The following is a 72,089-nucleotide window of genomic DNA, read 5'->3' as shown; positions in this document are numbered from 1 at the left end:
ATTACATTTGTAGATATCAAGGAGAAATAAATTAACATTTCATCTTTCCAAGTTGTATCGGAAGACAACAAAAATAAATGCATCTGCTAGTACAATCCAAGTTTCTGAATGTGGACTTCCTCTGTAAGCCTTCTTTAATGGCAGACGCATCATTTAAGGATTAACCTATTATCCTCAGTATGTCTGTTTCAGACTGTCTCTGTTTGGCTGAGTATTGAATTGCACTTTACATAAATATTTTTTGTCCATCTAGTGAAATTAATGGCTCGGGGGAGTTGGCTAAAGATCCTAGGTTTTCATCAGACACCCATTGCAGGGTGCAAAAAACAAAAATGCTTAATGCTTAACAATTCTATTTCATACCTACTTAGTATGTCCAATAGTTGACTACTAGGTCTGTAAGATACAGAATTTTTTTTTGTGTGTGGTTTATACATGCCTGGTTCCTTCACCAAACAAGATGAGACTGGTGTATAATCTTTTCTGTGTTAACCCCACTTTGATATTTTTTCCAGTGTAGAATAGAAACTTGATTTCCTTTGCTGTAGGAATAATAGCTTTGACACAGATTGGTTTTGTCTTTTGGGGGGAGTGGCTATTTGTTTATGTGACTTGCAGTGTTTGATGGTGACAGTCCTAGGATGACAGATGCTCCAATATAATGTCAACACAGCAATAAGATGTTGGCCAATGCTATGATTGTGCTTTGGATTCAGGGAAAAACTCTGAGACAAAACTGTTGACCCTGTCATTGGATCTTTATGGTTTTACAAAAACAACCATTGCTCCATTTTGGTTAGCCATTGCTCCTATATTTTCTGATATACTGCTACCATAGACTCCAATAATGTCTGTAAGTTGTTTGAGAACCAAAAATAAGCTTGAGACACAACATGTATTTGATGTCTCTTTGTTGGCTACTGGGGAGATCACCAATAAGCAAGAATACTCCCTTTTTAGTTGTCTATGAGGTTTACTGTTGGCACAATGGATAAGTGTATTGTCCAGGTTTTCACCTCAAGTTCAGACTATACTGTTCAAGGCCCAAAACAAGGTTGGCTTCTACGTAAAAATCTTATCTATGTTCACTTTTAGTGCATGGAAAGTTGTGTTCTGGGCGTCTGTTATATAATAGTGTAGTCTACAGTTTAGCATTAGTGTAAATTGTGCACAACTCGAGGTTTGCTGTAGCTTGTATTTTTGAATAGGTTCCAGTAATAGACTCTTCTAGTTCTGCTTTTGCCTCGCCATTCTACAGAATGCCATTATATTGGACAGGACTGGTAAGCTTAAGACTTGACTCCATTATACAACCAAATGAAGAACAGGATGAATATTTCACGGAGCAGTATTGAAAATTTGAAAAAATGTACCAAGTTTGAACATGACACCTAGAGTGTCACTGCCTCTTGGTAGAAACACATTGCTTCAAGTTGCGAGGTCTCAATTCGTTTTCATAATTATTTTACATGCAGTAACAGTTTTTACAACCAGATGTCATAGTTCTTAATTTTCCACTGATATGCTAAGTATAACGCTAGTGCTCTTCAGTTCCCGCTGGATTTGCATACTGACCAGACTGGGGCTGTCTCTCACAGGCTGTGGGTATACATCTTATTCTTTTGACCAGCCCAGCATGAAATAGCCGGTTGTTGATTACCAATCTGGAAGGGAGTTCACTTGCTGTCTGGTGCTTTCATAAGGCTATAAGCTCTAGTGATGGCTTTTTTTTATGGGGTAGGGGGCACGCTGTCAATTTTATTAATTTAATAAACCTGTTTTAATAAATTAATAATTAGCTTTAATGAGTGAACGACTTATGCAGTGTGGTAAGAGTCCCCCAAGCAGCCACTACTGGTACTATATACAAAACAGTAATGCTGATTTAGACAATGACACTATGGTAGAAAAAAGTGTATCTAGTGAATATTGTCACTTACTAACATTGCAACATGCCTGGTGTTATGATGACACTTATTACATCTGTAGACATACTATGCCTTTTTCATTTCTTGGCTTTGGAGGAGAAAACCCACCGATTTGTCGGACAGAAGCATAACTACCAAAGGAATCAGAGGTAACAGGAGTAACAGCAGCCCATCATCTGCTGGGCTCTGTGTCGCTGCTACCTGTGCTCCCCTGCTCTCCTCTGTGGAGTCCTCGTTCAGTCAGCAGGAGGGTGTTATGTTAAAATGATGTACAATAAAAGTGAAAAAAATATTGAATTAGCACGAAGATGCAAACCTCCTTCCAAATGCCTATATTGACCAGTATACCTCCATATAGCCTCACATGTTACCTTGCAGCAAGTATTTCTCCATATAGCCTCACAAGTTACCTTACAGCCAATATACCTCCATATAAACATTACCAAGCAGCCAGTAAACCACTATATAAGCTCACATACCAGTGTATAGCCAATATATAGCCAAACTGTTCACATAGCTAATATGCTAACATAGCCTTACATGCCTCTAGATAATCGACTTTACTCCATGTCGCCAATATATACTCATAAAGTTTATTTTACCCACATGCTATATGTGAAAGCATATAAGACTAAGTGATATAGCTTCCTGTTTCTCCCCCTTTTGTCATGACTCAAACCTCTGCAATGCCGAATCCAGTTCTTGGTAGCACTGACAGTGATCATCTTTACTCCTCTCTTCATCACTGTTTCCCCCATACTTGTCTTTATTTAAAAGCAGAGAATGGGAAATTTGGGGATGTAGAGGGTGGGATTACATCACAGGTGGCTTAGCTCCGGTCTAGAAAAAGTCCTCTAAACAGTCCAATCCGTGAGACTGTGGAAAGTAGTATATTGTCATGGAGATGGCTTTTACTGGATTGGCATGTAAAAATAATACTAGGTATCAGTGTTATTTATAGCACATAAAATGAACAGATATGGCTGGAATGTTTTCTAGAGAAAGTGACTCAAATTCAGCCTTAGCGATGTCACTAGTTCCTGGTGAATTGATGCTAGGCTGCATTTCTTTGACTAATTTAACAAACAAAATGGTTGCCTCTACTTTCTGTCTACGGAATGTCGGATGAGTCAAATCCATGCTGCTAAAGTTGTGTGACGATGAAATATTACGCTGCTGAGCTGTTTGGGTTTTTGAGACAGGTTGTATTTAGTTATGCAGAAGACCAACATTTCCAATTTCATTTTTCCAATTTAGACGGACTTGACATTTTATGGCAATCTGAACTGGTTAGCCAGCAGCCATTCTTCACTAAAGAAACATGAATGTTTCCTCTTGCTTTAATGATCACATTTACAGGGAAAAAAACCGATATAATTTCTATGTACATTAAACTGAAATATTAGATAAAGCTGAATTTATACATCTAAAAATGCCCGAAACAAACTTATTTGCTGCCTGCTGTTCTTATATGCAAATCCTTCCTTATTACTGTACATATAGACACGTAATTCACAGCTGCATAAATGCTTTGCAGTTTATGCAATGTTTGAATTAAGTATGATGAATAATGTTCCAGGGTCTATTTTATAGTTATAATTTTGGCATACCTATAAGAAAACCTTTGGGGATACAGAAGTATAAAATCCATAGACTTGCAACTCAATATCCACAGTTACAAAATGCTACGAATTCAGTTATTATATTCCACACTTATGATTTCTGAGGCTGGTTAAAATCCCTTCCAGGTTTGTGGTGGAGTTTTCAGCATTTCAATCAGATGCCGTCTTGTACAAAAATACTGCTATCTGAGGGCAAGCAAATAGCTGTAAGCTACACACATGGAGAGTAACAAGGGTGAGGAGGTATAATTATATTGGAAAGCATCCAAAGAGTCTTGTATTCTGTTTATATTTCATGGATCTTTGAATTTATGTACAATCCAAGCAAACAAATTGATTTTAATGCTAAGACTATTGACCTTACATGTTCAGTTTATTGCACAGTATACATATTAAAGCTATTACACTTAAAATTGAAAAGAAAAAAAAAAGATAGAATCACATTTTAGAACTGAATTCATGATGCTAACTGGCATTACACACTATGCTCAATTTCAGAGAAGATAATTACTTGCTAATAGCTAATTTCTTAAGAATGATTTGCTTATCATAGTAACAGAAGATAAATTATGAGAGATTGTCACTGTTTTACATGACATGAATAATCACAGTTCAAAGCCAATATATAAATGCACATAGCAGAAAATCATAATTAGCGACACCTGACACAGTTTGCCGTCTGCTTATGGAGAAGTGCTCAAAGTGGAAGAACTTTTTACTCATATTGGTGATTAAAAGAAGATAGTTCTACTGAAAGGAAGCTCTATACAACTCTGGATGTTGGTCAATAGCAATTTTTACTGCTCATGCGTGATGTGGCACACAACACCCCGTCAAAAATAAACCTTAACAAATCTTTAGCACGTTTATAGCATTTTATTGTAGTGAATTACAACAGAGAGCACAATTTAAATGTGTTCAAAGTAGAGATGCTCATGCTCAGTTCCAAGAGAACCGAACACACCCGAACTTAGCAAATCCAAGTTCCGAGCCGAGCCAGCTCTGTACTTTTGCGCGCCCTCGGAATTGAAAACATCATTGTTACGTTGTCGGATCTAGGATCTCTCAAAATTTGGATTCTATAAGTACCGCCCTCCACGGCGATCCAGCACCATTTCACAGAGAGACACAGAAGGGGTAGCACAGTTCTTGGCAGTCTCTAGTGCAGTTGGGCAGCCTCATAGGTAGAACAGAAAGAGGAGGGGTAGCAGTGTTTTTCAGTCTCCAGTGACATTCAGGAGAGCTTCATTGCTCCATTGCTAATTGTCATTGCTGAAATAAAAATAATAGGTCTGGCAAGCTTGGTCTTCTAGAATTTCAGTCACATTGTACTGTGGTATATATGTAACATACAAAAAGGAGAGCTCCATTGCTAATTGTCATTGCTGAAATACCTATAATAGGTCTGGTAGGCTTGGTCTTCAAAATCTGCAGTCTTTGTTTGAAAGTGTATGAGAATAATATTGTGACCAGTGAGGTGGTCAAAATTGACTGCAAATGGGGGCGTGGCCTGGCAGCCATCTCGGTAGGACACGCTGGTGAAGGGCTCCGTGGCACTTAAGTTTTTCTAAGTCTCCCTGTGTGCGCCCAAGGTCTCAATTGGCCTCAAAGACAGCACATAAGTGGTGGGTACCTTCCGCTGCAAACTAAATCTGCCTTGGAGAGCCTCGCAGGCGTCCAGCTCGGCCGGATCTCCAGAGGCCTAGAAAGGGCTGTAAAGCCGTGGCATCAGTTGGCGGACCCCGCCGGAGGTCATCATCACCGCGCTGGAGCAGGCTCCTTTCCCCCCTGGTCTCTCCCCGCTCTCGGGTACTCGTTGGCGGCTGAAGGTGTGTGGCGAAGGGATGGAGCCTAGGGAGGCCACAAGACCAGCATTAGCAGCCCTGGGGGCGATCACTCGACGGCTCCCGCGATCTCTGCAACATAGGCTGGAGACCTTCGGTGGGACGGGGAACACACCCTTGGAAGGAGGATGGGATCGGGGGGAGCCCTGCACTCATCTGGGGCACCCAATATAGCCCCCATGGATATTATCAACCTGAGCGGCACCCAGAGGGTGGCAGACCCCTACTGTCTGGACTTGTTGCATTGTCACCAGACACGGATCCACACTGCTGGAACTGTCGCAGGACAGAAGTCTCAAATAGCAACCTCTGTGACTTTACCGGCAGAAATATACTGTTGCTTCACAGTAACTAAAGTCCGACACTCCCGTGCCCTACCAGCCTACGAGTCCGGCTCACGTAAGCTTTTATCTTCAATGTAAAAATAACAGGCTTCCTCATGTGTTTCTCACTTTTATGAGGATGTAAAACCTGAGGTTGCAATCGTCCAGAGCATTACTAAAAGGGCAAGCACTTCCTATACACAAACAACTCCTTATTTCCATCCTCTCTTTAATCATGAGTAAATCTGCCTCCAAAATAAAAAGAGGGCAAAATGCTGAAATTACCCAGCACTTTTCTAGACAAGACAAATTAACCACGGCCGGCTCCTCGTCCCCGAGAAAGGGGTCATCCAGGGAAGAGGACATGGAAGTGGAAGATGTTCCGGCAACAAGGAAAGACATATCAGACATTCGCTCCCTCCTGGTAGATCTTAAACAATCTCTCACAGCTGAATTTCAGAAGACAGTGGGGGAACTGAAAAAAGATATTTCTGACCTGAACCAGTGAACTAGTACCTTGGAACAGTCCCAGACACAATGTAAGACCCTCCAAAGTGAAACCAACCAAGACTTGGAATATCTTAGCAGGGAGCTTGAAATCCTACGAGACAAGAACGAGGACTTCGAAAACCGGGAGAGAAGAAATAATCTCCGTATTCGGCATATCCCTGAGGAAATTGAGGCTCATTCATTGGATCCCTATTTGTTCCGCCTCTTTATCCACCTGGTTCCCTTCCTCTCTGAGTCCCAGATCCAGATAGAGAGGGCTTACAGAGCCCTTCGGCCCAAACCTAAAAACTCATCCCCTCCCAGAGATGTCATCATGAAGTTTCTTTCTTTTAAAATTAAGGAAAAGATCACATTGAGTGCCAGGAACTCAAACTTCATCTTCTTTGAAGGCTCCAAGTTACAAATTTTCCAGGACTTAGCTCCATCTACGGTCGCTAAGAGGAGGGATCTTAAAGAAATCACAGTCGCTCTAAGGGACCAAAGTTACAAATACCGTTGGGGATTCCTCTTTCGCTTGGTGGTGCTGTCGGAGGGTCGACCAGTGTCCATCAGATCTTTGGAAGAAGGCCGCCATTTCCTACACCAACTTCAGATCCAAGCTCCTGCAGGTTCAGCTCCTGAGAATGAGACCTCAAATTTACAACCTGCCTGACTTTTGATAAAAATTGGGAGTTAACATGTCTTTCTTCCCCAGAATAACTGTTCTCAGGTAGTGCCTCAAGAGGCACATATTTTCCTTATTTCTTTTTCTCCAGTGTTAAATTATAATGTATAATCAGAAAGATCCCTATAAGGGAGTCAATATATTCTAATGCTTTTGTACTTGTCTAGGATGTCCTCTGCCCACGCACCCTGGTTTGGAATTTCCTGTTGGCAGTAAGGGAGTCCGGGGGCTTGGAGGGGGGAGGTGTCATTCCTTCCCTACTCTACCCGGAGAAAATCCCTAATATAGCTGTAGGTTCGGCAGAGTCCGATGGGCATCTTCTATTCCAGAGGACGAGCATAGTCTTTCTTCTCTTATTTGAATAAGTTAACCGTTGTTGAGTTTGCGGAGTTTTCTGTATTTATATTTACTTGACCCTAACAGTCACAATGTTATTCTTTCTTTTTATCTTATACTTAAATGCTCTGGACGGTGGCGGCCACCTAAGGCCAGTGGCACTCCCCCACAACACAAAGGAACGGCCATAGTCAGTACGAATTAATAGATGGCATTTTTTCGTCCGCCTTGAGAGCGGTTACTAGTTCCGAACTCGAGCCTTCCCTCCTTGGGGCTCCTAACAAGTAGCAGACCTCCCACACCAGGGAAACTCTGACTGCTTTCCCCTATCCCCCCCCCGCCCTTTAAATTCCCCTATCCTTCTTCCCTTCCTCCCCACTCTGACCCACTACCTAGGCTTACTCAATTTAAGCTACCACCTTATTCATATCACTCTGTACCTAATTTTTTTGCTACAAAAATGCCTCTCACTGTTTTATCTATGAACGTCAAGGGACTGAATACCCCTCAAAAGAGATCATATTTGCATTCCTATATTAACAAATGTCATGCTGATATCGTATACTTGCAGGAAACTCATCTTAAGAGGGATCACCACTCCTCGCTGTCCTCTAAAAAGTACCCCACGGTCTACTACGCAAACTACACCTCCAAACGCCATGGGGTTGCGATTATGATACATAATTCAGTTCCCCTTGTGGTGTCTAAGACCATTGCGGACGCAGAGGGTCGCTACCTCATTATATTGGGTAAGATTGGGCCTATCCCGATAACTTTAATGACAATTTATGCCCCTAACATGGTTCACTCTAATTTTTTTCACACTATTTTTCGGGAACTGCACTCCCACCGCTCGGGTAGGGTGTTGCTAGGAGGTTACTTTACCACAATTCTTTCCCAAACTCTAGATCGTTCAACCGGGCAACTTTCACGGGCACATACACCTGGCTCTAAATCCTTAAACAAACATATAGTAGAGGAGGGTCTGTTTGACTCTTGGCGGGCCACATTCCCCACTGCAAGAGATTACACATTTTACTCTTACCCCCACAACTCATACTCGAGAATTGATATGATTCTTTGCTGCCCACACCTTATGTCGTCATTGATCTCAGCAGATATTCTTTCCAACCCCTGGTCTGACCACTGGGCAACCAAGGCTACTTTTGATTTCGCATCCACCGGAGGAGTGGGGGCTACATGGAAACTGAACGGAGCTCTTCTTAGGCTCCCTCTCTTTCAGAACCTTTTGAAGTTGGATGAATATTTTGAGATTAATACCACTGAGGATGTAAGCTTTTCCACCACATGGCAGGCACACAAAGCAGTTATCCGGGGGGAGATTATCAAATTTGCAGCAACCCGTAAAAAACAACGGTTGGCTCAGACTGAATTACTTTCTTCGCAGATCCTCGCTCTCGAAACACAACATAAACAAACACATTCTGCCCAGTTGTTAACCCAATTAACTAAAGCGCGAGGGGAGTTTAGCCATCTTATAGCCGAAAAGACAGAAAAAAGCCTCCGTTGGGTAGGACAGAGGTTCTACGAAAAAGGTAATAAAGCAGATTCACTGTTGGCAAATAGTCTTAAAGCCAAAAGGGCCTCTCAGACAATTAGCGGCATCCGTGATTCAAAGGGCAAACTGTCACACGACCCACGGGTTATCAATAAAACTTTTCGTTCCTTTTACGAAGCCTTGTACAGCCTTCCAACTCAGGGGGAGGCCAATTTAAGTAATCCTGACTTAGTCAATTATTTACGCTCATGTCACCACCCAACTTTAAGTACGTCCAAAGCGGAGGAGTTGTCCGCGGAAATAACCGAAGAAGAGGTTAAATGTGCCCTCAGCTCGCAGAAACCTTCTAAAGCACCAGGCCCAGACGGCTTCATTATGGCCTATTACAAAACATTTGCCCCCAAATTACTCCCCAAACTAACTACTCTATTTAATGCGATACTACGGGGGGACACTTTTCACCCCGACTCAACCTCGTCTACTATCATAGTTTTACCTAAACCGGGAAAAGACCACACCGCATGCGCAAATTATCGCCCTATTTCCCTCCTCAATACTGACGTGAAACTCTTCGCCAAAATCCTAGCTAACAGAATGAATGGAGTCTTGACCGACCTCATAGACCCAGACCAGGTGGGATTTATTCCTAATAGACAGGCCCCGGATAACACTCGCAGAGTAATTGATTTAATTCATCATGTCAATTTAAATAAACTCCCCTCGTTACTCTTGGCTTTGGACGCAGAGAAAGCACTCGACAGGGTTTCCTGGCCCTTTATGTTTTCCGCGTTAGAGGCTTTTGGATTCCGAGGACATTTTTTACAAGCCATTTTGGCATTATACTCTAATCCCACCTCACGGGTTGTGACTAATGGCCAGGTTTCCAGTCATTTCCAACTACACAATGGCACAAGACAAGGCTGCCCGCTGTCCTCCCTACTGTTTGCTCTATGCATTGAACCCCTAGCAGCCAAAATACGCTGCAATCCTGACATAACTGGTATCACCCTGGGCTGGGAACAATATAAAATCTCCCTCTTTGCAGACGATGTATTACTAACATTGACAAACCCGATGTAATGTTAGAACTAGAACATTTTGGTAAGCTATCGGGCTACAAGATCAATGACTCTAAATCTGAGGCATTACCACTTCATATTTCCCGTTCCACTAGAGTAGCTCTCCAACAGTCTTTTACATTTCAATGGCGGCCTCATTCAATCAGATATTTGGGGATAAATATCACTAAACACTTTTCTGGTCTTTACAATTCAAACTATCTACCTCTACTAAACAATATCCAACGTGACTTATCTAAATGGGAACCCATGTACATCTCTTGGGTAGGCAGAATTCAGGTAATTAAGATGAACATCCTTCCCCGCCTACTTTATTTATTTTAAACTCTCCCAGTACCAATCCCTCGCAAAATATTAATAACGCTCCAATCGACCTGCAACCGGTTTATATGGCAAGGATGGAAACCTAGATTGAGTATGACCATGCTGGCTAAGCCCAAAGAGGCTGGAGGCCTCGGCCTTCCGCTAATACATGAATACTTTCTGGCTACTCAGTTGGGTTTTGTCATTTCTTGGCACCTTAGACCAGGCTTGAAAAAGTGGGTGGACATTGAAAATGCTTTGTCACCAGTCGCCCCCGTGCATCACCTACCATGGCTTCCCAGATCCAGTAGACCTGCCACGGCATACTCTTGTCCCTCCATATCTTTCACACTAAATTCCTGGGATCTGGCCAACAAAAAACATAGCCTGGCACCTTACCCGTCACCTTTGACACCTATCTGGACTCACCCACTTTTTCAACCAGGTAGGTCAGAAGCGATGGCCGACTGGTGGAAAAGGCATAAAATGGAACGCTTCCTCCACATTGTGGGGGAAACCGCACCTGCCTCATATGTAGAAATCCAGAATAAATGCCATCCGCCACTATCGGCTCATTTCCAATATATACAAATTCGGAACTTTATACAGTCACAAACCAGATCCACCCAATTGCGTAAAAGAACCCCATTTGAGCGACATTGTATACATTTGGCGGGACGCAGGGGTAACATTTCCATTTTGTACCGCATGCTCATAGCCCCTCTGGACCAAACTCCCGAACCTCACGAGGAGGCTTGGCAACAAGATCTGGGGATAACACTGGGCAGCGAGGAGTGGTCTGTCATTCGGGCGAGAACTGCAAAGGTCTCCATAAACGCAGGCATTCAAGAAAATTGCTTTAAAATTTATTCGCGCTGGTACCTAGACCCAGTAAAACTACACCGTATGTACCCATCTGCTTCTGACCGTTGTTGGCATTTGTGTGGAGCTAAGGGTAGTTTCCTGCACATTTGGTGGGAATGCCCGGTTGTCCAGGCTTACTGGAGTCTAACTCTGGCTATTACACATAAGGTAACTGGAATCAGAGTTACTAAGGTTCCGGCTCAGGTGTTGCTAAATCAACCTATTCCTGATATTAGCAAGGCCGAAAACTGTTTAATCGCCCATATCTACCAAGCTTCCAAGCTACTTATTGCAAGAGCATAGAAGCAGCCGTCCGCTCCTTCTAAAACAGAGCTGCTTAATCGTATCTGGTTCATCTCCTCTATGGAACATATCTCTGCTCTACTAAATGACACTGTCTCTAGATTCCGGGAAGTTTGGACACCGTGGTTTAAGTGGCAACAATCTCCTGTTCCGGGTACTGTTTGATTCGTATAACCAAACCCTATACCCCCCCTTCCTCCCCTCCCCTCCACCCCCCCCTTCCCACCCCAAAAACAAAAAACAAAACCACCGCTTTACCATAAATGTTTCCAAGTCTTAAAAAGTAATAGAGTACCCTGTTTCTTCTTTCAGCACTGCTTCCTAAATAATGTTAGGGCTAAGTTTTACATGTGCCAATTTGGGTCTTTTATTTTTGTATTATCTACCAAGTGTTGTTGGCACAACTGTTAAGTATGTTGCTTCTTTTGTTTCTGCGGTTTCTAAATAAAAATAAAAAAAATAAAAAAATTGACTGCAAATGACTTGAAATGAGTGTTATTGAGGTTAATAATAATGTAGAGGGGAAAAAAGCAAAAAAAAAATAGGGATTTTAGAAAAAAATCGGGATCCAAAAGCAAAGCCAAAACACGCAAGGGAGGCTTTGCCAAATCCAAAACTAAAACCAAAGCCAAAGCACGAAGTTAATCCAAATCCAAAACCAAAACCAGAACATGGGGGTCATCTCTAGTTCAAAGACAGGATTCGAATTCACTATGACATTTTTAAATTGCGATATAATAGACGACAATAGTTTGGTTTGAGAATGTTTATGATATGTTATATAATAATAATATTGTACCCAACAACTACTGCTCAGAGTTTGTGTCATACACACAAACATGATCACTTAGTGCCACTTCCTACAGTAGCTATGAGGAGCGTTTGTAGGCAATTTAATTTGGAGGATAATACGAGGGGGACATGGATAAAGAAAAGGGTAATCTTGAAATGTGTTATAGTAGATGTTATAGAGTATGGTATTACCATTTATAAAAAAGACTTACCTTGGATCATTACTAGGCATAAGGGTAAAAATGGTCAGAAGATGACCTCTATAGTGTGTGGTTAACACTCTACACATGTTCTTCTGAAACATATGCCTTTCATTATCTCTTTTCTACAATTTCATGTTTGAAAACATTAACATTAACAGAGGCACTCTGCAAATTTATATTTATAAACATTAAGTCAGTGATGGTGTCTGCTCACTACCATGAACACTTCTGTATCTGTTCATCTGTCTTTTTTCTTATTAGACATGGTAAGATATAGTAAATAGGGTCTTTACATAATGACTCAATGTATCTCCAACTGTATTGTTATCAATGTATGTTTGGTTTATCGCCAAGCTGTGCAACACTTTGGAATATGTACTTTATAAATAAAATACAATAGCAATCTTCTAGTTTTTCAGCTAGAAACTCTCCAGCTGACAACCTTACCTTAATCAATTTAGCTTACAGGAAGACTATTATCGGAATATCAGTTTAATTGATGCCAAACACATTCTTTAGCAGAATAAAGTTGATTATTTTGTGTAGATATATATATATTTTTTTAAAAGTCTACATTTTTACTGTTTAATTGTTGAAGCTTCATATTCTCTTTTCTCTCTTCTCCCTCTGCTTCAATAGCCAGTCTCTTTTCATAGTGTTCCAAATGTTAGATATTTAATATTATTACTATTATTACTAAATTAATATCACTGTTTAACTGCTACAGCTCTCTAAAATATGTTGCCAATCCTTGAATTTTTTTTTACTGAAAATATTATAACAACTTACTGACAGATAATATGTTTTACTGACACATTCCTTACCAACTAATGTATTAAACTATTAGATTTATTTGTAAATGTAAATTTGTGTAAAAATCCCTTCTGATATTTATATAGAAATATAAAGGTCACATTTTTGGGGGAGGACATATAGTGCAATTAGTTGATTCCAAAATTGCAGAGGATGTCATACTCTAAATCATTTGGTACTCACACCCAGTCCTCTGTCTTACAAAGTGATGTGGCATGTTGGAATGCAAATGAGGCTTCAGCACCCAAGTGGCAAAGGCTTGAGTGTGCCACTTATCACAAAGACGCATGCTCCATCTGTAAGTACATACATAACTGTATCTAGCGCATACAAGGTACATACTGGGTCTGAGTTATGTTTGGACATTAGTCAATTAGGGTACGATATCTGGTGTCAAATAGCTCTGTACATGCTCAGAAATGGATCTTATGCAAATGAACACAATTGTATGCAATTCATATACGAATGCAAAAGACACTTCGACTGCCTAGAACTTGAAGGGTGGTACAGGGGTGAAAACGGGTAGACAAACATAGGCAATGTTAAGCATGGGCATGCCGAGGGTGTGCCAATCATCATCATCATTTATTTATATAGTGCCACTAATTCCGCAGCGCTGTACAGAGCACTCATTCACATCAGTCCCTGCCCCATTGGAGCTTACAGTCTAAATTCCCTAATATAGACACACACTCACACACAGACACAGACAAAGAGAGAGAGACTAGGGTCAATTTTGATAGCAGCCAATTAACCTATTAGTATGTTTTTGGAGTGTGGGAGGAAACCGGAGCACCCGGAGGTAACCCACGCAAACCCATGGAGAACATACAAACTCCACACAAATAAGGCCGTGGTCGGGAATCGAACTCATGACCCCAGTGAACATGGAGATGCAGCCGATTGAAGTCCAGGTTTCTTTTAAGATACTCCTGGTTTCATACGTATCCCTTGTATCAGCTACAGGGCAGATGTAACTGCTAATGATGACTGGCCCGGCATAATTCTTGAGTGGAAAAGTTAATATCCGTGTCACTAACTAGTGAAGAACATGTATTTGCAAGTCAGAAAAACCATAAAATGCATTGTATTTACATTATGCATCAAGAACATCTAGATTTATGCATTTAATGTAAAACAAAAAAATTCAAATTTCTTTTTTTTAAGCAACCATATTTTTATTATTCATTATACTGTTTAGCTTTGTTCATTTGTTTTATAATATACATTTTTTTATATGTTTTCTGATGTGACCTTATGTTGAACATATGCTTACATGTATACTGCAGTTTGTTCTGTCTGTCTGCGAACAGTAAGTATCATTTAGGCAGGGCACACTTTCACCCAGACTCAAATCAAAATGCACCTTGAGATCCGCTTAGATTTGAATGCGGTTAGAACTACCCTCAAATTCTGTGCTTTTTCTTTAACCGCAATTTGCGTGCAGGTTGTAATCAGATTTGAATCAGGCCCACAGTAACTGGTTTTGTACAAAGCACTATAAGAGAAATGTTTTCAAGGCTTGTACAAGCAGTGTTCCCTCTACGCACATGGGTTAAAGTTGGTCTACAGATTTTTGGTGAGTGAAACTTAGCTAGATGGAATGCCACTCAAAGGTACTGTTAATCCAGATGCACAGATGAAAGAGATACTGATGCAGATGTAACTATAATAATTAAAATAGACTATTTGACACATTTAGTTCTTGTCTTTCACTTTTGTGTGCCATTTGGGACAATAACTCAGCTACATCTGCTTGGAAGATGCACAGAGATCACTGGAACAAGAGAAACTTGTTTGTTGGCCACTGACCCTGGGACAGATGTGTTATTACAGGTGGTCTGGCAGGAACCTGCTGATGTTCTCTTTAAAGTACTGAGAGTGATAAATAGACGGAGATAAGGATGCTTGCTCGTGGACACAGATATATGCACTGCTATGCTAAATATGCTGGCACTTTAGGGTAATAAAAATAAGTACTAATAATTATATTAGTAGTTGAGTTTTAAACTCAGAGAATGAGAGCTGCTCTTATACTTTCACGACAGGACCCACCACCCACCTTTTTTGTGTGGTGGGGGAGGGGGGTGGTGTGCAGAGTATGGGTTTTTTAAAAAATATATTTGAGTCTTTCATTTCAGGAATGAGTAAATTTAAACTGAAATGAAACAAAATGCTGCAAACTTATAACTGTGAGTAATCAGAACTGGTACCTTTACTATCCTGCTGCTGGATATAACTGTTAAAGAGAAAGGTGCTCACTTAGATTAACATCTGTTTTTGTGCGCAAGTTACGTCTTTTCTTACTGCACAAACACACTAGAAATATGCTAGCATATGTCTGTATGAAGTTTTTTGCGCATCTGCACGAATACCAAATTATGATTTGGAAGAACAGGCACAGTTCATTGTTTATAAATTGTCTGATCAAAAAATGGTGGCGGTGAAAGCAGGGCAGTCAGCCAATTAATTTTCAAAAGCCAATTAGGTGGAAGGTTAGACCATTTCACCACCGACCCAGGATATACCTTAACTATTGGCTGATGCTAATTTCTGGCAACAGAGTGCCTACCCATTTCAGGACTCGACAGTGGCGTGCCCTCACAAAGCAGGACAAGGGTTCCTCCTCACAAGAAGACAAAAATTCTGGTGACTTCGAAGGGGTGACCCATGGCCAATCCGTGTAAGCACCATATGCTATCTGATTGCTGACTGCGATGCTCTCCTACCGAAAACTGTGCCTTGTCTGTGCAGGAAAAATCAATATGTCAACACCACTAGGTTGTTGCTTCTGAGTGGGTAATTGTGGATTCCCCTCTCCAGCTGATAGGACATCCTTCATTGCTCATTGTTATATTGTATGAATTAACGGTCATGTGGCTTTGCTATTTGCGAACAGACCAACACAGCACTGGAGTTCTATGGAGCTATGCTATATTTTAATTTATATTATCCCCAATAGCGAATGTGTCTCAAGCTAGCAACAGAAGGTCAGCATAATTTTCTGCTTAAGTCATTTACATACAATTATATTTGGCTAGACTTGTGCGTTTTGTATGGTTAGTGTGCTGCAATGTACTTTTGAATTTATTGCTCTGTCTTTAAATGTATTTATTTTTAATAAATATAATTGTTTCTCCTTTTGTGCTCTGGAAATAAAACATGCTAAGATTCCCAACAGTTTTGTTTTTTTAATCAGAAAGTAGCTGTGGAGTAAGATTAAGGGCTAGATTTACTAAGCTGCGGGTTTGAAAAAGTGGGGATGTTGCCTATAGCAACCAATCAGATTCTAGCTGTCATTTTGTAGAAGGTACTGAATAAATGAAAGCTAAAATCTGATTGGTTGCTATAGGCAACATCCCCACTTTTTCAAACCGGCAGCTTAGTAAATCTAGCCCTAGGGGCTAGATTTACTAAGCTGCAGGTTTGAAAAAGTGGGGATGTTGCCTATAGCAACCAATCAGATTCTAGCTGTCATTTTGTAGAAGGTACTGAATAAATGAAAGCTAAAATCTGATTGGTTGCTGTAGGCAACATCCCCACTTTTTCAAACCCGCAGCTTAGTAAATCTAGCCCTAGGAGGCATACATTAGCAGTTCATTTTCAAGAGACTACTTGTTATCTTTAAAATATGTCAAATAGATCCAAATCTTTAATGGCTTTGGAATGTTATTTGCAAATATATCATTTCATTTGGCCCTCACCACACCCCCTAAAGGACAAAAAAGATGCTATGTAATTGTTATAGATCTTTTTTAGATTAACAACTGTAATAAAAAAAAACTCCAAAAAAACATGCTGGTAGGTTATTTGGCCGCTAATAAATTGACCCTAGTCTGTGTGTCTGTCTGTCTGTCTGTCTGTCTGTCTGTCTGTGTCTGTGTGTGTGTGTGTGTTTATATTAGGGAATTTATAATGTAAGCCCCAATAGGGCAGGGACTGAAGTGAGTGTGTTCCCTGTACAGAGCTGCGGAATTAGTGGCGCTATTTAAATAAATGGTGATGATGATGATGCTATGTAATTGTTATTGATCTTTTTAAGATTAACAACTGTAATCAAACAAAATACTATAAAAATGATTATAATATTAAGAATAGTTATTGTGACTGATGTATTATGCAAACCCCTTTATAAAGGTTGCTCAAGTTATTATGTAAGCTTTGTAACCAAAACAACTGCACAAAGAGCAGAGTATAGTAAATTAGTATATAATTTATTGGCATAGTTTCAAAACTTAACATTAAGTTACATAAGTGTGCATTATAGCTGAGAAGTTTTTGAACAAAAAACAGAACAAACTATTGTGATTTTGTGTTTCACAGTGCAGTGACGGAGAGAGCAGGCCTCACAGGCTGCCCAGGCCACAGAGTAGGAGGTGGCTGTGAAGGAAGGGCAGTAGCAGGAAGTGGCGGTGGTGGAGGTGGCAGAGGATGAGTTGTCAGGCGAGATGGGGCAGGAGGAGGAGATGACTGACGAGGAGGCCCATTGAGGATTAACTTGGATGAAGGTAAATAAATGTAGCATCTTATTCTATTTGAAAACCATGTTTTTTATGTAGTCATAACACAGTAGGCCTTAGAACAGTCATTATGGCCAAGCCAAATGATTGCGTCATTGCAACTTCAGAGAGTCACTAATTGAACTATATTATCCTATTTTTTCACTGTTTTGTCAGTGTAAATAAAGCACTTTGTATTTGCTTACAGAACCAAGTCTGGGGCAATTCAGTGGCCTGTAAGACTTGTAGAACAAATGTGTGCTAGTAGTGTAATTCATAGTGGTGTCCACATAATCTGAGCATGGGAACAAACATGATGCTTTCTGTTCTATAACGTAGAATGCATTTTTGTTATACAATATGATTAATGTTAGATATTAGCATTGCAAAGGTCCAACAGAGTCCAAAAATTGGACAGTCACAGTACATTGCAGTACATTGCCAATAGTCAATGCATAGACAATCAATAGATACATAATAACATAGTAACAATCATGGGGATGTGGCAGTACAGCAGAAATGTGTAGTGTTAATATTACATTGCTGTATTTGTGTAGTATATGATGTAAGGGGTTGTTAGGAGCCCTTTGTTAATTGCAAGTAGTTAAATTCAGAAATACGGCATATGCTGCACTGTACAATCACAAACAAGCATTCTTTAGGCTAGATGTATCTGTACGTTCATGGTAGCATATGCTGCTCGTGCAGAGTTGCTTATATTTTGTGGACCTCTCAGCATGTGAGCATAAATACAATATTTTTACACGCAGCTTTTTTGAGCGTACATTTTTACACATATGCATCCAACACAGCATCAGGCCCTATGAAGGACACATAGTGCAGAGTACTGCTAAACTGATCTGAGAGTACAAAGGATCTGAGAGTGCACAGGAACACTAACTGAAGCACAGGAGAGACTTTAAATTGTGATTACCTGTTCGATAGTTGCAGTTGAGCATGAGTTAAAAGTAAGCTGGAATCCAAGGGTGTGAGAGCGCTAATGTGAAGGATGTGTGTCAGAGAGTAAGGAATCCATGCAGCTATAATAACCAGCTATTTATCAACAGGTGTAGTTCTACAAGTGCAGTTAAACGAAACTGTTATCAATTACATTAAAGCCACAATTGCCAGTAAGGAGGTGCATCTGCACTACAAATGTTCACCTCTTATAGCTACATCCGTAGGGTCACCTGTTTACTGACTTTGACCCACGGGATCCTAAGGTTGGAGATGCAGCCAAGTGATTAGCCTAGCAGTGCTGAAAGCAAAGTACATCTAAAATTACAAATATGTGCAGCAGTTTGAGGATGAGCATGGTGAGGCAGAATACTGCAATATGATAATCACCTCCAGAGGGATGATGAGAAAGGACATTTACTCTCATCCTATGCTCAGATATGGTAAGATGAATGTGAAAATTTACTACCAAGTGATAAATCAAGGACACGACACTAAGTACATTGTACAGGAAAAGAAGCAATGGTAGTGCCAGTGATAACCAAGCAAAAGAAATGTAAAGCTGATGCCTCCTCATCTGTAAACATTTGTCAGTAAAGCACAATGCAAAGCATTTGTATTCACAGATTCTGTTGACAAAACATCACAAATTTAAACTAAATTATACAACACATTTTCACAAATGGCAAAGTTGAATCAAAGTGTAATGATGAAAACAGTCCCACAACTAGCTGCCATTCATGAGGCACATAAAAAGCACTCAAAATGTTTGCCCCGTCATCTTCATCTGAGACGCACAACTGCCTCAAACCACCCCCCTCCAAATATATTATACTGTGAAAAAAGTGTTATTTGTCATAGAATAAGTGAAACCAATAATGTAATACCAGATAGTGCCATAGCTGCTAGTTCTTCACCACCTACAACCTTAGGAACAAGAAAGCCCCTAATTCAAGAAATAAAAAGCCATATATTATGTAAAAGGACAGGCGCATACCAAAATCAATGGTTTGGAAATAGTTTCAGAGTGACATTGATAATGATGATGATCAAGTGTGTACTGTAGTAAGTGCAGAAAGGATCAGTCAAAGTGACTACAGAACAATGTTCGGGACCTGATCTCTGATATTACATATGGAAAGCCATCATAGTCTTCTTTGGGAGAAACTTGTGTAAAAACGCGGCCTATCCGATTGGCCAGCAGGGGAAGGTGAGCCCTAATTGGCTCACTTGCCCTCTGCTGCCGGGACCTGTTGGGGAAGAATGGAAGTACTCACCACTGGAACGCAGGACCGGTAAGTAGTTTGCAGTCTCTTCTTTCTTTGCCCTCTTCCTGGGCACGGCAGCTACAGGGCACGTCTTCTCGCTTGCAAGACGTGACAAACCAGATTACAGTTGCAAAAATAGAAATAAAAATGTGTACTGTACATTTATCCTTGGGGATGATCATGTACATGTTGGTCATTCTGGCAACAAAGCTTTTCCTGATTCCAGTTGTGAAGTGCAAACTGTAAGTTATCAGATAATCACTTAAAGTATGTAATTAGATAATAATTCTGAGAAAAAATATAAAATTCAGTCATGACTACGCCAACATCCATGACTACTTGAAGTACAGAGGTTAAAAGTACAGCAGGGCACACCCTAGAGCACTCTCACTAAACATGCACTAAGGAAAAATTATAGCTTTAGAAATGCCGCTCTTCAAGTTTGTTGAATCTGGGCCATATTAGGAAATGATGGCTTATGCAAAACCAAGATGGAAATTATGTAGCTGTTATTATTTTTATGTACCTGCTTTGTATGCTGACATTTACTAACCCCTACATTTTAACTTTTTAGGGTTTTCTAGCTTTCAGTCACTCTGCTGTTTCCACAGAGCTAGTTGATGGCTGACAAAAAGCTGGTCGGGTGAATCACAGCGGGGATTCTGTGAATTAGAGCAAAACAGGATTTGCCAGCACAAACAAACAATATATATGATTCACTAGTTTTGAATGTCACTGACCGCCGAAAGGAAGCTAGAAGATAGCGTCACACTGCCTAGCAATGGGACTCGCTACTGCACGTGTATCAGGAGATGCAAGGGCGGTATCCCTGTTGCCAAGGAACAGGACTCCCCCAGCCAGAAATGGCAGGCGACCGTCCCCGCTATATGAGAGCGGTGCAGGGACGGTGCCTGACACTCATGCTTCTAATCCCAAATGCTTCCTTAATATATTTAAATATGTTCTTAACACACCCACACCAACCTCTTTGACCATCATGCTCTTTATCTTACTTCCTATTCCAAGGACAAGGTTGGCAAGATCTGGCATGAAATGGTATTCTCTTTCCTGAACAACAACCTGCTATATTATTTTCCTGTATTCTCTGGCACCTTGTCTTAACTTGATTCCATAAATAAAGATGAAATATATGCTCCCTTCTCCGCCTCTCACTCAGATTACTGTCCCATCTCTCAACTCGCATGCCCATCCAAGCTCCTTTATACAGTCAGCTCACATACTACCTTTCCCTACACACCTATTGGACCCTCTACAGTCAGGCTTTCGATCCCAACATCCACTGCACTTACTAAGGTGTTCAATTATTTGATGACTAATACCGATTGTATCACTTATTGTATCATGTGGCTCAATTCTAGGCTCTCTCTTTATCTCCATCTCTACTACTTGTCTTGCAAAACAAATGATCTCCATTGGAATTCAATACACCCTCTATTCAGATGATATGCAAATGTTTCTATCCTCTCTGTGCTGGCTCATGTTGCTAAATGTTTTTCTTTCATTTCATCTTAGATGTCCTCACATCACCTCAAATTCGGTCTTTAAAACACTGAGTTTATAATCATCCCACCCTTCAGCAGACCAGTGAAAAGATTACCTACCTGATACCACTAATTCTGTTGACAACCAACCAGAAACTCCACATCCCAAGCTTACTGTGTCATCTTTGATTTAGAACATATATTTGATCCTTACATCAAATTTGTCTCCCAATCCTGTTGCAAACATTTAAGACACATTTCCAAAATATGTACGTCTCACACTAGATATTGTAAAAAAACTTAATTCAAGCATTCATAACCTTCTGTATTAACAATTGCAATTCCATTCTTACTAGTCCAATCTATTTTGAATGTAATGACTAGACTAATTTTCCTTGCAAAATGTTCTATTGCTGTTCCACTCTGACAGTTCCAACACTGGTGGCCTACATTTGCTATTCAAATATAAAATAGTTCTATTAACATACAAAGCCATAAACGCCACTGCACTGGCACACATTTATTCCCTTGTTTCAAAATATCTCCCAACTCAATTCCCATTCATGGTTACCGGTCTTTCCTCTGGCTGTACCTTTTATGATAACCCCACCCTTTCATGCACCTGTTATAGCCTATAAATTAATTTGAGCAACTACCAGTTCATTATTTGTCTGAGAGGCATGTTGGTGTCAGTAGCTGAGGGGAAGTACTGACATTGGATTGCTATTTGGAGGTCTCTGGGGTACCTCTTTGGTAAGTTAGCTCTCAATTTAAAAACACATATGTATGGCCCAAATATATGGGACTCTCATTGTTTAGAGTAGGACCACCCTATTAGCAGAAGAGCCTTTGTCGTGGTGGGTGGCTTCGGCATACATTTGCAAATGTGTGCAACTGAGACTTTTGCATTTTTATCTACAGTAGAAATAGCAGATCTGTTGCTGGCTATAGCAGTGTGCTGGGGGGATTTGTCTCTGTTTTTTCCTTTTAGGATAACCCCACCCTTTCATGCACCTGTTATAGCCTATAAATTGATTTGAGCAACTACCAGTTCAGGGAATTTGATCACTCTTACAACAAGACCTGGTGATAAATGTATCAAGCTGAGAGATTTCCGGGGGGGGTTTGAAAAGTGGAGATGTTGCCTATAGCAACCAATCAGATTCTAGCTATCGTTTTGTAGAATGTACTAAATAAATGATAGCTAACCCATCAGAAAACTCTCAGCTTGATACATTTACCCCCTAGCCTCCAATCCTTCATGTGTTTCCTGTAAATTCACCTCTTTAGGCAAGTTTATCAAGTTCCTGAATCATCTTCTAACATTCCTAGTCTATTTTACCCAAGTACCATCCCTCTTAACAGTTCACTCAAAATGTACATTTAGTCTCCTTCTATACTAATGCAATCCTCTGATCCCAAAACCATCATTGCTGTATGACCTGATCACACATCCCCACTAAGCACTTTTTCCCATTGTAGTCTGCCTGGACCAATATGAAGTATGTGGCACTTAACCTTTAGTATAAAACTCTTGTTTCCCTATAGTTTGTAAGCCTGTGAGCAGGGACCACTTACCACTTAGTCTGTTTGTTAATACCCAGTCTTGTTTTATTACTGTGTGTGTTCACAATTATAAAGTGCTAAGGAGCATCCTAGCGCTATATAAAAAAAAATATTAACAATACCACTAATAATTATATATAATTTGTCAGTCCTGTTGGAATCTAAAGTATACTAGAAAGGACATATAAGTCAGCCAATGCTAGTTACCTATCTACAAATGTGCAAATCATATTTTCTATAGCATAGTTGTGTTTGTTTTGCAGTCAACTCAATTAAGAATAAATTTGTCCATTTTTGCCAAATAAATTAGATCTAACATATTAGCTTGTGAAGACATCAAAGTGAATTTACTAGGTTCATTAACTTAGCAAATTAAGTTACAGAAAATTGTGCTTCTCTGTAATAGATTAAGGCAGTATTCCACTGGGTTTTCCAAATGCACATATTTCTTCTCACATAAGTAGATAATAGATGTTATGAAATATTTCATATATTGATGTTCTTACAACATGAATTTAAAATGATCCACCTGCATTGAGAGAGATATATTGTGTGAAGGCTTCTGGAATTCTTACAGATACCTTTATATTGTTATTGATTTCAGGCATGCTAAGTAAACACTTAAGAAAAAAAAAAGTCTCTGTTCTTTAGCTCCAGCGGAGGGACAAATTGTTATCACTCTTGATGATACTGAATTAATGCTATACTGGTGCTGTTTCTCAAAACACAGCCTCTTTGGTGTCCCAGCATGGCTCCTATCTTGTGCTGAGAATTAGCAGAGTCCATGTGTTTGTTAAATTAAACTTATAGCTAAAATACCAGTTGCTTTTAAATGAAAGTGCACCATATACTATTTACGACTATTATATATACGTAATAGCTCCACATATCTGCCTGAGTTTCAGCTATTTTAAAATATCATTCTGATAATATTCTATCTTGTGTAATTACTCCTCATGTTGCCTCAGTTTCTATTGTTCTTTGAAGAAACAGTCTAACGTTTAGTTCTTTGGAGGCAGATTAACTACATATTACAAACATGCTGAGCTGGTATATTTCCTTACATAATGATTTAAATGCCTGTGTAGAGACATAACTAGAAGGATTTAGAGGTACCCTATCATTTTATTATTGACTGATTTAAATAACATGCACATAATTGTTTATATGCTATAATATAATTTGTTCCTGCCTAGAATCTTTTGGTGCATGGAATATAAATTACTCTGTTTAATTTACAGTGATAATAATCAAAATATTTCAATACTTATTATTACAGATCTTCCATTTATTGACCATGCAACAGCAAACCATTAGTGAAGTCCTTTACTGTTGTGGTTTAGGTGTCAATGTCAAACAGATTAGTATGGCCTAGGGCTTTATACCCTGCAGCATTGGTAAATAAGAGGCCATATAAAGCCAAAAAAAGTATAAATTAATGAAGCCACCTATGCCGACTATTATTTTTGGCATGGTTGTGGAAGAACATGTATAAATTTAATAAGAAATTCACAAGGCTTGAAAACATAGAGTATCTATTCAGTCGTGTAATTACTGCTTCAACCTATTTATATGGTGGGTCAAACATGAGATAAAAATAGAAAGTGTATTATTAAACTCTAAAAAGCTGAAATGCCCCTATTAAAATAAATACAAATGAGGAACCCCATGAAAATTATATAAAAGAAAAAAACACTGAAATAAATAAGTTTTCAGTAACAAACAATAATAGACTTAAACATCCATCTATTGCATCAATTAAATAAGCTTATTGAACAGTTGTCAGACTTTTCACCAAGATAGAACATACCTGCTACAATTGACGCAATGCAACTTCAAGGTGTGGAGTCTAATACATCCCTGGTGGCGCCAGGGACCCTCACAAGGAGCAATGGGTTTGGCTGCGTGGGACGTGCAGGTCGTGGCCCTCATAGACAGTTCTTAGCAAGATAACTGGTGAAAAAATGCAGATAAGAAGGATCAAGCTGGGTAAAATCCAGTGTGTAGAGAGTAGCAAGCTGTGGTCAGGAAGAGGCAAGGCTATACCAAAAGATATATATATATATACCGATCAGTCACAACATTATAACCACCTGCCTAATATTGTGTAGGTACCCCTCCTGCTGCCAAAACAGCTCTATCCTGTCGAGGCTTGGACTACACTAGACCTTTGAACTTGTCCTATAGTATCTGACACCAAGACATTAGCATCAGATTCTTTTCCACAATTCCTGTAAGTTGAAAGGTGTGGCCTCCATAGCTCTGATCTGTTTTTCCAGCATCCCACAGATAACCGATCGGATTGAGATCTGGGTAATTTGGAGGCCAAGTCAAAACCATGGACCCTTTGCTATGTTCCTGAAACTATTCCTTAACACTTTTTGCAGTGTGGCAGGATGCATTATCCTGCTGAAAGAGGCTACTACAATCTGGAAAATACGTTGCCATGAAGGGATGTAGTTAGTCTGCCACAATGTTTAGGTAGGTGCTACTTGCACATGATGTAAAAGAAAATGTGATTAATCAGAACAGGTCACCTTCTTCAATTTATCCAATGGTCCAATTCTGGCACCTACATGCCCATTGAAGGTGCTTTTGGTGTTGTACAGGGACAGCATGGGCACACTGCCCGGTCTGCAGCTATGCAGACCCATATGCAGAAAGCTGCGATGCACTGTGTGTTCTGACACTTTTCTATCATAGCCATCATTAACTTTTTCAGCAGTTTGTGCTACAGTAGCTCTTCTGTGCAATTGGACCAGACAGCCTAGCTATCACAGCTTCACCACTTTGGTAGGTACTAACCACTGTACATTGGGAACTCCCTGCAAGACCCATAGTTTTTGGAGATGTTCTGACCCAGTCATCTAGCCATCACAATTTGGCACTTGAAAAAGTCGCTCAGATCCCTACACTTGCCCACTTCTCCTTCTTCCAACGCATCATCTTCAAGAACTGACTGTATACTTGCTGCCTAATATATTCCATACAACCCTTGCAATCCACACATGCACAGAAATCATAGGTAACACACAAAGAGGAGAGCTCCATTGCTCCATTGTTAATTGTCATTGCTGAAATAAAATTATTAGGGCAGGCTTGGTTTTCTAAATCTGCAGTCCAAATGTACTGTATTATATAGATAACACACAAAGAGGAGAGCTCCATTGCTCCATTGCAAATTGTCATTGCTGAAATTGAAATACTAGGGCTGGCAGGCTTGGTCTTCTGAACTTGCAATCAAATTGTACTGTGTTATATAGGTTACACTCAAAGAGGAGAGCTCCATTGCTCCATTGCTAAATGTCATTGCTGAAATACTAGGGCTGGCAGCCTTGGTCTTCTGAATTTGCAGTCAAATTGTACTGTGTTATATAGGTTACACACAAAGAGGAGAGCTCCATTGCTCCATTGCTAATTGTCATTGCTGAAATAATAGGGCTGGCAGTCTTGGTCTAAATCTGCAATTACATTTTACTGTACCATAGCTCACTCAAAAACAGGAGAGGAGGCAAGGCTCAGTGCTGAAACAGAAATTGTAATAAAAGTGCTGTCGGTGTTCTTAAAAGTCTCCAGTGACATTCTACTGTGCTCATACAGAAAGAAGAGGGGTGGTATTGTTCTTGTCACTTTCCAGTCTCAGTCATGATGATATTAATCCATCTACCTCATGTGCTAAAGTCTATGGTCAAGTGCATACTGGTTTTAAGTCAGGGAAACAAAAATGTAAATAAAAAGCTTGTACCTTTGTAAAGAAAAAAACACCTCTCTAATAAAAGTGAAAGCTTACTGTAGAAAAACATAAAATTGCCAAGATGCCATTCTACCTAAAATATTACCAAGCATACCAGCATCAGCTAGCTCCCTTCTCTCAGCTAAATCTCAGCACCTGCAATCTACACTTTCGTCATATACACCCTCATCAGTGTGTACATCATCCTCAAACAATACTAATTCATTCCCATTGGAATCCACCATCACAGAAGTCTGTGTACTTTCATGTAATTGCCGGTAAAGGCCTTCCTCATGGAATTTGTAGTTCATTTTACGGAAGAGCTGTCACGATTTTTGGGCAATTCTTTTAGATCAGACCAAATGTCAAAATGTTATGCTGACTCATCTGCATCACCACTGGGTGTCTTGAGAAAGCTAAGTTTTTTCCTAGCAGCAATTTCCAGAGAAAGTGAAGGAGGAGACGTTATTGTGTCATGTGCCACTTGAACTGTCAGCTTGCTGGCCAGGAGCTCATTGCATCTATTGAGATCTGGGTCAAATGGAAAAAAAGAATATATAGAAAGAAGAAAGAAAGAAAGATGAAAGAAAAAAGACATAGCTCTTAAACCTAGGATTAAGCACAGTTGCCAAAATGTAATGATCCGATTTCAAGATGTCGATAACTAACTTTGATTCTGGCGAACCGAATAAAGTACATAATCTACAAGACCAACATAATTAGCGGAATTGCTTTGTATCATTTCCTCCTTCAATTTCTCTTGCTGCTTTTCAAAAAGTCTACTTAGGGGAATCACTTGACTCAAGCTAACAGTGTCTGCAGTCTCTTCACAGGTGACTACTTTGAGTGGTTTCAGCACCTTGCACAACACAGAAAGTATTCTCCACTGCGCTGGACTAAAGTACATTCCCCCTAAATTCCATTCTTCTTGTAGCTGCTGCATTCTCCTACATGCTGTTGCAGAATCTCGAAAATGACTCTAAATATTTCGGGACATAGACAGCATCTCCTGCATGTCATTCTCATTTTTTAAAAAGTTCTGTACCACAAAGTTGATTGTGTGAGCAAAACACGAAATGTGATGAAATTCCCCCCGCTGTAATGCTCTAACAATATTGGTGGCGTTATCAGAAATCACATATCCTCTGGAGAGTCCAAGCAGGATAAGCCATGTTGCAATGACATCCCTTAGTTTTTGAAACAGGTTGTCAGCAGGATTACCTCTGACCTGCGCCTTGTCTCGTCTCTGATAACCACGTCTCACTCCCACCTTCAAGACTTCTCCCATGCTGCTCCCCGCTTATGGAATTCCCTACCACGCTAAATCAGACTTTCCTACAGCCTTTAACTCTTTAGATGCTCTTTGAAAACCCATCTCTTTTTTAGAGGTGACCTTATCCTCGATAACACTATTCACACTAATGCACCCTCACAGCTTTCCCAATCTCTACTCTGAGCCACACTCGCTCCTCTTGTTTCAGCTGTGCCCCCTTCCCTTTAGAATGTAAGCTCTCTAATGAGCAGGGTCCTCCATACCCCTTGTTTTCATGTCTACATTCATTTTGTCTGCCTTGTATGTTATTGTTTTGTGTATGTCTTGTTTTATGTATGTCCTTGTCTTCCCTACTGTACGGCACTGTGGAGCACTGTGGTGCCTAACAAATCTACGATAATAATAACAATAATAACAATAATAATAATATGCCTCTTAGTGAAGCATGTGATACAGAAAGTAGCCTGACTCTGAATAATGGGACGTTCTTGGGTACATGCTGCTGCTGTCCCTGCTGGTGAAGGCGAATCACCAACGCAGTGGGCTGTCAAAATCCAATAATCTTCAGTCTGCCCAGTTCCACTTGTCCACATATCTGTGGTTAAGTGTAAAGTGGATAGAATGGCATTTTGTAGCCCAATAATTACATTTTTACAAACCTTCTGGTAAAGGTGAGGAATAGCTTTCTAGCAAAATGGTATTGTAAAGGAATTTGGTAATGGGGACAGAAGACCTCAAGTAACTGTCTAAATCCAGCTGCATCAATAGTGGATATTGGGCACAGATCTAATACTAGCATAGTCGCCATGGCGTCTGTGGTCCGCTTTTGCGACTGGGTTACAGCTTTCATTCTTGCTTCCTCTTGCAAAGGATTGTTTAACAGTCAATTGTTGTAAACTACTAGTAGTCTTTTTCTTGGTCTGCTTCTGGGTTGAAGATCCACCCCCAGCCTAACGCTCAAGGATTCTTCTAAGAATTCCTGGATAGGGGAGGAGTCAACTCGCCTTAGAAACATGGATGCAGAACTAACTCCGATCACTTGTGAGGATGTTGATGATGAAGGTGTTGGGGTGTAGATTGCAGGTGCAGGGATCTAGCTGAGAAAAGGGAGGTAACTGATGCTGGACTGCTTGTTGATATTTTTTATGATAAGTTTTTGATTTTCACAAAAGCTTTCCATGAACTGGCTTCAACTGGCGTAACATGGATGAGGTTCCTAGATGGTTAAGGTCCCTACATCTACTGACTGTGGCTTTACAATGCTACAAATGGCTAGACAATTTGGGTAAAAATAATTCCACACATAAGAGGTGGATTTTTTGGTCTTATGCCCAAGCATGACAATGGCCTTCTTCTTATCACTGGCAAGAACTGCTACAGTCTTTGTTTGAAAGTGTATGAAAATAATATTGTGACCTGTGAGGTGGTCAAAATTGACTGCAAATGACTTGAAATTAGTGTTATTTAGCTTAATAATAATGTAGGGGGAATAAAAAGCAAAATTATTTGCTTATAGCAAAAAAAATAGGGATTTTAGGAAAAATTAGGGATCCAAACCAAAACCAAAACCAAAACAGGCAAGGGTGGTTTTGAAAAAAATAAAACCAAAACACGAAGTTAATTCAGATCCAAAACCAAAACCAAAACCAGAACCCGGCGATCAGTGAACATCTCTAGTTAATCGCTCTTTGAAAATTCTCAACACTTTTCATTGCTCTTTGCTCAAGCCTGTCATTTTTTCTAGCAAACTTAAACGGGTTCCGTTTTGGAGGCTGCACTCAGTTAATGTGGATAGACATCGGGAATTTTTGATAGAAAAAATACTTGTTTTAAAGAGAGTCCAGGGGCAGATTCACCTTTTGGTCCATTGGAAGGGCCGTGGTTTGCAAGAGCGTGCCTGGGTCCCATGGAAGCCTCTTCATGCTGACAGATTTATTAAAGAGTTCTACAAACAATTCCCCAGGAAGCCAGGGTGTCAGGGTTTCCTAACCCCTCCTCAAGGGGGGGGGACTGTTAGGAGCCAAGGCAGTGTCCATTGCCATCGTGGTTTGCTCTCCTCTGTGCCTGGCGCCCCAGTTACCGGCCCGACCGTTGCTAGGGCAACGGCCGGACACTAATGTGCAGAGCACCACGTCCCGGAATAAAGGGCAGCCGGGCGTGTGCACATTAATTTGTAAAGCCTGCAGGCTAATTAGGGTTTATTAGTTTATTTAACTAGCTTCTGGGGGCCTAATCATGTGATCTTCCTCCTTGGTCCTGATTGGCTACATGTAGTATTTAAGGCAGGTAGAGCTAAGCCACTCTGACTTTTATAGAGTTTCCAGTCTTGTGCTGTGTTGACCTGCTGTTTGATTCCTATTTGCCTGGTCTACTGTTGTGACCCTTGCCTGTACCTTGGACCTTACCTGTTTTCCTGTTGCCCTGACCTTTTGCCTTGTATTCTGGACTTCACTGTTTCGCCTGTGATGCTGACCTCTGCTTGGATATCGATTTACCTGTTTGCTTTGGACCCCTGACCTCGGCCTGCCACTGACCACCGGCTCCAATGTAGGCTAGTGCACCCAGTTCCATCTGCGCTGCAGCCACCTTTGATGAGCTTTCACTACTCTTAGCTTAAGAACTTGTGGCATCTGAGTACCTGTGAACACATAAAGATCTACTGGAAAGGCAGCTGCTAAAGGTGAAAATCTCTACTCTAACTGTTCTAAAAGCTCATCGCTGTGGTTGTGGATGGGTCAGCACAGTAGTTGACAGGAAAGTCCTTTTTAACTGATGGAAAACCTGCTGGACAGGAATCACTCAGATATGGGCCATTATATGTTCATGTCATGATACATGCAACTGTCTCTGAGAATTTTGACATGCTTTGAAATAGTGCTTTAGAAACACAATGCACCAGAAATAAACAAGTATTAGAGAACAGTGGTTTATGTGCTGTTCAGAAGTGCCTTGAATTATGTACTTTTCATCTGCTCCTATTTTGTTCAAACAGATTTTCATCCATGCTCAGACCAGTGAAGAAATACGGATAATTGTTACCACTGTTAACAGGACTTTGTTCCTTTCACACAAAAACTGCATATGTTTCGAGACAGGACTTCATACAGGTTAAATTGAATTGGCTGGAGAGACTGGAAGAGACACTGGAAAAAGGTGGGTATCCTGTGTGGAGCAGGTAAGTATAGCTCCTGTAGGTAGGTTGGGCACAGGGCTCATTCCACAATTCGGGCGCTAGGTCCGTGGTCAACAGTGGGTGCAAGGTCCGAAGGCATTAGGGATTAGTTAAAATCTTCCTTGGCCATCAGTAAATCAGGTTTAAGGCCTGTGAACAAATTTAGATTCAGGCTGGAAGCCTATGACCTCAAATTAGGACCAGGAGTAGCCTGTGGTCCCATTTAACCCAGGCATTAGGCCAGCAGCAGTTAGTAGGTACCCCGGCTATTAAGACTGTACCTGGTTCGTTCCCCTGGAGTTAAGTTAGTGGCTTAGTTAGGTAGAAGTGCCGGGTAACGTATTGCATATACCGTACTGTATGTATCCCGAGCTGTGCAGTTTTCTTTCAGCATGTTTCCTCTGTATTGTAATCAAGTGGCCATTTTTGTGGTGGTCACTTGCAGGTAATATACTGTGCTGTATGTCCTTGTCTGGTACCTTTATAAGATCAAGAATTCATGCTTCAATTATAAGTAGGGTTTTGGTATCTGGTGTATTTTGTGATTTGTATCTTGGAACTGTGAGGTGAGTTGGAGCAATGCACTACACCCAGTAGCAGTATTAGCGCTAGAACTGCGCAGAGTCTGGTCACATAGTTTGCTGGTAGGATCAGTGAACTGGTTTGTTTTGCAGTTATTGTTAAAGTTAACGCTGGGGTGGGAGGCACATTCGAGCAGCTAGCTAGCGCTGTGGAGCAGTTGTGTGTTGTGTCACCCCTGTTTCTAGGTTCCAAGTAGCATCATGCAGACGGCTATCAAAAGGAGGTGACCGTTCTCCTGGTGAGTACTATTTTCCAGTTTCATCTCTCTCCTGGTAGGGCTCTCACCCGTACAATGATGTTCAGGTGGGATTTTTCACTGTCTCGAATATCCGTAGTCCAGCGCCCAGGCCTAGAGCAAAAGGAGGTATCAGCAATCGGGGTAGAGTTATTTAGGTCTATTCCCTGTTGTCACCTCGGACAGGATAGGAATACTGGATGCAAGAGGGGCTTCCATCCAGTATTCCTATCCTTCAGTAACCTGTCTGTTTTTTTTTCTCTACAGTGAAGTTCTGAGGGGTTTAGATTGCTAAATTCCTCGTGAGAAGTGTATGGCTCATCCCATAGTTGTCCTTCAGGATCGGCTAAGTATCTGGGGACCTAGGAGGGATCTGCTGTTAGTGTTGCTATTGTCTCTCTAGGTACTCGTTGCAGGTGAACAGTGAGTCTTTTACATGACATTAACAATTACACATTGTTTAATACAGTCAATAAGTAAGTGAGAAATACTGGATCAAATGTCTCATGTTAGCATGTCTGGCTATGGAATTATGCACTTATTTAAATTTATATATATTTGATTAAATATTTTATTATTTTTCACTATTAAAAGATTATATGAACATGTGAATAAAACCTCTAAATGCTTTCAAATGCAATGCATTTCACAGTATAATGTGCGTTGGTTATAGAAAGATTTTAATGTTTTGTAAATTTTTAACATTGCCCTTTATAAATGTTTCAGGGGCTATTTAAATGAGTAGTTTAATGTGCCCCAGTTTAGCCATTTGTAATGGGGATTTAACAGCTTTGTTTGTGAGCCAGGAATACAGATTACTGTCATCAAGTACAAATGCTCTAGTCTACAGTAGATCCAGACTGTACGTTACAGGTAGACATCTCTCCCTTTCCTGTTATCATTTACTGATGCAGACTGGAAATAGATGTAATTGCAATATCTTGGTACATTTTGTCCTTTTTTAATGTCTGATTAAGTTCATTAGAATGTAAAAAAAATAGTGACAAAATTGATATCATGAGTCATTATCTGAAATAAAGTATATATGTGTGTGTAATCCTCCAATGGGACATCCCTTATGCATTCGTGGAATATGTAAACCAATGATATGGAAATTAATTTAAAATGAAACCAAGTAAATCACAAATTCAATTAAGTTGCATGGCCATATTGCATGAGATTAGGGATGTGCACCGGCGACTTTTGGTGTCTCGTGTTTTGTGTTTTGGATTCGGATTTTCTTGAGGTTTTGGGTTCGGATTTGTTTCGCAAAACACCTGCCGAAAGGTTTTGGTTCGGATTTAAGGTTTTGGATTCAGATTTTTTTTGAAAAAAGCATAAAAAGTTCAAAAATCAAGTTTTTGGGCTTATTTTCACTCCTACGCTATTATTAACCTCAATAGCATTCAATAACAATCATTTCCACTAATTTACAGTGTATTCTGAACACCTCACAATATTGTTATTAGTCCAAAACGTTTGCAACGAGGTATCTTTCTGGACTGCGTAGTGGAGTGGTCCCCACAATATAATTTAAAAACCCTCAAATGGTCTGAATCCCACCAAAAATTGTACCTGGACTGCGTAGAGGAGTGGTCACCACAATATAATAAGAAAACCATCAACTGGTCTGAACCGCACCAAAAAATGTACCTGGACTGCGTAGAGGAGTGGTCACCACAATATAATTTAAAAACCCTGAACTGGTCTTAATCGCACCAAAAAATGTACCTGGACTGCGTAGAGGAGTGGTCACCACAATATAATTTAAAAACCCTGAACTGGTCTTAATCGCACCAAAAAATGTACCTGGACTGCTTAGAGGAGTGGTCACCACAATATAATTTAAAAACCCTGAACTGGTCTTAATCGCACCAATAAATGTATCTGGACTGCGTAGAGGAGTGGTCACCACAATATAATAAGAAAACCATCAACTGGTCTGAATCGCACCAAAAAATGTATCTGGACTGCGTAGAGGAGTGGTCACCACAATATAATAAGAAAACCATCAACTGGTCTGAATCGCACCAAAAAATGTACCTGGACTGCGTAGAGGAGTGGTCACCACAATATAATTTAAAAACCCTGAACTGGTCTGAATTGCACCAAAAAATGTACCTGGACTGCGTAGAGGAGTGGTCACCACAACATAATAAGAAAACCATCAACTGGTCTGAATCGCACCAAAAAATGTGCCTGGACTGCGTAGAGGAGTGGTCACCACAATATAATTTAAAAACCCTGAACTGGTCTTAATCGCACCAAAAAATGTACCTGGACTGCGTAGAGGAGTGGTCACCACAATATAATTTAAAAACCCTGAACTGGTCTTAATCGCACCAAAAAATGTACCTGGACTGCGTAGAGGAGTGGTCACCACAATATAATTTAAAAACCCTGAACTGGTCTGAATCGCACCAAAAAATGTACCTGGACTGCGTAGAGGAGTGGTCACCACAATATAATAAGAAAACCATCAACTGGTCTGAACCGCACCAAAAAATGTACCTGGACTGCGTAGAGGAGTGGTCACCACAATATAATTTAAAAACCCTGAACTGGTCTGAATCGCACCAAAAAATGTACCTGGACTGCGTAGAGGAGTGGTCACCACAATATAATTTAAAAACCCTGAACTGGTCTTAATCGCACCAATAAATGTATCTGGACTGCGTAGAGGAGTGGTCACCACAATATAATAAGAAAACCATCAACTGGTCTGAATCGCACCAAAAAATGTATCTGGACTGCGTAGAGGAGTGGTCACCACAATATAATAAAAAAACCATCAACTGGTCTGAATCGCACCAAAAAATGTACCTGGACTGCGTAGAGGAGTGGTCACCACAATATAATTTAAAAACCCTGAACTGGTCTGAATTGCACCAAAAAATGTACCTGGACTGCGTAGAGGAGTGGTCACCACAACATAATAAAAAAAAACATCAACTGGTCTGAATCGCACCAAAAAATGTGCCTGGACTGCGTAGAGGAGTGGTCACCACAATATAATTTAAAAACCCTGAACTGGTCTTAATCGCACCAAAAAATGTACCTGGACTGCATAGAGGAGTGGTCACCACAATATAATTTAAAAACCCTGAACTGGTCTTAATCGCACCAAAAAATGTACCTGGACTGCGTAGAGGAGTGGTCACCACAATATAATTTAAAAACCCTGAACTGGTCTTAATCGCACCAAAAAATGTATCTGGACTGCGTAGAGGAGTGGTCCCTACAATATAATTAAAAAACCCTCCACGGGTCTGAATTCCAAAAAAAAAGTTTCTTGACTGCGTAGTGGGGTGGCCCCGGTACACAATTTTTTACCGGGGCCACAATATAATTAAAAAACCCTCCACGGGTCTGAATTCCACCAAAAAAGTTTCTTGACTGCAAAGTGGAGTGGCCCCGGTACTAAATTTGGTACCGGGGCCATAATACCTCCTCCAACTTCCAAGTGTAGTGTTTATAACATAAAACACTACAGTAATTCTAGCACGTCAATACCTCTTGTTTTAAATAATGACAGGGCATTTTACTTTTGGTTTAATTTTTTGAATTTGTTGACATTTTGTTTTACTTTTTGAACATGGCAAACGACTGTTGAATGGTCACATAATGCCAAAAAAAGAGTTGCAAGATGGAATTGTCCTTGGGCCCTCCCACCCACCCTTATGTTGTTGAAATAGGACAAGCACACTTTAACAAACCAATCATTTCAGCGACAGGTCCTACCAAACAACTGTGGCTGAAATGATTGGTTTGTTTGGGCCCCCACACCAAAAAAGCTATTCATCTCTCCCTGTACAAAATAAACAGGCTCTACTGAGGCAAGATGTCGTCCTCATCCTCAACCTCTGATTCCTCTCCCCTACAGTGTGTACTTCCTCCTCCTCACACATTATCAATTTGTCCCCGCTGGACTCCACAACCACAGGTCCCTCTGTACTATGTGGAGGGTAGTGCAGTACTTCATTGAGGAATTGATTATTCATTTTTATAAACATCATTTTTTCAACGTTGTGAGGAAGCAACCTCCTTCGCCGCTCACTGACCAGGTTCCCCGCTGCACTAAAACTCTTTCCGAGTACACACTGGAAGGGGGACAACTCAGGTAAAATAGAGCCAGTTTGTACAGGGGCTTCCAAACTGCCTTTTTTTCCTGCCAGTAACAATATGGACTGTCTGACATGTCTATTTGGATGGTGTCAGCAAAATAATCCTCCACCATTTTTTCAATTGTGACAGCATCCAATGCAGCGACAGTAGACATGTCTGCAATGGTTGGCAGGTCCTTCAGTCCGGACCAGATGTTATCAGCATCCCCGCCAGCGGCTCTTTTAGGAAAACTGAGCCTTTTCCTCGCTGCCATAGATGTGGAAGAAAATGAGGGTGGAGCTGTTGGCATGTCACGGTCCTCTTCAGAGGACAATCTCCTGACCAGCAGGTCTTTGCACCGTTGTAGACTTGTATCCGCCGGAAACAGAGACACAACATACGCTTTAAACCGAGGATCGAGAACGGTGGCCAGAATGTATTCCTCTGACTTTAAAAGACTGACCACCCTCGGATCCTGGCAAAGCGTACGAAGGGCTTCACCCACAAGAGTTACATGCTTGGTGGAATCGCAATGGTGTACCAGCTCCTCCCTCACTTTCTCCAGCTGCTTCTGCAAAAGCCTGATCAGGGGAATCACCTGACTCAAGCTGGCAGTGTCGGAACTGACTTCTCGTGTGGCAAGTTCAAATGGCTGCAGAACCTTGCACAACACGGAAATCATTCTCCAGTGCGCTTGACTCAGGCGCATCCCCACTCCTTTTCCTATGTCGTAGGTGGCTGTGTAGGCTTGAATGGCCTTTTGATGCTCCTCCATCCTCTGCAGCTTATAGAGGGTGGAGTTCTAGCACGTCACTACCTCTAGTTAATTTAGATTGCAAGGCTTGTAAATACTTTGAAGATAAAAAAAAGCAGGCTGCACAGACTGTGGAGCTAGAAAGTGAAATTAAATGGCCCACGTTACTTTGGTGGCTATCTATGCCCCCCCGCCCTCCACTTGTAGTTGAATATAAAAAAAGCAGCCTGCATAGACTGTAGAACTAGAAATTCAAATATACAAAGAAATGGACAAAGGCAGTTTGGTATCTGTCTGCATAAGATCCCCTCTCCACTAGGAGTAAAATAGAAAACTATTCAGCCGTTATATAATCTAGAATATAAATAGAAATTGAGAAAGGCAATTTGGTATCTGTCTGCATCATAATCATCAACATCCTCCTCAGCGCCAGCTACATCAATATCCTCCTCCCGGTATACAACATTCACACCTTCATTAGCCAAATCTGTAACTGGACTGTGGGTGATACTTCCAGCATATGCAGAGGGCGTGCTGAAAATGCTGGATGGAGTCACCTCTTCCCGTACAGTGATGGGAAGGTCAGGCTTCACAACCACCAACACCCTTGGACTCGCCTTGGGGATTTGTGATGTCATCTGTTTAGAAGGCAGAGTTCTTTGCTGTTTTGTTGTTGTTGCTGACAGCATAAATCTCTTAATTTTTTTGTGGGGGGGGGAGGAGGGCTTAGATCCTTGGGTGAAGCTGGACCACTAGTCATGAACACGGGCCAGGGCCTAAGCCGTTCCTTGCCACTACGTGTCGTAAATGGCATATTGCCAACTTTACGTTTCTCCTCAGATGATTTTAAGTTTCTCTTTTTGCTACTTTTACTTAACTTGGGCTTTTTGGATTTTACATGCCCTGTACTAGGAGATTGGGCATCGGGCTTGGAAGACGACGTTGATGGCATTTCATCGTCTATGTCATGACTAGTGGCAGCAGCTTCAGCATTAGGAGGAAGTGTGTCTTGATCTTTCCCTACTTTATCCTCCAAATTTTTGGTCTCCATTATATGTAGCACAAGATACTGCAGAATGTGTGAACTTGGTAATATTGCAGTACCAATGGGCTTATACTGCAGGATCGGTTTTGCAAATTTTGTAGTAATTATTTATTTTTTTTATTATTTTTTTGTATTTTTTTTCATAACTTTTTTTTAATTTTTTAAACACTTGGGAATAATGGGGAAATAAAGAACTATGCCCTTAGAAGCACAGAGCACAGGACACAGCACAACTGGACTGAACAGGACACATCACAGGACCCAGCAACACCACTGAACTCAAAATTGACAGAGCACAGCACACAGCACCAATGGACTGATACTGCAGAATGTGTGAACTTTGTAATATTGCAGTACCACTGGACTTTTACTGCTGAATGTGTGAACTTGGTAATATTGCAGTACCAATGGGCTTATACTGCAGGATTGGTTTTGCAAATTTTGTTGTAATTAATTTTTTTTTAAATTATTTTTTTGTATTTTTTTTTATAACTTTTTTAAATTTTTTTAAACACTTGGGAATAATGGGGAAATAAAGAACTATGCCCTTAGAAGCACAGAGCACATGACACAGCACCACTGGACTGAACAGGACATAGCACAGGACCCAGCAGCACCACTGAACTCAAAATTGACAGAGCACAGCACACAGCACCACTTTACTGATACTGCAGAACACAGCACAGCACAGCACAGTACAGCACAGCACAGAACTAAACAGCACAGCACGAGATCTACCAGAACAGAGGACCACCTAACACACCCTCCCTCTACCCTGATCAATGCCCGAGTGAAGATGGCGGCGACTAGCGGGGAATTTATAGGATCCGAGTATCGCGAGATCCGACAGAGGGATTATGACTCCGAGCCTTGGTTTCAGGTTTTCATTTGGCGCCAATACCTGGATCTGTCTCGGATCCGACTCGGATCGGAAACGTTCGGGTGGGCTCGGATTCAGGAAATCAGAGTGCGCTCATCTCTACATGAGATCCACCTCTTTAGTGTTTTTAAGTACAATAGTTATCATTAGGGATGTGCACCGGCGACTTTTGGTGTCTCGTGTTTTGTGTTTTGGATTCGGATTTTCTCGATGTTTTGGGTTCGGATTTGTTTCGGATTTAAGATTTTGGATTCGGATTTTTTTTGAAAAAAGCATAAAAAGTTCAAAAATCAAGTTTTTGGGCTTATTTTCACTCCTACGCTATTATTAACCTCAATAGCATTCAATAACAATCATTTCCACTAATTTACAGTGTATTCTGAACACCTCACAATATTGTTATTAGTCCAAAATGTTGCAACGAGGTATCTTTCTGGACTGCGTAGTGGAGTGGTCCCCACAATATAATAAGAAAACCATCAACTGGTGTTAATTACACCAAAAATTGTACCTGGACTGCGTAGAGGAGTGGTCACCACAATATAATAAGAAAACCATCAACTGGTCTGAATCGCACCAAAAAATCTACCTGGACTGCGTAGAGGAGTGGTCACCACAATATAATTTAAAAACTCTGAACTTGTATAATTCGCACCAATAAATGTATCTGGACTGCGTAGAGGAGTGGTCACCACAATATAATAAGAAAACCATCAACTGGTATGAATCGCACCAAAAAATGTACCTAGACTTCGTAGAGGAGTGGTCACCACAATATAATTTAAAAACCCTCAAATGATCTGAATCCCACCAAAAATTATACCTGGACTGCGTAGAGGAGTGGTCCCTACAATATAATTAAAAAACCCTCCACGGGTCTGAATTCCAAAAAAAAAAGTTTCTTGACTGCGAAGTGGGGTGGCCCCGGTACACAACTTTTTACCGGGGCCACAATATAATTAAAAAGCCCTTCACGGGTCTGAATTCTACCAAAAAAGTTTATGGACTGCATAGTGTAGTGTTCCCCACAATATTATTTAAAAATTTTGCAGCAACAGTCAACGTTGTTTAATATCTGATACACCTCTATCTGGACTGCATAGTGGAGTGGCCCCGGTACTAAATTTGGTACCGGGGCCACAATACCTCCTCCAACTTCCAAGTGTAGTGTTTATAACATATAAACACTACAGTAGTTCTAGCACGTCAATACCTCTTGTTTTAAATTATGACAGGGCATTTTACTTTTGGTTTAATTTTTTGAATTTGTTGACATTTTGTTTTACTTTTTGAACATGGCAAACGACTGTTGAATGGTCACATAATGCCAAAAAAAGAGTTGCAAGATGGAATTGTCCTTGGGCCCTCCCACCCACCCTTATGTTGTTGAAATAGGACATGCACACTTTAACAAACCAATCATTTCAGCGACAGGGCCTACCAAACAACTGTGGCTGAAATGATTGGTTTGTTTGGGCCCCCACACCAAAAAAACAATTAATCTCTCCCTGTACAAACTAAACAGGCTCTACTGAGGAAAGATGTCGTCCTCATCCTCAACCTCTGATTCCTCTCCCCCTACAGTGTGTACTTCCTCCTCCTCACACATTATCAATTCGTCCCCGCTGGACTCCACAACCACAGGTCCCTCTGTACTATCTGGAGGGCAGTGCTGTACTTCATTGAGGAATTGATTATTCATTTTTATAAACATCATTTTTTCAACGTTGTGAGGAAGCAACCTCCTTCGCCGCTCACTGACCAGGTTCCCCGCTGCACTAAAAACTCTTTCCGAGTACACACTGGAAGGGGGACAACTCAGGTAAAATAGAGCCAGTTTGTACAGGGGCTTCCAAACTGCCTTTTTTTCCTGCCAGTAACAATATGGACTGTCTGACATGTCTATTTGGATGGTGTCAGCAAAATAATCCTCCACCATTTTTTCTATTGTGACAGCATCCAATGCAGCAACAGTAGACATGTCTGCAATGATTGGCAGGTCCTTCAGTCCGGACCAGATGTTTTCAGCATCCTTTATCCTCCAAATTTTTGTTTTCCATTATATGTAGCACAAGACAGCATACCCCTAAGCCACACACACTCGGCAAAGCCTTTAACAATTATATGCGGCACAGGAGAGTACCACTGGACTTATACTGCAGAATCAGTGAACTTTGTAATGTTGCAGTACCACTGGACTTATACTGCAGAATCAGTGAACTTTGTAATATTGCAGTACCAATGGACTTATACTGCAGGATTGTTTTTGGATATTTTTTTTTAATTTCTTTTTTTTATAATTATTTTTTTTTTTTTTATAACTTTTTTTTAAATTTTTTATAACTTGATAATAATGGGGAAATAACAATGCCCTTAGAAGGACAGAGCAGAGGACACAGCACCACTGGACTGAACAGGACACAGCACAGGACCCAGCAGCACCACTGAACTCAGAAGGACAGAGCACATGACACAGCACCACTGGACTGAACAGGACACAGCACAGGACCCAGCAGCACCACTGAACTCAGTTGGACAGAGCACAGGACACAGCACCACTGGATTGAGCACAGCACAGCATAGCACAGCACAGGATATAGCAGGGCAGAGGACCACCTAACACAACCTCCCTCTACCCTGATCAATGCCTGAGTGAAGATGGCGGCGGCCAGCGGGGAATTTATAGAATCCGAGTATCGCGATATCCGACAACGGGATTATGACTCGGAGCCTCGCTTTCAGTTTTGCAATTGGCGGGAATACCCGGATCTGTCTCGGATCCGGCTCAGATCGGCAAGGTTCGGGTGGGCTCGGATTTCAGATATCCGAGCCCGCTCATCCCTAGTTATCATCATTGTCATCATCTTGTTTATTTGAAAAGATTTGTGATAAAGTATATACCTGCAGTTTCAATCCATCTGCTTCTAGGAAAGGTAGGTAGAGAAGAATCAGGATGAGTATAGAAGCTGGTATAAAACATTACTTTAAGATTATAAAGTCTTGATTGTTTTATTGCAAGATCTCTGTTGAGTGCAAAATATGACCTTTGAATTGCTTATTTTATCTGATAGGTTTGGCCAATGTAAAATTGCAGAGACTTTGGGAGTGGTGATTTAATTGATAAAGATAACAAATCCCAGGAACTGAATTGTGTATTGTGAAGTATCCTGTCTTAAAAATGAAATCATGAGCAAATTGTCTATGGAAATTCAAAATACAGATGTGTTTATAACACTATATTTAAAGTGGCCATAGTGGGTTCTTCCACAATTAGAAGATTGTAAGATACTCTTGCATCAAAGTTGGAAAGACTTTTGCATCACTTCATTTTGAAAAATTCTAGCAGATGAGCAGAAGACAGAGTTTGGTTTTGCTAAATTATTTTGTAATTAAGTGATCATTTTTGCTAATAAATACATTTCTGCTACCACCAGTTCTGATATTGGATAAATCTATCCAAAGAATATGAATGTGCCAGGTTAAGGTTTGATTGGCCCTAGTTAGATGCAAGCCACTGTATCTTGGAGGTGAATGCATCTGATTTTAACTGCATTTTAATAGTGTTTAAAGCATATAGGTCAGTGTAGGACCTGCATATTATGAGGTGCCCTTGACGCTAGGATGCAGCCTTAAATGTTTTGATCAAAATATGAACTAATAGCTTGTGTTATCATTTTGCTATATACACACATACTTGCAGTGTTAAGCATAAGTGCTAACAATAACAGTCTTTTTGTTTTGTATACATATATGGACATTTATATTGCCATGCAGCTGGTACCCAATTTGGGATATACCAAGTGCAGGTATATTTCTGATAAAGGGTTCATTGGACCTTGTATTTTATGATGTAGCAGTAAAGAATTAGCCTTTTTTCTTTTTTGTAAAAAAATAAACCAAAAAATTAACTACTCATGCAAAACTGAGAAAATAGGAATAACTGCATCGTCTGTCAAATAAAAGTAAAACAGAATATCTTTCAGAATTATGACAGGTGGAGGGCAGTGCTGCAGACTTACCCACAATGAAAATTGATTAGATTTGTATGAGCCTTGAGTAAAGGAAGGTGTAGAATTGTCAAATCAAAATCAGAGGCTGGATAATTGTGAGAACATGTCTTTACTGTGTGGTATATACTGAAAACTGAAGATGGCTGCCAGGTATTTCCTGTCAGTCAGCACTTCCTGAATGGCAAGTAGATGGCAGTGATGTCACTTCCACACACATAGCATACATCTACATCCTCCGTTTTTTAGAACAAAGTAACAATCAACAAGGTGTGTAGGTGCAAGACAGTGTGACAGGTGTTAGATGTGAGAACAGTATGCAAGTGAAAATACACATGAACAGGTAATATCAAAAGTTACATAACAAAGTCCTGGAATTTAGTATAAGGTCTGGAGATTCTACCAGACCTCGTGATGAAGAAATGAGGTAGTGATGTGTCCTGTGTTGAACAGGGCTCAGTGTTGGTCAGGGGTATAGGACTGTCCTGCACTGCATTAGATGCTTCTTCAGAGGAGCCATTGTCCACATTGTTAGGTGTTCTGACACCCTCAGGCAGTGTTCCATGGGGTGGGGGTGCTGGCTCACATACCCCTAAGAGGTGAGGCCTGTTGCACTCATACAAAGCACCTTCTGATTGCACCACATAACTGTTGGGTCTGTTAGAAGATCATTACACAGTCCCAACTCTGTCAAACTTGACTGGGGTTTGGATACAGATGGTCTGCCCTGGGGACAACGGTCTCAGTTGAGAGGTTTTGTCGTGATTGGCTTTGAGCCGTAACCTCGACTTTTCCAGAGCAATCTCCACATTGGTCTCAGTGGTTGGTGTAAGCTTGGATTTGGTGGTAGGAATGATAGTGCAAGTGCATCTGGACAGAAGGTGTTGAGAAGGAAAAGGGAGCTCATCTCTTGGGGTATTTCTCAAATTAAGTAGCGCCATGAATACGTCTGGACCATCTCTGTAGCATTTGTCTAACAGGTGCTTTGCAGAACATACTGCCCTTTCTACTAGTTCATTAGATTGTGGATAGCGTGGAGTGCTAGTGACATGAGAGATTTTCCATTCATTGGTGAAGGACTGGAACTCACCACTCATGAATTGCATGGCGTTGTAAGTGAGCAGCTTGCGTGGTGTGCCATGGGTAGAGAAGTGTCTTTTCATTTTGTTAATGACTATAGCACTCATCAGTTTAGGAAGATAGTCTATCTCGAACCAACCGGAATATGAGTCGACTAACACAAGGTGCTCTTTTCCCTTCCACACAAAAAGGTCTGCAGCAACGATGGACCAAGGGAGGTCAGGAACCTCATGGAGCGTGAACAGTTCTTTGGCATAATGGGGCCGTAGAGCATTGCAGGGGGCATAAGCAGAAGCTACCTGATCGAGGATGTCCTCTGAGATAGTTAACTCATCCCGGAAAGCAAATAATAGTTTGAGGTCACGAGGCAATTCCCTGGAGGAAGACGGCCATCCATGCAGAACGACATACGACAACCATTGGCAAAGGTCATCCCTGAGTTTAACATCACGCAGCTCTTCCATGCGCCAGGAGGAGAGGACATCAAACTCCATAATATCCATGTCATCGTCAACATCAGGGACACCTGAGTCTGGAAGGTGAGCACGTGATAAAGCATCAGCTATGTGGAGTTCCTTTCCATGCTTGTACACCACATCAAGATGGTGCCTTTGAAGCTTGAGCATGAAACGTTGGATACATGCCGAAGCAGTGTGCATAGATTTCCGGAGAATAGTGATCAGTGGTTGGTGATCTGTTTCAACCACCACTGGACATTCATAGATGAACTCATGGAGTCTTTGACAGGCAAAGACAAGGGCAAGCAATTACTTTCCAATCTGAGTGTATCGTAAGGGCTCTGGACGCAAAACTGATGGGTTTTGTTGCGCTGCAAACAGACAGCACCAAGACCATGCTGGGAAGCATCCACAGTCCTGAAGGGGTGATGCAGTCTCATTAGAGCTTTATTCAGATGCACAGGGTCAATGCATACTGAAGCATCCTTTTTAACTTCAGCAACCATGGCCAACACCCACGAGGTGGCTTCTATCACTGGAGCAATGACACCTAATGTTGTCATACGAATTATTTCATCTACCACCTAATGTTTCATGGCCAAAGGCACCCTTCTGGGAGCACACACTGTAGGAGGAACAGTCTCATCAAGACGAATGTGATATGTGACAAGGAGTTGTCCAATTGTCGCACAATCAAACAGATCAGCAAAGTCTCTAAATTCTGGAATATACTGATGCATCACATGCACGCCAGCACTTAACCTTATTAACCCCAGTTTTTTACTGTCTGACAGATTTAGCAAAGGTTTAACATTACTATCCACAATATGAAACTGCGGACACCTGTGGACTGAAACGTGGCCATACCCACAATCTTGATTATCTTACCACCATAAGCAATTAGATTCACTGTGTGAGAACAATCAATAGGTGTCTTGGGGTTTGTGCGTTGGAGGAGTTCACGTGACATGACATAACATTTGGTTCAAGAGTCAATTTTAATTTTGATGGCATTAATTGTTTCCTTATCAATTATGTTAGTAAATATTTCACCCTTTTTAGCCTTGTGGTCAACACTCTCACAGTGAAGACTGGCGTCGGTATTGTTTTATGCCAGTGTATCTACTGTATGGACTTGGTGCGGCGGGCTGCTGGAACGTGTACTGTAGTGGTGTCTGTCATCAGCTTTAGGCTTGGACCTGCACCATCAAGCAAAGCACTTTTGCTTACCACAGGCATTGCAGTGTTTATTGCAAGCAGGACATTTGTGATTTTCATAGGAATGGCGACCGCCACAATTCACACAGCTTGTTTTTTTCTGCTCGTGTTGCCGGAGGTCACATATATCAGACTGTTTTTTTAAATCGATTGCACTTTTTTGGGATTGCTCATGTAACATGCATATGTGTATAGCAGTGTCCAGTGTCAGTGTCTTCTCCTGCAGGAGATGTATACGAGTGACATTATCATAAGTCCCACATACAATTCTGTTCCGGATAAGCTCACTTGATAAGTCACCATATTCACATTTCTTTGCTAATAGTTTCAATCTAGCAGCATATGACTGGATGCTTTCAGAGGGCCTCTGCACAGCAGTGTTAAATGCATGTCTATCCATTATAACATTTTTCATTGGTAAGCATATCTCATCAAATTTTTTTATTAGTGTGTCTTGATCCTCCTGATCCTCCTCCTCTGAATAGACAAACGTGTCAGCTTTCATAACTACAATATTTAGAGGAACTGACAAGCACTTCTGTAAACACCAAAAGGGAAAAACAAATCAAATGTATATAACAGGCAGTCTATGTCCAGATATTTTGGACTCGGGGATCATATCAATCCGGATCTCATGAAATGGTACTTACTAGACTTCAAACTTCAGAAAACCAAGTGGACTCCAAAGAAGATCGATATTTTCCACCACGCTTCAAAGTCGATATCAATATCTGAAGTTTGAGGTCTAGCAAGTACCATTTCATGAGATTCGGATTGATATGAGTTCAAAATATCTGGACATAGACTGCCTGTTATATACATTTGATTTGTTTTTCCCTTTTGGTGTATACAGAAGCGCTTGTCAGTTCCTCTAAATATTGTAGTTATGAATGCTTTAGGCCAATAGGTGTACCGCCCTGGGGTAGCTACTAGCAGCATTTGAGTGGAGTGCCCGTTTGACCCTTTAGTGTGTTTATTTAAACCTGTCAGCTTTATCTACAGTTTTAGCACCAGCTAAATTGAACAGGGTGTGTGCCTGTACCTTTTTTGATATGTCTGAGAGTCCAGCACAGCAGTATACACGCCATTCCTTCTTGAATTTGAGCCATGTGTCCGCGATGGAGTCGTCAAAAACAAGTGGATCTATGAGTCGGAGACCTTGTGCCATCACAGCCAAGCTTCTGACACCATGTAGAACTGTCTGAGTTTAAATCAAAAGCGGAAGCTGGAGAACTGTGAGAACATGTCTTTACTGTGTGGTATATACTGAGAACTGAAGATGGCTGCCAGGTATTTCCTGTCAGCCAGCACTTCCTGAATGACAAGTGGATGGCAGTGATGTTACTTCCACCAAACACACATATCATACATCTACAAAAGGTCTCTAATTACAGAAAACAGAGGAGAAGAAATAGAGATGTCCTTGCTATTTACAGAGCATATTGGTAAAATGGGGAAAACTTTTATGGTTATTGCAATAATCACCCATCAGATTTGATTAATAATCAGTATGAGTGAGGTTTTAAATAAGGTCTTCAGAGAGACTTGTATACCTACTCAAGCTAGCTCATCCTTAAGATTTAATTATGCCCTGATGCAGAATTAATGTTTAAGTGTTGCATCATAGGTGTGAAGTCAGCCACATGTCTGATTAGAGCTTATTCAGGAGGAGATAAATGTACCTCCATGAATTGAAGGGATTTTGGCATCTGATAGAGAATGTATTCACACCTTAGAACATAAGTTGTACTCACTCCAGGGAACACAAATTCGTCCCCTCTCCCATCTTATACATTAAAAGTATGACTGTATAAGTTCAGTTTAATACAATCCTATCAGAAAAAGCTGCCAAAATACTCAAATGATTGCAGCAGTAGGTTCTAGAACAAGGAGGATAAGACAAACACTCTTTTGGACAATAAACTAAGCAACAATGGGGATAAACCCAACTAAAAGCAGCTCAGGATTCCTGGTTTAAGATTCAAATAAAATTGCAGAAAAGTTTCTCAAATATGCTAGGTAATCTTATTGGCCATAAGCCCAATTCACATGAACATTGTGCCACCTCCTCTTTATGCTGCTTTGGTTTACCTTGAGTTTTAGCTGACAGGGTGGCCTCTATAAATACTAACATTTCCACAGAAGAGTTGTACAAGGCAATCAAGTCCATACATGCCTCAGCGGCCTCGGGTCTTGACCGTATATCAGCTCAGTATTATAATAAAAATTCATATATGTATATTTGAACCATAAACTGGTAGGTCTCTTTAATGCAGTGCTTGAAGTTACAACTTCTTTTCTCAGCCTCTACCAGGATAGTTTTGATTCCTATGCTAGTTAAAGATCTAACCTCCTGTTCCAGCTATAGACCGAACTCTTTCTTCAACATTAACTTGAAACTTTTCTCTTAATTTTTGTGCTTAGATTTGCTGATCCACATGATCCATGGGGGTCTCATAGCAGAGTTGCAGGCCCAAGAAAACTCAAGAAGGACAATATACCTGAGCCATATTGATAACAAAGATAAACATTTCTCGTACTAGCACTAGACAAAGAGAAAGATTTTGATAGGGTTACCAGGTCCTTCATGAGGGACGGTTTAAAAAAGGAAGGGGTCCCAGGGAATTATTATAAATACTATTGTTCATTATACCATAACCCTTTGGCTTTGGTCTCAATCAATGGGTTTGTTCCCCCTTTCCATCTGACTTTGACCAATGATACACACCAAGGATGTCCCCTGCTCCTTTAGAATTTGTACTTATAATAGAAAATCTGTCTGAACCAATTCATTCTAATACAGATATTATTGACATTAAGGCAGGATCCAAGGGAAATAACATTTCCCTGTATAGAGATAATGGTTGTCCTCTTGACATTTATGAAACCTTAACTTCCCTTCCAGATATATGGTGAGTTATCAGGTTAAAAAATCAAGTCAGATAAATCAAAGGTGTTGGATCTCAATATCCCTTACACTCAATACAACATCCTCATTACTCCCCCCCCCCCTTCCCCCCAAAGACTCCCACATAATTTTTGTGGGAAGCGGACTTGGAAGTGTAGGAGTGGAAGTCTATCAGATCTAGGCAGGCCAAATTCAGAACATAAATAATAAAACGCTTTCAAGAGATATTTGTGATGGTATCACATTCCCATTAGACTAAAACACATTTTGCAACTGCCTCAGACCTCTGCCGTAGGGTGTGCCTTTGTAAAGATATGCAATTTCACATCTGGTGGCAATAAAAAGGTAGGCCTCCAAAATTGCTGGATAGATAATGGAAAGACTTTAGTTTTCATCTTGAGCAAGTCTGTCGAGGTACATATTAACCCAAAGTATTTCCCGCTCCGTCTCTCTACACCTACTGGTACTTGTTAGGACTTATTATGCTCATTTTAAATTAACTGCCAGCTTGTTGCTGCATGGAGATCCCTGGACACCCCGATCTTTTGTTTCTGTCATCAACAGGAGCTGGCATTCTTACAAAATGGAATATATGACTAGCATTCCCAATAATACACCAGCTTTGTTTAGTACAAACTGGGAACCCTGGTGCAGCCAATTTGGCATTATCTCATTTTTTACTTAAAGTTACTTAAAAAATTTTCACCTGTATATTATTTTTAAAGCGCCAAAATAGTATGCAATGCTTTACATTCAGGTGATCATGGTACAAGTACAGTATATTACATGCAATGACACAAAACAGGAGAACAATATAGCTCTTACCTAATAAGCTTACAATGTGAGAGATGTTGACAATTTGCCCTTGTCTACTTGCTCTAATACATATACGAAATACAAAAATATCGAATTGTTCATAATAATAAATATTCCATGCCACATCTACACTTGTATTAATACTTGCATTACTTTGATTATAAGTAGCAATATTGTAGTGCTTAATCACAGGAATAAGATGCTAATTGATGTCTTGGTTATTCTATTCATAGAAACAATGAGCCGTAATGGCACTCAATATCCTCTGTTATTTAAAAGTAGCTTTGATTTGAATCCAAATCTTAAATTATTTATTATAATTTTTGTGTTCAGTTTGTTAACCTTTTTTCAAGTAATCAGTGTAGGGAAAAACAAAAATCTGAATTTAAAATATTAATATTTAGCTGCATAGTACTTATAAACATTTTTTTGTCTGTTAGTGTATGTATATATATATATATCTATATCTAAAATTAATAATTGCTTCTGCACAGTGATAATGGCATACACACAAACAAGACCATCAAGTTATTCCGCTGCAGTTACTATGAGGAGCACTGCTAAACAATTTAATGAGTAGGAGCATCAGGGCAGTGAGGGAAAAGACAGAGGGATTTTTTTCCTTGCAATTTAGTATGTTACAGAAAAACCTGGATAAAAGACGGCATACCATTGAAAAATGTGTTTGTATGTGTTTCAAATAAACCAGTGAGCTGTGTTCCTGGTCCTTTAATCAGTGTGAAACAGGATTCATAAGATTCATTAGACCAGGTAATGTTTTTTTAAATCATCCAATGTTTGTGTTCCTTGTCCTACTACAAATGCACATTCTTTTTTAGCCGGACATGTAAATGGGCCTTAACACACGACATTTGGAACAGTTGGCCCTGAAGAAGTGGGTCTCAGCAAAATGCGCGTTGGTGTTTAGCTGAATGCACTTAGTTGTACTAAAGTACAATATGAGGCCTTATAGCAAATTACTATTCAGCATGTGGTCCTAACCATGGGGTACTAGCTGACTTATACAGACAGATAAGCTCCAGTTAGCCCCCAGATTTAACGGAGCAGCGTGGAATTAGACAGCGATTAACTGAAAACAGTAGGGATCAGTGGTGTTAGCAGCGGCAACATGCTTTATACGCTTAACATTATAATGCTGTTGATTTATCAGAATGGTAGAATTTATCAGTAGTCGCACTCACAAATTGTATGCTACAAGGAATGAGAAGCAGTGCACGATCCTCTAGTTCAGGCTTGGCCAACCTATGGCTCTTCTGGTGTTGTGAAACTACAAGCCCTAGCATGCTTTACCAGCAGACAGCCAACTGATAGATGGCAAGGTATGCTGGGACTCGTAGTTTCATAACATCTGGGGTGCTACAGGTTGGTCAGGTCTACTTTAGTCAGTGAAGCTCCACAATATTATGAACACACCTTAAGGGCTAAAGCACAAGTATCTATCTAATGGACTAATTATCCCTCCCAATGATCTGTCAATGAGGAGTGAACACTGATAATATGATCACACAATATTGAGACTACTTTATAGGAATAGGGAGGAATACAATTCCTATATGGCTACATGGAGTTAATAGATGCAATGCCTATTAACTCCCTTCACCATAGAAAATAGTGTATCTAACAACATAATAAATTATAATTATGGTTTAATCAGCTCCATTTATGAAAGATCTAAGGGTAAGGTGATAAAGAATTACTGTCATTAATTTTAGGTAGATACACTAATATTGAATATAAAAGAAAGTGAAGAGACAAAGTGCACTAAATGTAAGTGCATACAGGAATCTAGGAATATAAATAAACCAAATAGAAGGAGAAATACAATATCCTTTTGATTCCCAAAGCAATAAGGCCTCAAATAATACAAGAACTAAAACAATGAAAATAAACTAAAATTATAGTAAAACAATATATAAACATATTTGTATATTCAGATTTGAACTTTCGCGTAATTTTCACGTTTCAGTTATCACTATTATTTTGCTGAGTGATATGTACATATTGCTCTGTCAGCAATGTGGATGTATAGAGAAAAGCGGATGTGTGGCTGTACAGCTGGAAGCGATAGCCATATGAGGCAGAGATATCGCAATTACCATTAAATAGAATTCCAAGTTTTTCAAAGTGTTAAGCTAAAAAATTGCACCATATAGAACTTTCCAGTCCGATCATTGCCCAGCTTCTTGTTTTTATTTTTATACTATTAATTAGTTGTATAACATCACTCTTGAAGAGCAGCGTGATAATATTTTGCTTGTCTTTTTGGTAATTATTTTCAATTTACTCTTTCAGTTTAGATTATACCAACATTTTCCTGGTGTATGAGAAAAGTGGTCGCAGACAGATTTTTTCACACCCATACTTATATATCTAAATTCTCTACTCTCTCGTAATCTCCCACTGACAGGGTGATCTTCCTCTCTCGCCCCTCCATATCTGCTGCATCACTTTTTAAATCCCTGCACTATCTCCTGTGTCCTCCAAAATCCAATTCAAAATACTCACCCTTACCTAGAAAGTCCTCAACAACACCACCCCTTAATACATCTCAAATCTTTTCCTAAAATAATCTCCCTCTTATCCTTTAGAGCTTCCTCTGATCTGTACCTCGTCTCTGGTATCCACCTTTCACTTCCACTCACAAGACTTCTCCCATGCCATTGTCCACTTAGGGAATTCCCTATAATAGCTGGTCAGACTCTCACATAGCCTTCTAATGTATAGACACTATCTAAAAAGCCTCTCTTTATTAGAGCTTACCCTTCTCCTGCTGATAATACGCACTCTTATGCACCCTCACAACTGTCCTTATTTCTACTCTGAGCCAAACTCGTACCTCATGTCCTAGAAGTGCTCTATTCCAATTAGAAAGTAAGCTTGCTTAAGAACAGAGTCCTCCTTACCCTATGTTTTCATGTCTGCATTTATTTTGTCCACCTTGTATATCCCTAACTTATCTATGTCCTGTTTTCCCCACTGTCTGGTGCTTCAGAGCACTGAAGTACAAATCAATGATAGTCATAATAATAATAATAATAATAATAATAATAACAATAATAATAATAGTTCATGGACAATACCCATTAGTCATATATTTTATTACCTTTCCATTATTAATTGCATATGTTGATCAGAAAAATAGCATATGTAATCCATAGACCATGTTAGGTTCTGGTTATTGTGAATAATGTTTTTATTGTTCCCAACATGTAATTATTTGATATAAGTGTGTCTACCATGGGTTAAGCAAATGTAATATCATATGACTTTTCTGTATGAAACGTAAGGGAGCCTTATCCATGACGCTTAGTCGGCTGATGTAGGTGTGTGAAAGGGTCACATAATATAGTGAATACAGCAAAGAAATTACAGTCTGGTAAATGATATATTAATAACACTATGAACATTATAATGTATAATAGTGTTAAAACTTTGTGGTATTGTCTTAGGTGCTGCTAGAAATATAGTATCACTCATCAATATACATAGTCAACTACACATGAGTGTAGAGGTTCTGACATGCATTTTTGTATACTTATTTCAAACATTCGATGCCACAAAGATCTCAAAGAGTGAAAACATCAAACCACCAGGTTTTTTTTGTCACCTGGTCATAAAATCTAAAACAGGGTTGACAAAAAAATGGCTGTTTCATACGTCTACTTTAGTGCATTGCTTGGTAACAGATTTTCAGAGCAGTTCAAAGAGTCTAGCTTCCATCTGTGTTTGGTGAAGGGTGCAAAATCCTTCAGGCCATCTGCAAACTCTGCTTCATCTCTAACACTTGGAATAACAAAGGTGTTTTTTTTCCAAAGCTGCATTCTCCCCTCCTGATGTGAGACTGTAGATACAGTTCAGGGAAGTTTGGAAACTTCAGAGTAGATATTACACTTTCCTTCAGGGAGATCTTTTGAGGATGTCAGGACTGTGCCCTACATAACATGGGTTACTGCTATCAGAAGACGGTAGTTAACAAACCCTATACAGAAATGTTTTCTTCTGGATACTGAAGAATCTGCAGACCACTCACATTCAGTTAATTTCAGTCATGTGTTATATTTCCAAAAGAAAGTAGATGGTGCTCTTAACTTATGTTTGAATGTAACACATGAGCTTTCTCATTGGAGAAAACAAACAACAGTCCTATTTCTGAATTTAAAAATAAAGAATAAGCAGGTAATAGTGCATGTATCTAAAACTCTTTAACTTATTTACATAACAATTATACAATGTTCCTTAATCAAAATGACAATTATTAGACACTACTGCACTAATATGATACCGAATATACAGGGCACTCAAATCCAATGTGACTTTTAATATCAATTATAGTTCACAATTTCCTGATGAACACAGAAGCATTGAGAATGGAGCTCACTGTTTAGATATTATTTTATAGTGCATATTATAGTACAACCATATGTGTTACTCAGTACTAGATACATAGATAAACGTTACTACTACAACAAGAAAAAATATTGAAATCTTAACATAATCCACAAAAAAAGAAAGGAAAGTCCTTTGAATGAGAATCATAGAATTTGTTGCTGGAAAACAAACTATAGATACATATAGCCTGCTTTCCTTTTGTGTATATTTGTCATCTTAATATTGTAGCCTTAGCAAAATGTCTGAATCACACATTCTTGAATTGTGCAAAATGTGAGAATCCAACAAAACTGCTTGGAGACTGTTCCATGAGTCAATCACCATTTCTGTAAAAAAAAAAGTCTTCCTTATGTTATCTTTCAGTTTTACTCCCTCCAATTTCAAAGTGTGAATTCAATTAAATAAAGCCCTGAATCAGTATGTTCTAGAGATGTGATGTATTGCTTAGAGTTCATTTCACCATTGGCATTTCCTGGGCCTCCATATTGAGGGGTCGACCCGGGTGAATGCCTGCCTGTCTCACCTGATATATCATCATCATACACGGCTAGTATGGTAGATAATCTGTTCTTAACACAGTCTCTATTGCCATGTCCTATAAGGCACAGTACAGGTAGTACAGGTAGTAAAAGGATCAATGGTACTCACTGCCAGGTTGCACTGCATTAATAATAGGCCACCAGTCTCCAGTCTGTTTCCCAATTGTTATGTCTCTGAACTCCGCGGAGGAGAGATAATCCTGATTATGCATACTGTAGCATTGTTTCACAGGAGTGACTTGCCTGGTGCTCTGCAGATTGTTGTCTCCCTGTGCTTCTCTAATGTCTCTAATGCTAATATTGGCTGTAGAAAGCAAGATGACCGCTCTACAGATATATATATATATATATACACCAACCATTTATCAGATCATCAAGAACTTCAAAGAGAGAGGTTCAAGAAGAAGGCTTATATATATTTAGGATGTAAGCTCTCAGGAGCAGGGCCCTCTTTCCTTGTGTGCTACTTCTACTGTTCCTTCACCCTCTGTACCTCTTGGCCTGCTTCGCTAGCCCTGTTTTCCCTGTTTTCTTAAGTTTTGGCCTTCTTCTCGCTGATTTCTACCATCCTTTTCACAGATATAATCTGATTTGCTTTACCCTGTCACCTGTGTTTGTATATATTTTTGTATCATGTTGTGTCTTGGTTCTGTTTTCTGTATATGTAATCTACAGCGCTGCGGACCCTTTGTGGCGCCTTATAAGTCAAAGATAATAATAATAATAATAATAATAATATTCCAACTGCAGATAGCTGGAAACTTTCTCAGGACCACAGGCCACATGGCTGCCCAGGAATACACCACACCCAATGCTAAAGAGAGCAGAGGCTATTACGTTAAAAGAAAACTATTTTAACCAGAGATATGGTTACTTAAATAACAAATTGAATTTTGTAAGTCTTTGTCTACTAATTGAAATATATTGTTATTGCTCTCTTACACACAAGAGGTGGTAATGAATCCATGGATGTAATCAAATGTAAAAGTTTCAACTTAAGTTTGGAACAAATAAACAGTGGTGGACTAAAGCAAATATGGAAAATGGGTGCTCACACATTTATAATTCTTGAATACCTAGATCATTGTTTTCTAAGGTTTTCAGTACAACACACAACAGTCTCTTCCTTAAGCTTCATACACTAAATATAAAGAACAAATCTCTCAAGAAGGTCTGCCCCCTTACTTATATCTCAGGGCCCTGACTACTGTCCCAAAAGCCAGTTTTACAATCCACACTGCACATGGGTAGCTACAAAGTTTACTGCAACAGGGAGACATGAATGTTATACAAAAAGCCTCAGCACTGAGTTTTATTGTGTACACCTTTTCTAATAACGTTTTAAGTTTAAAAAACATTCATCGAAGAGCTGGAGGTAAGGGTGCTGTTATTTGCATAGATATCTGTCTTGTATGCTCCTCTATATCCTCAGATATGTGCAGAAGAGAAAAGAGAGATTCAACAACAACAATAAAAACAAAGGACATCATTTGTTTTATTTAACGGTGAAACAGCTAAATGCCAGATTGATGACTCTGCTTTATGCAATATAATGTTTCAGTTATGTGGACGTTTATTGGTTGAAAATGGGGTGCAATTAAATTATGGAACGTGGAAGAAACAAATACATTTGCTGTCCAATTTACTGTGTTTTTCTGTTTTTAAATAACTACAAGAAACAAAATACAAGTATTTAAGTTTAAGATTATCTCAGTTTTGACTATGTAGAGGTTAAGGTTAGAATTAAATTTAGTCTCAAAAAGAACTACACCAAAAAGTGTAATTATTGTAGGTGCAGGTTTAACACCAAGGTGGATAATTTAATAGTTATTTTTGGAAGCACCAAATAAGTTTTATATTCTACTAATCACAGTTCATGTGACAATCGTAGAGTGAAATATGACTATCAGCTTACTCGGAATCAAGCTGTTTGTCACACTATTGTCACAAAATAAAATCAAGTTTTTATGTGTCTCCCCACAAATCTGATTTATTTAGCCTCACAAGGAACAGTAAATGCTGGAATGAAGTCTAAGAAATGATGGATGAAAAGTTCCCAATTGCCAGGGTCAGTGTGTAACTTTCAAATTATCTAGGTTTAAACAATTTCAATTTATCTGTTTCTCAATGGCTCTGTGAAAATAAACCAGTTTGGAACCATTGAAATGAATCATGGGCATTTAAACATTGTAAAATGGGTGCTTATAGTGTTATGTTACATTATTTAAATAACTTATTAATCTCATTTTAATAGAGTGCAAATAGACACAGACACAAAGTAAAGAATTGATCCTGGGAGTTTGTAATTTAAAGAGATGTGAAGTTATAAAACAATAAGGGGGTATCTATTATATCTGGGATACAATTGAAATTAAAGGAAACAAATATATTTCCTCCTGCACAACATTTACAGACAAATTGCAAAGCTTCAATATATGTGTGACATTCCCTGTGTTTGTCTTATACCTGGTTGTTAGCAAGCTGGGCTGGGGTACAGGGGGGCATCTACCCCTGGGCCGGTCCCATAGTGGGCTACCTTGGGCTGGGTCACTGGGCCACCTGCATTTTTTCTACCTTTAAAATGTTCTTTAGTAGGCTGCTGAGTCGAGCCTTGACCCCCAGGCTAAAATTTGCCAGCCCTCCCCTGGTTATCAGTATCATAATCTACAGAGCTATTGTAACAAGACTTAACCATAACTAACTCATCTGGGTTTCATTGCCCTTGGGGCCCAGCTTTATGGCTTGCATGGGGTTAATGCTGTTTGTTGCTTTCCCCTCTTGCAACCAACAAGATTTGTTTAGTAGTTTAGCACAAAACTTCTGCGAGTATTCAGAACTAACCAGCGCTGGCAAATTGCCACTCAATACAGTATGAGCTTTCAATGGTGGAAAGATGGCAAGGCATCCCCTGTTCAAATTTAGTACTTGGGCCCATATATTAAATAGATATAAACTCTGTTGGCTGCTAAATACCAGGAGGAGGACTGGAGGTGGGATAGTAGGAAGACAATGGAGAAAATATATTAATAAACTTTAATAAAAAAATATATTTCTGTTTGCTCATAAATATGTAATTGGAAAGGACTAATAATTTAGGGTAAAAAAAAGATTAATATTTAGAATGGAAGAACAGAGTACAATAGCAATTACGAGTGTTTGGGGTTCATGGGCAGTGTGTGTTTGTTTGTGTGTGTTTTTTTAATTAATTAAGCAATTGTAAAGAAACAGCAGAGGTATTTATATACCTGATGGTGGTGACTCTGGAGATATTGCTACATATATTGGTTAGATAACTGGAATTATGTACATTGTTCAAAGAAAGCATTAACGGTGTGAAAGAAAGCGGATTACATACTTAGAGGGAAATTTGGTTTGTTTGTATCATAAATTGTATTCAGCTTTGTTTATTAATTTTAATTATGCCAACTCATGATAATGATAAGGCAATTTATCAAGTCTCTAAATGTGCACTGAAATCTAAAGAGAGTAAAGGTCTTTTATTCCTCCAACTGACCTAGTTAATGAAGTGTCATAAACCAGTGACTTTTCCAGGGCCAGCATTAAAATTACTTTTTGCGCCAATGTAGTGATACTACAATCTGGGACTGGATTTCAGTGCAAGTCTCAAGCTCATACACAGGGCAAAAAGGCCTGTGATGGATACAACACACACAACCTCATATAGTCATGTGAGGGTTGATATACTTTCTGTATATTCTCACTCAGATTGTCACCATCATTAATAACACCAGCACGTCCCCCAGACATGACAAAGTTATGGGAGCGGAATGAAGTGGAAACAGAGCATTAACCAAATACCCTCAATTTCTCTAGTAATACTGTAGGTAATCATTTGCTAGGTTTTTTTTGTTTCATTACAAATATTTTGGCATTCTAAATTCTGGGAGACTGGCTCATCTCATTAGGTCTAAGGTGGAGATTTACTAAAGTGTCATCACTAGCAATTTTGCCATCCAAGCCACAGGAATTACTATCCAGCAGGTTAGAGGGTGGAAACCCAAACCTCTGGCCATGTATGGTGGAATCAAAATAACTAAATTGCATGCAGTTCAGCCCAAAACATAAGATGAGTGTTAAAAATAAATAAAATATAAAGGAAATTAAAAAAATATATTCCCTCCCTTTCCTCAGCATTCCAGTTGTCTAGGGGGTGAACCTCCCTTACTAGTACCACTGTCTGCCAGTCACCAAGGAATTAGTAAATCATATTTAAATTAGAGATGAGCAATCGGATTCAGAGAAATCTGACAGTTTCGACTCTTGGGGTACCGATGCAAACCGAGTCATGACTCAGTTTCTCATGGCAAATTCGGATCTGCAAACAAAGCAAAACATAATTTCCTGTAAAACGTCAGATCTCGCCAGTTTTGGATCGATATGGTCTATTTATATAACCCTCCCTCCTGTTCTCAGCTGCCACTTTAGAAGTGATAGCATGTGGACAGGACGTGTGCTGCAATTCTGTACTCAAGTGGCTTGTAGATGGTTGGACAGGGTAAAAGAGGTAAAATATATATATATATATATATATATATATATATATATATATATATATATATATATATATATTTATTTATATTGAAATAGCTGTAATGTTACTGTACAAATCTTAAGAGTTAATTTACAAATTAGTTTGCTGGAATTGTGTGCTGATAAAATTGGTATGAGAGACTGAAGAGTAGACAAGCTAATTAAGAATGGACAAAATTAATCTTTTCTGCTTTTAAATTCCAAGTGTTTCAATCTGAAAGCAGTTGTGCGAGAGTCAGTGTCAGGGATATCTGAACTATTTAGTGGACAAAAAACAGGGTGCTGTTTGACCGTGAGCAGCACACCCCAAAAAGAAAAATATATCTTTCTTTAAAAACCCCAAGGGGTATATTTACTAAACTGTGGGTTTTAAAAAGTGGAGATGTTGCCTATAGCAACCAATCAGATTCAAGTTGTAGAATGTACTAAATAAATGAGAGCTAGAATCTGATTGATTGCTATAGGCAACATCTCCACATTTTGAGACCCACAATTTAGTATATGTACCCCCAAGTATTTCAATCTGAAAGCAATTGTTTACGGGACAGTGTAAGTGACTTCTTTATTACTAAGTTGACAAATATCCATGTGCTCTTTGACTGTGAGTAACACACCACAAAAAAGAAAAATATTTATTGCAATTAAAATCCCAAGTGTTGCAATCTGAATGCAGTTGTCTGAGGGACAGTATCAGTGACATCTGAACTATTTAGTGGAGAATAAACAGGGTGCTCTTGGACTAAGCAACACACCCCAAAAAAATAAAAATAGATCTCTTGCTTTAAAAATCCCAAATTTTCAGTGTGAATTCAATTGTTTGAGCAGTAGTATTAGTGACATCTTAATAGGTAAGTGGCCAAAACACAGGGTGCTCTTTGACTCTGAAAAGCACACCTCAAAATATAATATATTTCTTGTTATTAGAATCCCAAGTGTTGCAATCTGAATGCAATTATATGAGGGGTAGTGTCAGTGACTTCTGAACTATTTAGTAGAGAAAAATCAGGGTGCTCTTTGACTGTGAGCAGCACACCCCAAAAAGAAAAATATATCTTTCTTTTAAAACCCCAAGGGGTATATTTGCTAAACTGTGAGTTTGAAAAAGTGGAGATGTTGCCTATAGCAACCAATTAGATTCAAACTGTCATTTTGTAGAATGCACTAAATAAATGACAGCTAGAATCTGATTGGTTGCTATAGGCAACATCTCCCACTTTTTCAAACCCACAGTTTAGTACATGTACCCACAAGTCTTTCCATTTGAAAGCAATTGTGTAAGGGGCAGTATCAGTGACATCTTTATTACTAAGTGGACAGAAGTCTGGGTGCTCTTTGACTGTGAGCAGCACACCACAAAACAAATAAAAATAGATTTCTTACTTTTAAAATCCCAAATGTTTCAATCTGAATGCAATTGTGTGAGGGATAGTATCAAAGACATCTTTACTACTATGCAGACAACAAACAGGGTGCTATTTCACTATGAGAAACACACTTCCCAAATAAATAAATATATTGTATATTTTAAGAACCAATTGTATTGATTTGAATTATATTGTGGAGCTGTGTCAGAAGGACTGTAAGGTAGCATTCTCTGCTTTCCCTATTTCATTGGGCGTTCACCTGGTATGGTGGCAGCTATAAGTAGCTCCAACTTCAACTGTCTGTACTCCTCTTGTCAACCATGGATCAGTCTACAGATCAAGAACATCCTAGTAACAGTGCTGGCTGTAGTAGTAATTTTTCAACATCTGCTAGTAAACAGGGTCATGTGGGAAGAAACTGTAATAAAGTGTGTTCAAGATCTAAACACTATTTGTCAATCTGAAAGAAAACATCAGCTCTTGATGTAAGGATTAAAGGAAAAGTTTCTGAGGAATGTGGCGATTTATCAAAAAAAAATGATAATAGCTGACATTCCATACACCACCCACAGTGGAAAGAAAAGTCTTAGACCTTGCCCACTTTTTTCTAGTAGCTCTAGAATGTCCACTGCGAAAGAAAGCGCCCAACATAATCATGCATCTTTCTTAACTTTCCATGCACCAACTTCTAACTCAGAATGTAGGTCTGTTAAAATTTAAATGTAGACAGTGGGTAGGGTTAGGGTTAGGGATAGGGATAGAAATAGAAATAGTTATAGGGTTAGGGTTATTAGTAGAATTATGGTTAGGGATATTATTGTCGATCCAATAATACTGTCTACATTTGAATTGTCAACCTAATAATACAGTCTACATTTCAATTGTTAACCTAATAATACCGTTGGTGTCATTATGTCAACTTTCCGACCCTGTCTATGTTATGGTGTTGATCATATAAATGTCAATCATGTACCTGTCAAACATGTGTATCACATCCCAAGGACAATTCCATCTTGTACTATTTTACATTATGACTATCAAATGGTATAAAATGTCTACTGATGCCTTTGCTGTCCGTCCAATAAGCTCTGATTACTGCTTCTTTACTATCCATTCATATGCTGTCTAACATTGAAAATATTGTGTCTGTGGTATTTTCCTTCTGGCTGCAGCCCACCTTAATTTATCTACTTGTCTAAACTGTCTATTCATGTTACTGCCCATCTAATGAGTTTTGATTAATGCTTCTTTACTTTCCATGACACATGCTGTCTAACATTGAAAATATTGTGTCCGTGGTCTATTTTCCCACCATTTCGCTATTGGGTCAGACCCACCTACGTCTATCATCTTGTATAAAATGCCTACCGATGCTGCTGTTGTCCGTCTAATGAGCTTTGATTACTGCCTCTGTACTTTCTATGACATACGCTGTCTAACGTTGAAAATATTGTGTCTGTTGTCTCTCTCCCACCATTTAAATTCTGAGTCAGGCATACCTTTGTCTAATTTCTTTTCTAAAATGACCATCCTATCAGCTAGTGCTCTGCCAACTATGTTTCATAGGGATTGAAGCATGCTTTGCACAGAAAACTTGGTTTTTCACAATTTCTTAAAAAATAAGAGGTAGATGCAGGAGATACTGTCTGTGGTCTGTAAAAACTTCTGGGCATTTTCTGCATTCAATAACCATATGTAGATCATAGTAGCAGCTTTAGCTAAAATTGGTGAAAATGTTGACAGTTTTGAAGAGATCATTAGAAAATGACTGTAAATTAATGTTAATACTGTAAATATTATTGTAGGAACAAAAACAGCTCAAACTCACATGATTTTACCTGTTTTTTAACAATTTTATTTTTAAAACTTTTTCTTTTGAGAGGAAACAAAAGACAATTGGCACAATAAAAAATTAAACATGAATATCCAAAACGTTTCCTTGTGATTTTGTTATATGTTACAGTAGGAGGCACAGAAGAGGGGGGAGAAAATCAAAGGAAGGGAGAGAAAGAGGGGCGAGAGGGGAGGAGAAGGGATGAGAAAGTGAGAAGGGGCAGTGGGATCGGTGCAGCAGGAACTGAGAGATTCAAACAGTAAACAAATATAAACAGAGAGATCACTAATTTCAGGATAAACGAGAACCTTTCACAATTTTAAATGAAGCCAGATCCAAAATCAAAACCAAAACCCATGAGGACTTTCAGTAAAAACCAAAACACGAAAATGGTTTTAGAAACAAAACAAAAATACGGAGGTCTTTGCACATCACTAGTTAAAATGTCTCCATAATAACTAAATCAAGCGAAGTGGCTCTATTTCTCAATAAATATATAATAGCACTTCCATTATTGATATAAGAAGTCATAATACACCCACATGTTTGTTGCAGGCCCCCTCTAAAGAAATAAATGTCAAAAGAGAGAGAAAGAGAAAATAGTACTGACGGAGCACTCTTTGGACCAGATAATTGGATATTGGTTGAAGTCTATAATATAAAATGAACAATCTTTAATGATATATATTAAAATGATCAAAGCAAAATATTTAAAAAGTGATGTGATTTATTTTGAACCAAAAAAATAAACAGTTAAGAGGTAGATTAACTACCACGCTGGCTTGCTGTTGTGGTGTTGTTTCACTAGGGCTGATAGAGAATACTATTATAACCTGACTTATTGGTAAATAACTAGGAGATATCGTGTTGGGACCTAATAATGCGTCCCATTACCCTCCATAGAAGACCAAGCCTGATATTGAGTAGCTGATACAGAAGTCTTTCTTTCTTTTTAAACATAATGAAGGCAAGATAGCTGAACCAGCATGTGTTTTGAACTACCTTGCCTCTCACAACAACAACCTCTAATGTCTGGTGCTCTGTCTAACTGCAGTTTTATAAACCTCATGCTTTGAATTCTTAGTATGTTAAAAATAGGGGTGGTAATTTGTAATATGGCGCATTGTTATATTGTAAAATGGCACTGTTCAGATGGCTTTGCAGGTTATGCATACTTACCAACTTTCAGAAGTTGGCTTCCGGGAGCCTGCCGAGGGAGGTGAGCGTGATGGGGGGCGGGTCTCCCAAATTTGCGTCATTTTGGACCCGCGCCTGTGATGTAATGACGCAAACGCATCATTTTACAGCAGGGGGCGGGGCCAAATACCGCGATTCCCTGTGAATTGCGGCGTTTTGGACCTAATTCTGCCCACTTCACAAGGAAGTGGGAGGATGCGGGAGATTGCCACACTCTCCCAGGAGTCCGTAAAATTCATGCGAAATGCGGGAGTCTCCCTGACATTCCGGGGGAGTTGGCAAGTATGAGGTTATGTACACAGGCGTCTTTACATGACACAGGGCTGACGGGTGTTACAGAAAATTAAAAGTCCTTTGTTTTCACTTACATGTCAGTTCTGAGTTATGTGAAGGTAATCGTGTACACAACCTGCTCTTTTTCTTACAAGAATCAATGATATCTAGTGCCCTGGGTCAATGCCCATCTCTATCTTTCAAACAAAAGCAGAACACCCCATGCACATATTTAAACCACTCATGAGCACTTGCCTTACACAGTTAACTTTTTATCAATTGCATTTTTATTTTTGTCACTAAACAATGCTAAGGCTTCCTATGCCAAAACTGATTTGCCTACTAAGTAGTATTTCAAATCCGGTAATTTATTTACTAAAATCAAAATGAAGAGTGGGATTTTGCTGCAGTACTCATTTTCTAGAATGAAAGCATAACATTATTTTTACTTGTCTTGTCAAGTTTAAAAATGAGTGATTGGGTGGACATCTTTGCAGATGGCAGTGCCAGGATATAATTTGAACTACAGGCAAAGTACTTTAGCTGGTGGGAATTCTGATATTTAAAAGTAATTACTTTAACATTATAGAAAATGGATTTAAAATTGCACAAATTAATATGTGTGCCTCAGGGATTTATACTATATGACTTTTGTTTGACAGGTGTTGGTGTTGAATATATCGCTACTTATAATACAGTCATGCATGCAGCTGATGGCTATGCAATATTCAAGTAGATTGGATGAAAATTTGCACTCCCACATGTCTAATTATGTAAATAAAAATATACTAAAGACCCAAGTAAAGCAGCACTAATTAATATGGTATAGGAGCGGGAAATCCACCTTACACTTTCTGTAGATGCTCTTACTCACATATATATACATAACTATAGTTAGGTTGTTTCTTATGATTTACCTGCTTGCAGAATATTAGAGGTTTTCCTTGTTTCCTACACTCTGCAGTAGTGACTTGTGTCACTCTGTTCTGACTAGGAACACGACGAATTAGCCTCTGCAAACCCTAAATATCTTTTGTTTTTACCAAAGGTAAGTATTTAATCAGCCAATCAGAAATTTGGAGATTTGGTGAACTTTAAGTCAGCTAAAACTTCAAATCTTACAAATACAACAGAGGGATTGAATGAGACAGAGGTGATATAAACGCTGAGGGGGCAGGCAGAGGAAAAAGTACAGGCATACCAGGAGTTAACTTATCTGGGTTGTGGTAGAAATCTGAGTTATCCAATCAGTGGAGCCGGAAGGGGAGGGGTTTGCTTTCCTGAGGAGGCTTATAACATATAGGAAAAGGATGTGACTTCCTCTTGCCGGATAGATTTGTTAAGTGAGTATGGGCTCTCTGCTGTCCTGGTAAGTATTGCTACATAAACAGTTTTTTCACTGTGTTTTTTCACTGTGTTATACTGTTTTTGGTATTGCATTTATTGCTGTGATCGTGTTTATTTAAGTTGTATTTTCAGTGTTCTTTTCTTTTCACATTTGTTCCCAATCCATTCTCCTCCTTGTTTTCTCCACCTTATCTTTTTCCCCTAGTTCTTGTCCCTGCCTCCCCCCCTTCCCCTCTCTCTTTTTCTTGTTTGTTTTTTGTTACCTTTTCCTTCCCCCATTATGCTCCGGGCCAAGAGAGTTAGGGTTCCACCCCACCGCCTCGCTGAGGCTTGTTCCCACCCATCGGCCCTTAGTAAGCGGCGAGCCCAGATCCGGGCCTCACCAATGGGTGTTTCCTCTTCCCCCCTCTTGGGTAGTGGGGTGGGGTCCCCGGAGGTTAGAAAAGTTTCTGCGCATGCGCGACGACGCGCGCGCGTTCGCTCGCGCATGCGCGTCGGTCCATCCCGGTTCCAGCGGCCATGTTAGATGCGGGCGCTCCAGGAGCGCCCATGGATGCCCCTGCAGCCAATGCCGAGGCATTGTCCTATTCAGACATCCTCCCAGCCGGAGAACGGTGTAGCGTTCTGGCGGGTGGGGAGGGCGCTGCAGGCTCTGCTGAAATAACGGAGTGTCAGTCTTCCCCTGGCTCCCTCTACCACGGTCCTGTCGGTGCTGCAGTCCTCTTCATCTCCAGTCCCCCGGGTGTCACATTAAGCCCTACATTGGCTACAACCTCTGCCCCCCCCCCCTGTTTCTTTCCCCCCCTACTGCTTTTCCTAGGTTTTCATTATCGGTCCCTCTTCCTTTGTTTCAGCGTCTTCTCCCCCTTCCATCCTTTTCCCTCACCCCCCCCTCCTGGCACTTCTGCCCCCACTCCCCCCCCACAATATAATATCCCCATATCATCTGGCATGTCTGTCCCTCATTTAGATAATACCGTGTCTTCCACTCAGGGTACTTCTACAGTTCGGGGAGGGGTTGGCAATCAGAACTTTAATGTGGGCCACACAGTCATGCCCGGTAATACTTGGGCAGGTTATATTCCTCCTTGGGTGTTGAGTTACGGCCCAGTCAGGCACATTTCCAGGGTGCCCTGCAGCCCTCTTTTACGTGGGAGGGGGTTGGTTCGGGCACGATGCCGCATGGTCAGGGTTTCCCTCCTTATTCATTTGGGTTGTCTTGCCCTCCTTGGGGATTCCCCTCTGGGTTCTTTCCACCCCCCTCTACTTATGGCCCATATTTCTCTGGTCCCGGTTGTCCGGGTAATGTTGTTGTAACCTCGAATGTTTCTTCCACAGTGGCGGCAGCTCCGGTGGTGGCAGGTGCAAGGGGGCCTCAGGTTCCCGTTTCCTCGCTGGCAGTGCCTGTAGGGACTAGCGACGTGCAGTTGGTGACTAGGGGGCCAATTTCGGGGCAGGGTCAAGCGTCCTCCCCGGCCGGTCCTCGGGTCGTCTCCTGCACGGGGCAATCTGGTTTGCAGAATGAACATGCAGGTGCTCCTGTGGCACCCGGCCGTAGTCTAGGAGAACAGAGCATGGCACTGCTGGTGAGAGCGAGGGCTGGGGGTCCCAGGCCAGATTTTTCGTGTTCTGTGTCCCCGTCTGCAGGTTTAACGAGGGGCGTGTGCGATCGGGTCGGAGATCTGGGCGTGCTTCTTATGCGGAAGCCGCTTCATCGGCCACGGTGGGCCCATCATCCAGTGTGGAAGGAGGTGGCTGTGTAATCGGTGAGCATGCCAGCGGGGGTCTGGTTCTAGCTCCGATTTAAGTTCTTCAGCCTCAGAGAGTGAGGTTCCGGCCAGGTCTGAAAGTGCAGACGCAAAGTTGGTGAGGCTCCTGAGGAGGAAATTGCAGAGTTCCCACCGTAGGGCGGAGGTTGGAGGCGGGGGGCCTCGGGAGGACAGTGGTACCTCGGGAGGTGGTGCGCTGTGCTAATACAGCGGTCCTCCGTGATATCAGGAGCAGTGTGCGCAGTAAGATACGCGCTGGTCAGTTTGTGGACATGTTTGCCATCACAAAGAGGGCTAAGGATGGCTTAATAGCGGCACGGTCACGCTCTGGCGTGGGAGAGGAAGCATACAGGAATTTTCAGAGCTGGTTGGAGGGCTTCCTGGTTTTTGCTGCATGTTATCTTGAGACCAGGCCAGCAGAGCACATGAATGTGATTAAGTATATTTACTTAATACAAGTAATGTTTACCCGAATGTTTACCCGATACGATGAGGCCTTCTGGAGGAAGCAGGATGGAATGTGATTGATGGATTTCGGGTGTAAGGATGTGGAGGTGTGGTTGGATGTGACACAGCCGAGGATGGCTGGTAATGATGTGGGTGTGGCAAGACAGAGGCAGCCCCCGGTGCGGTTTGGTCAGCCCTTTCGAGGGAAATGTTTCGCTTTCAACGGGGACCAATGTGAGAGAGGTGCGGCCTGTAGATTCAGGCATGTATGTTCGGCATACAGTGGGGGTCACCCAAGGAGAGAGTTCCCCAGAAGGAACGGTCCTGCCACTACTGATAGACCCGCCACTGGAGGGGCGGCTCGGTAAGGCGGCATCGCCCATTGTATTGGTTGAGCTTGGGAAATGGCTGGGTTGGTACCCTGATAGGGGGGCTGCTGAGTTTTTATGGAATGGTTTCAATGTTGGGTTCATATTGCCGGTGACAGGTGTGGTACAGATTGGTACGCCCCGGAACTTGAAATCGGCTACTGAATTGCAGAGGGTGGTGCATGAGAAAGTGTGTAAGGAGGTGTCTTTGGGAAGAATGTGTGGCCCCCTTTTGGTTCCTCCAGTGCGAGATTTAGTTCTTTCTCCGGTGGGGGTGGTGCCGAAGAAGAAGGTGGGGAAGTTTCGGCTAATCCAGCATTTATCTCACCCGCAGGGTACATCTGTGAATGATGCGATTGCAGAGTCTGAATGTTCGGTGGGTTACCAGTCTTTTGAGGACGCATTGTTATTGGTTCAGGGATGTGGCGCTGGTGCGCTGTTAGCAAAATTGGACATTGAGTCTGCTTTTAGGTTGTTGCCCCTGCATCCTTCTTCATTTTGGTACATGGGCTTTCGGTTGTCAGATGGGTACTACGTTGATAAATGCCTACCAATGGGATGTTCGGTGTCCTGTGTGTTTTTTGAATGTTTTAGCACTTTTCTCCACTGGTGTGTGGTGACTGGGTCGGGGCATCAAAGTGTGGCCCACTACCTTGATGATTTTCTGTTCATTGGTCCAGCGGGTACAGCTGTGTGTCAGGACTTGTTGTTTTCTGCTCAGGCTTTGTTTAGGGTAATGGGAGTTCCGGTGGCAGTGGACAAGTCAGAAGGCCCGACTGTTAGGTTGTCATACCTAGGTATTGAGATTGACACGGTTGCGGGTTGTTGTAGGCTTCCAGCAGGGAAGGTGGCTAAGTTGAGGGGAGTGATTGATACAGTTCAGGGTGAATGCAAGGTGCAGTTCAGACAGGGCCAGTCACTGCTTGGTCTTTTTAATTTCGCCTGTAGAGTTATTCCCATGGGGAGGGTGTTTTGCCGGATGCTGGAGAGGGCTACGGTTGGCATTACAAAGGCAAAGCATTTTGTGAGAATGTCCAAAGAGATTAGGGATGATTTGGCTATGTGGAGTTTGTTTTTAGAGAGTTTTAATGGAGTTTGCTTGTGGCCCCTGCCTGGCGCCAATAACGTGGAGCTGCAATTGTTTACAGATGCTGCTGGGTCTTCCGGGTTTGGGGCTTACCTGGATGGGAAGTGGTGTGCAGCAGCTTGGCCAGGCACTTGGCGTCAGGAGGGTCTCACGAGGAATCTCTTGCTGTTGGAGTTGTTCCCCATCATTGTGGCTATTGAGTTGTGGGGGTTTGTTTGCATAATAGGAGTATATCTTTCTGGTGCGACAATCTGGGGGTATTCCATGCTATTAATAATCAGAGGGCCACCTCCCTGCCAGCTCTGAGGCTATTGAGACATTTGGTTTATAGGTGTCTGACTCTCAACATCACTTTTAGGGCAAGGCATGTACCTGGGGTAGATAATGGGATTGCAGATGCTTTGTCTAGGTTTGATTGGAATAAATTTTGTTTGTTAGCTCCGCATGCTGAGGTGTCTGGTGTTTTATGCCCCAATTGCGTCTGGCAGATTATAAGGCCGGCATAGGTGTTCGGTGGCACCTGGGACGTTGAAGAAATATCGGGAAGCTTGGTTTGTCCCGGGAGGGTTTTTGTGGATCTGATGAGGCTCGAGGTAAGACGGAGAGGCAGCGCATGCTTGCATTTGTGTGGCATTGTTTTCAGGCAGGTAGATCTAAAACATATATGGTGTCAGCTTTGGCTGGTATTTCGCTTTTTCTGCAGATTACAGGTAGTCGGGATGTTACCAAACAGGCATTGGTGCGTAAGGTTTTAAAAGGTTGGGCTAAAATTTTCCCTCCGTTAGTAGATAAACGTAGGCCTATTGACAAGAGAATGTTAGGGAACCTTGTGAATATTATCACGGTCGTGGCGACAGATGAGTTTGAGGCAGCTTTGTTTCGGCTGGCGTTTGTTATGGCCTTTTTCGGGGCTTTTCGAATAGGTGAGTTGGTAGCCTCGTCTAGGACAGCTGTTGATTCAGGCTTGCTTTACAGGAATGTTGTGGTGCAGGATGAGATTATTGCTTGTAAAATTCATAGATCAAAGACTGATTTGTTTAGGTAGAGGTAAATGGATCACTTTGCAGCGGAACCAGGATATAGCAGTTTGCCCAGTAGAATTGACAAGGTTGTTTAGGGATATGTCTCCTGCTCCCGGTGGTTATTGGCTTAGACATAGTAATGGTTTTCCCCTTACAAAGTTTCAATTTTCAGCGGTATTCAAAAATTGCTTGGTTAAGCTTGGTTTGAGTGCAGCGGACTATAGGACGCATTCCTTTAGGATAGGGGCAGCTACGGTAGCGGCAGAAGAAGGTGTGTCTGAGCAGAGCATTATGGCTTTGGGTAGATGGAAGTCTAAGTGTTTTAAGCGGTATGTCAGGCCAGCTGTGGCGCTCTAGCCTTAGACAGGGCGATGTAATAAGGCTGACCTATGACGTTGCGTTGCTTACCTTGTTGAAAGGGAGCGCGGAGGGTTTTGCCATTTCTTTTCTCCGGGGGCCTGATTTGCAGTGGCATCCCGGGGTTTCCGGTTTTACCTCCGCATGGGTCACCCTGCGTTATGCGCGAATGTGGCAGTTTTTTGTTTTCAGTATTAATTATGTTTTACGTTTTGCCATTTAATTTACATGCATTATTACTCCATGTTGCAGGTGTATGTCAGGATGGGAGGAGTATTTGGCTGGTAGGCCATTCATTTGTTTTTTGGGCCGGTAAGAGCGGCCCGGCTCATGATGTGAGCAAATTTTCCAGGGCGGAGTCAATAAGATGGATAGGTGTTAGGGGTATGCGTTGGGCATCTCTGTTGAAGATACTAAAAGACACAGAGAGTAGGTTTGGGCGCCCTTTAGAACTTGTAATTCACCTTGGGGGGAATGACCTGGGTAAGTGGTCCAGTTTAGAGCTCATTGAACATATAAGATCTGATGTCGGGGCCATTAAGTTACATTGGCCAACAGTTCACCTTACATGGTCCGATATTATCCCTAGACGCAATTGGAGAGGGGCGGATAAACAAGCACGGATTGAGAAAGCTCGTGGGAAGGTAAATAGGGTTCGGAAGATCTTTCAGGAAGTAGGTGGTGGCTGCATTAGTTATCCGTCCATAAGGGCTGTGTTGACGCAGTACTATAGGCCCGATGGTGTACATTTGTCTGATTTGGGTATGGCATACTTTATAGAGCAGATATTTGGTTTTCTTGTTTGGCTATGAGAGGTCGGTTGGTGGCGGGCTGCGGTTCCTGGTGGGAAACCTTAGCTGTGGCGGTAAGCAGCCCAATCAGCGACCATTTTGTTACATTGAAGGCGTAGTAGGCACTCTCCTCTTAAAGGGATTGGGCAATTAGCAGAATAGCCCTTCGGGGTTAAGGGGCTCCGCTTAGGCGGCCGGGCCTCAGCTAATATGCCAAATGGGGGAGTTTGGCATTTTACGCCTAGTCGAGTTCAAATTAGTTTGGACGGAATTTACAACTAGTAGGTGTGGCCTGGATGCTGATTGGTCTGTTTATGTTGGCCACCAATTTTTCCCCAGCAGGTTTCGCCTATAACAAATTCCTGACCTTTCAAACGCCAATTCAAGTCTCTGTGTCGTTATTTTAGTTGTTAAGTTAACTCTGGTAAAGGTTAAAGATGGTATAGAAGGTTGTCCACCATAAGCGGTTTAATGATTTAGCTGCTCTCAAGTAATTGCAGAATGTTGCCATTTCTTAAAATACCAGCCCACAAATACTTAGAATCTTATTCTGTATAACAGTTACATCCATTTTAACACCTTACATCTTGAGTTTGCCAGGAAAATCTTGAGAAACAAATCCCTTTTAAAATTATGCACATTTGCAAGTGAGTTAAGTTGAAGCCTTAGTATATTTTCTTCTTTTCCCGTTTTTTTAAAGAAGCTTTGATTTGAACTGTGCATCTTAACGCAATTTTTTTCCCCTCTCCGTCTTCTTATATTCATGTCCGATTATGAAAATGCGTGACTTAACCCTTCAAAATTGTCAACACTGATACATACCAAATCACTATCTTGAACATCACAGTGGCATGGTGGTTAGTATTGTTGCCTCACAATGCTGTGGTCATAGGTTCAATCATAATTTGGGCACTATCTCTGTGGAGTTTGTATGCTGTTTGTGTGTGTTTTCTCTTGGTGCTCCTGTTTCCTCCCACACCTCAAAATATATGGTAGGTCCATTGTCTCCTGCAAAAATGGACCCTAGTGTGTGAGTGGTAGGAAATTTTGGAATGTAAGCAAGGGCCAATTACATATTTTCTGTACAGTTTTGCATAATATGAGTGGCATTATATAAATAAACAATGATAATATATTAATACATATGTTTGAAACTAATTTACATTTATGTATATGTGCTATTGCCCCTTGAAGGACAGAACTCCAAGCATCAAAGTCCTTTTGTTGGATTCTTTCACCTGCTTTTACCACAGAAACAAAATAATACGGACTGCAGGGCCTACTTACTAACCTACATATCAGTGGATCTTTGTAGCACAGCACTACTTGTGGGCAAGAGCAATTCCCTTCCCTGCTCAAGTAGCAGTAAGGGCAATTAAATGGGGCCAGCCAAGTGCTTGGAGCAGGGTTTCCCAAACTCAGTCCTCAGGGCTCCCTAACAGTGCAGGTTTTCCGGATCACATGTGACATAATTAGGACCACCTGTGGATCTGTTACAATGTGTCAGTCAATAATGAATACACCTGTGCTCCAGCAAGGAGATGTGGAAAACCTGCACTATTAGGGAGCCCTG

The 72,089-nt window shown here is 40.6% G+C and overlaps 1 long non-coding RNA gene across 1 annotated transcript; it reads right to left on the bottom strand.

Moving 5' to 3' along the window:
• Positions 1-23,311: 23,311 nt before the first annotated feature.
• Positions 23,312-54,270, bottom strand: LOC142142700 (uncharacterized). The gene is made up of 3 exons (XR_012689290.1): positions 54,219-54,270; positions 24,706-24,848; positions 23,312-23,424 (listed from the first exon to the last, which is right to left on the bottom strand). It is a non-coding gene; the product is annotated as an uncharacterized LOC142142700 (long non-coding RNA).
• Positions 54,271-72,089: the final 17,819 nt, after the last annotated feature.

The sequence above is a fragment of the Mixophyes fleayi genome, chromosome 3 (assembly GCF_038048845.1).
Source record: "Mixophyes fleayi isolate aMixFle1 chromosome 3, aMixFle1.hap1, whole genome shotgun sequence".
In the NCBI taxonomy this organism is placed as follows: domain Eukaryota; kingdom Metazoa; phylum Chordata; class Amphibia; order Anura; family Limnodynastidae; genus Mixophyes; species Mixophyes fleayi.
Note: the sequence above shows the minus strand (reverse complement) of the source record. Positions and strands in the feature narration are given on the sequence as shown.